We start from the raw sequence: 72089 nt of genomic DNA, 5'->3' as shown, positions 1-72089 counted from the left end.
TTTTGCAAATTTTATGCGTTTTTTTTTTTTAAAAGTTATCAAGCTCTTAACAAATCACCCTTTAGAACAAAATCTTGAAATGGCTAAATTTATGCTCTATAACTTTTGCTATTTGCTATACACTGGCTGCCTATGCAATTGGATCCACTAACTGCCATCGCCTCTATCTGTGGATAGGATAGCCCATGCATCATAGATGCATGCCTGTATGCATGCATGCGATTCTATTAATTTTGCCACCTTCATTCATTTTTGTAAATTCACATTTCGGGGGGATTCTAGGAGATTTTTACGATTTGATTGGCCTATTCCGCAAGATTCTTGGTTTGTTCATTTTTCTGTCCATTCATATGTCGAACTAACTAATGCACAGGGGGATGGAAAACGACAAAATTCATGGGTGATATAAAAATCACAAATTTACAAGTTTACAAAAATTGACCTTTGGCGTTACTAATAGACAGTCGACTAGTATAAATTGCTATAATCTCATCTCAAAGTGGCGATGAAAATATAAATAAATAGAATTTTAAATTTTTTATATAATTAGTCGAATTTCCAAACTTTGTGAAAGTCGACTTTTAAGACCATAGTTCAACCTAAAGTCTAGAGGTGAACTTCAAAATTATGTTCTGATATGAAACTGAAGATATAAACGGCTGGATGAAAATTCTGAAAGGAGGGGATGGCGAAAATTTCCTAGGGATGGCAAAGTCCACCATCGGTCTAGTTACCTCCAAGGGCAAACATTTTTCCAACTCCCAATTAGGTCGATATTTTCTCTATTACACGCAAAAAAATAATTCTTTCCTCCCAAACGAAATTTTAGACAAACAAAGTTCGTTTCTCATTTGCTTTTCGTTGAAAGGAAGTACATTTGGAAGAAAAGTATAAACTTTTTGTGATAAACGTTTATTCTTTTCCAGGATGTAAAAACAATTTCATAAAGACTAACTCAAAAAATTTTTTTCTGGCTAATTGCATTTTCCCTCACATCTTTCTCACTTCCACGAAGTTTTTTAGTTCTTAGCACCTTTTTCTGTAATACCAACAATGTAGAAGAAATTATATGATTTTATAAATTTTTAAAATTTTTTTACCTTTCGCCTGGACGGAGAATCGAACCGCGGACCATGCACTTTGTAAGCCAACACACTAACCACTGAGCTATGTACCTGTTATGGTCATCAATAGATAAATATCCATATAAGTTATATTTATATAGCATAGCTTGCGGCGCCCACGAACCGAATAAACAAAGTTTATTTAACAGAAACAAACATTTAGTTTGGCACCGTGGAGCAGTGGTTGCTACGTCCGACTTGCATGCTAAGGGTCGTGGGTTCGATCCCCGCTTCGACCAAAGTTTTGTTTTTTTTTTTTTACATATATTCCAGATATGTTCGGAAGATTCCGAAAAAATGTTCAACATTACATTGTAGTATATTAAATTTTGAACTGTAAACTGTGTCTTATTAAAGACCTAAAGTCGGAAAAGAACAGTGTTTGATATAAACGAAATGGACTGTGTTGTTGTTTCAAAAATAACTTTTTTTATTGAAAAAATAAAAATTTTGTAACAAACGAATTTTTTTGGTGATAAAAGTTTAAAATTTTCCAAGCAATACAACTCTAACAAAAGAAAAACGTTTTCGGTACACGTTTTTCCAAACGTTTTTTTTCTTTGCGTGTAGGTTAGGTATAGTGGTGGCCCGATATTTTCAGGTTCAGTTAGACTATTCAGTCCATTATGACTTCTTTCTTATCACTAAGTGCTGCACGATTCTAGACCGAAAAAAATCCGTAAAGTTGTCGCTCTATTTAATTTATTTTAATTGAAACAAAGTTATTTGTTTATAGTAGAGGTGTGCACGTGAGTAATATTTAACTCACGCTCATGCACCTCACGACGAAGAAATCTTATTCACGCACACTCACGCACGATCTTTTTTGGTAGGACTCACGCACGCTCACGAAAAGAAAATTTGTACTCACGCACGTAAATCTTTTAAATGTCGTGACTCACGAAAAATGTCGAGACTCACGAATAATTTTATGAGTAATTTACCTATAGAATCTGACTGAAAATATGAGTATGATTACAATCGAGAGCGTTATAAAACTTTTAACACTTAGAATGTCACTAAAATTATATATGAATTGAACTCGTAAGCATTTTATGTTCGTATGCGGGATTATTTTCGTGAGCGTGTTTTTCCGAAATTCGTTACTCACGCACACTCACGAATTTTCGTGACTCACGCTCACGCACGACACTTGTTTGGTTAATCACACTCACGCCGTTACCATCAGCGTGACTCACGACTCACGTCGTGCACACCTCTAGTTTAGAGTTAAATTGTATTATTTTTTTGAAATTTTTTAGAACTTAATGAAATCTTACTTTTTATACCCTCTACTATAGGATGGGGGTATATTAACTTTGTCATTCCGTTTGTAACACATCGAAATATTGCTCTAAGACCCCATAAAGTATATATATTCTGGGTCGTGGTGACGTTCTGAGTCGAACTAAGTATGTCCATCCGTCCGTCTGTTGTAATCACGCTAACTTCTGAACGAAACAAGCTATCGACTTGAAACTTGGCACAAGTAGTTGTTATTGATGTAGGTCGAATGGTATTGAAAATGGGCCATATCGGTCCACTTTTACGTATAGCCCCCATATAAACGGACCCCCAAATTTTGCTGGCGATTGCTCCAAGAGAAGCAAATTTCATCCGATCCGGCTGAAATTTGGTACATGGTGTTAGTATATGGTCTCTAACAACCATGCAAAAATTGGTCCATATCGGTCCACTTTTACGTATAGCCCCCATATAAACCGACCCCCAAATTTGGCTTGCGACTGCTCTAAGAAAAGCAAATTTCATCCGATACGGCTGAAATTTGGTTCATGGTGTTAGTATATGGTCTCTAACAACCATGCAAAAATTGGTCCACATCGGTTCATAATTATATATAGCCCCCATATAAGCCGATCCCCAGATTTGGCCTCCGGAGCCTCTTAGAGGAGCAAAATTCATCCGATCCGGTTGAAATTTGGAACGTGGTGTTAGAATGTGGTCTCCTACAAACACGCAAGAATTGGTCCATATCGGTCCATAATTATATATAGCCCCCATATAAACCGTTCCCCAGATTTGATCTCCGGATCCTCTTAGAGGTGCAAAATTCATCCGATCCCGTTGAAATTTGCAACGTGGTGTTAGTATAAGGCCGCTAATAACCATGCCAAAATTGGTCCATATCGGTCTATAGTTATATATAGGCGATCCCCAATCACACAAAAATTGTTCCTTATCGGTTCATAATCATGGTTGCCACTCGAGCCAAAAATAATATACCAAAATTTTATTTTTATAGAAAACATTGTCAAAATGTTATTTCTATAGAAAATTTTGTCAACATTTTATTTCTATAGAAATAAAATTTTATCCAAATTTTATTTCTATAGAAATTTTTTTCCAAATTTTACTTCTATAGAAAATGTTGTCAAAATTTTAATTCTATAGAAACTTTAAACTTAGTTATATGCGTATTTAATCGGCCTTTTTAGTTTAATATATACCACGTATGTGGTATATATTACGGTGTTAAATAGGAAGTTTTAAGATACCTTGCCATCGGCAAGTGTTACCGCAACCCAAGTAATTCGATTGTGGATGACAGTCTTCAGTAGAAGTTTCTACGTAATCCATGGTGGAGGGTACATAAGCTTCGGCCTGACCGAACTTACGGCCGTATATACTTGTTTTAAGTATGTTATGCCTCAAACATTTTTTTAACTAAACGTGGGTATAAAGTTAAATGACCGTACGAGTACGTTCAATATGATCTAAAGCAAAAGAACATTTTCGTAGTAAGAATGAACTACTGTGAGGTTAAAATTGTCATGATTTGGTGCCAATGATTTTCTTCTCTACTTTTAGTTCATTTTTTTCTTCTACGAGAGGGTGTAATTTCGTGAACTGTAATTAAAATGTACAACAGGGCATTACATTTTCTTGGTTTTAACAAAGCTTTATAGAAATCGCAAAATGTGGAGTACAATTTAGTTCAATTTTCGCACGGCGTAGTTTATTTTTCCTTTAAAACAGTTTATTTTTTTGGTGTAGATAAAAAAATGGAGGGTAGGACAAACATTTTTTTTCGATTTCCCCATTTTTTGGATTCTTCAGATTGTTCTAATGAAAAAACATTTCGACCTATTCGGGAATTGGTAAAATTTTGCGCCATGCACGTAGCTAGACCGAAAGGGCCTTGGTCCAATTACGTCGGTATTTGTTATTATAACAAACCGAAGAGTCCAAAAAATGAAAAAATCGTTAGCTTTAATTTTTCTTTCATTCTCATTAGCTTTCATTTTACTTTAATTCTCATTCCGATCCTTACCAACCCACTGTTTACCATCCACAAAAACATTGAAAAATGAAATTGAAATTGACAAATTTTCCACGCATGAAATTGAAAGGTTTGAAGTTTTTTTTACATCATTTGGATTTAATGAAAAATACGGGCTAAGAATAAGAATGGTCTAAACTGAAACATACAACATCGCTGATAGAGGAGTTCGCAGAGTTAATCTTATGGGCCATTAGAAGCATGGAGACGGAGAGACAGACAGACTGATCGACAACAAATGGGTAAGTGAATGACTGCCTGAAATGAGTTATGTTTGCATATGCCGTGGTGACTGCCACACTGTCCAGTATAAAATGCAACCAAAATAATTTCCAAAAAAAAAAACTAAAAAAACACCGAAGAACATGCAACATGAAACATGGCCAAAATGTCTATAACGATGTGATAAAAATTAAGCTTAGAGTGCCTTTAGTTGGGCAAACACCACACCGCACAAATAGACAGCACGAGATTGTAATTTCAATACGAGCGCGTGTGTGTGTTTTTTTGGATAACCAAGAACGAGGGTCGTTCAGAAAGTAAGGGAATGCAAGACAAATTTCAAGAGGCTACACCAGCACAAGGCTTAAAACGAAGAAATCGAGAGAGAAATTAGGGAATTTTGTATTTGCGTTATTTCGAGTGAACTCTCCAGTTGTGGAAATAACCAAATATTGTTGGTGAACTATTGAAAATTATATCACAATCCAGACTAATTTGATAGTTTTGAGCCGATTAAGTCCCATCGACTTCTTGAATTTATTCCATTCGATGCTACAGCTACAGCGGCAGTCCCATATTTGAGGCTCACTTAGACTTTTCAGTCCAGTTCTGATAACACAAGCGGTGAGTTTCTCTCCTCTCAATGTGTGCTGTTAGATTCTTAGTTAAGCCTAATGACAAGGAGTGCTACTTTTTGAAACATTGAAACACTCAGAAATGTCACCAGCATTGATGAGAGGGGATAAACCACCGCTGAAAAGCTTTTGTTGTCAAAATTGGGATTGAACCTACGACCCTTTGTATGAAAGACAAGCATCCCCGCCGTAGTGGTAGAAAACTTGCTCGTGAGCTGAATATATCGCGAGAACGGATGCAACACATATTGAAAAATGAGCTTGGACTAAAGCCAAAGTTCCAAAAAGTGCAAGAGATCACCGACGCTGAAAAATCCTAGAAATCCAGGAAGTCAGCTGAAAATGTGCACCCTCGATTGACCCCTAGAAATCATGCGACTTCGATGGTAATAGTGTGGGACGCCGTAACGACCGATGGTCGCTCCCCGCTGTATTAATCGATCGGTCAAATTAAATGCCGAATATTATCGGGAAAATGTAAGGGACAGACCATGGTACTCAGTACGATTCAATCGATAATGGCTTCAAAAGGAGATTTCTACCGCACAATGGCCACCAAAATCTTCAGATGTGAATCCGTTGGACTTTTACACTTGGGGCATTTTGGAGAGTAAGTTTGGCACAAAAATTTCAAATGTGTTGATCATTTCAAGAAAGCTGTAACGATGTGTTGCGCTTTAATTTGTTGCATTACATATCATCCACGCTGCACCAAGAGAAGGAATATGATCACCTCCTGGTGTAAAATGTTGTCTTCGACAACTTTTTTATGTTTGGCGAGAAAAAAATATTTTTGAGACCAAAAAGTTCCATGTTTCCCATCAAAAAATAACACTTTGATCTAGGAGGTGATCATACTCCTTATCTGTGCGTGTAGTAGAAGAGTAATGCAATGTGATTTATGTAGGGGTGACTTACATTTCTATAACGGTGATTCCATACAGAATGGCAAGTGTCACGATCTGTCTAGTACTAAAACGGTTTTCTACATAAAGGTAGCGCTGTTATTAAAATACCAAACCCGGTTCTACTCGGGGGTAGATAGATCTCAAATAACTGAAATTTCTGGTCCACCAGCATTGGGCACCACCAATACCCCCATCATCATCATCATCAGCATCGCAAAAATAGTGGTTTCTTGCATGAACTATGTCCAAAAATATACGAGGATGTGTGTCTCTAGGTAAGCGGCATCACACTGGTTCACAAAATCTATTAAAAGTGTAACAACGAAGATAGATACTCTCTGCAAGATGAATAGACAGACGACAATCCAACCCAGGCCAAACGACCGATCAATGACCATTTGGAAGAATTGGCGGCGGATGTCGTAGAGTTGGGCACAGGCACAGCCTTAGCTTCAGCAGACGAACAAATGAATGAGAAAGACGGACGGTCACAGATGGACAGACAAGCGGAGAGGATAACGACGACCAGTATGCAACGCATAACTTTGCGAGGTATGTCCATAGACTCCGAACTCTGAGTCCATGTTTTTTCTTGCGCTTTTTTTTTTTGTTTGTTTGCTTGGTCCAACCAAAGTTTGAGGCAGTTCTTCTTGTTGGTTGGGTTGGTATATTACGATGGCTAATACAATACTTAACACAAACAACAACAACAACAACCAAGGCAAGATCAGCAACAAAATAGAAAACCAGATCTAAGGTAATTGGAGCAAAATGCGTTGTTGTATGAAATTGTGGTGGATATATCGATCGGATGTTATAAGACAACATTTAAAATTGAAATTTGAAAAAAAAAGAAAACTGCAAAACTATCGATCTGAAGAAAAACAAAACTAAAGTTGCGTCATTGTTGAGTGTGTTGGGACAGTTGCCATTTAAGTTGCATCTATCTCAATGGCTCGTCGTTGCACAGTGGATAGAACATGGCTAATAATTGCACTGACCTAACACACAGATCGAAGTACAGTCAAAAGGCCATTGCCTATGGATGGAAGAAACCCGGTTGCTACAGTTGCTAGAATTCTACAAAAAATGGTAGATTTTTTACTGTTTGGTAGATTGGTAGAATTCTCGATGTCTTTCTAGATATTGCCAAATATTCCTCTCCAGCTCAGAGGTATAATTTTTCTATAGAAATAAAATTTTGACAAAATTTTCTATAAAAATAAAATTTTGACAAAATTTTCTATGGAAATAAAATTTTGGCAACATTTTCTACAGAAATAATATTTTGACAAAATTTTTTTATAGAAATAAAATTTTGACAAAATTTTTTTATAGAAATAAAATTTTGACAAAGTTTTCTATAGAAATAAAATTTTTACAAAATTTTCTATAGAAATAAAATTTTGACAAAATTTTCTATAGAAATAAAATTTGAACAAAATTTTCTATAGAAATAAAATTTTGAAAAAAATTTTTCTATAGAAATAAAATTTCGACAAAATTTTCTATAGAAATAAACTTTTGACAAACTTTTGTATAGAAATAAAATTTTGACAAAATTTTCTATAGAAACAAAATTTTGACAAAATTTTCTATAGAAATAAAAATTTGACAAAATTTTCTATAGACATAAAATTTTGACAAAATTTTTCTATAGACATAAAATTTTGAAAAAAAATTTTTATATGAATAAAATCTAGACAAAATAAAATGTAAAAAAATAAAATTTTGACAAAATGTTGTATAGAAATAAAATTTTGATATGAAATTCTATAGATATAAAGTTTTGACAAAATTTTCTGTAGAAATAAAGTTTTGACAAAATTCTATAGAAATAAAATTTTGACAAATTTTTCTATAGAAATAAAATTTTGATATAATTTTCTGTAGAAATAAAATTTTGACAATATTTTCTATAGAAATAAAATGTTGACAAAATTTTCTATAGAAATAAAATTTTGACAAAATTTTCTAAAATTTTGAGATTTTTTTTTGTTAGGAAATAAAATTTTGACAAAATTTTCTATAGAAATAAAATTTTGACAAAATTTTCTATAAAAATAAACTTTTACAAAATTTTCTATAAAAATAAAATTTTGACAAAATGTTGCATAGAAATAAAATTTTGACAAAATTTTCTATAGATACAAAATTTTGACAACATTTTCTATAGAAATCAAATTTTGACAAAATTTTCTATAGAAACAGAATATTGAAAACATTTTCTATAGAAATAAAATTTTGACAAAATTTTCTATAGAAATAAAATTTTGAGAAAATTTTCTCTACGAATAAAATGTAGACACAATTTTCTATAGAAATAAAATTTTGACAAAATTTTCTATAGAAATAAAATTTTGACAAAATCTTCTGTAGAAATAAAATTTTGACAAAATTTTCTATAGAAATAAAATTTTGACAAAATGTTCTATAGAAATGAAATGTTGACAAAATTTTTATAGAAATAAAATTTTGACAAAATTTTCTATAGACATAACATTTTGACAAAACTTTTCTATAGACATAAAATTTTGACAAAAATTTCTATAGAAATAAAATTATTACAAAATTCTCTATAGAAATAAAATTTTGACAAAATTTTCTAAAGAAATAAAATCTTGACAAAATTTTCTATAGAAATAACATTTTGAAAAATTTTTTTATAGAAATAAAATTTTGACAAACTTTTCTATAGAATAAAATTTTGACAAAATTTTCTATAGAAATAACATTTTGAAAAATGTTTCTATAGAAATAAATTTTTACCGAATTTTCTATAGATATAAAATGTTGACAACAAATGTTGACAAAATTTTCTATAGAAATAAAATTTTGACAAAATTTTCTGTAGAAATAAAATTTTGACAAAATTTTCTATAGAAATAAAATTTTGACAAAATTTTCTATAGAAATAAAATTTTGACAAAATTTTCTATAGAAATAAAATGTTGACAAAATTTTCTATAGATATAAAATTTTGACAAAATTTTCTATAGAAATAAAATTTTGACAAAATTTTCTATAGAAATAACATTTTGAAAAATGTTTCTATAGAAATAAATTTTTACCGAATTTTCTATAGATATAAAATGTTGACAACAAATGTTGACAAAATTTTCTATAGAAATAAAATTTTGACAGAATTTTCTATAGAAATAAAATTTTGACAAAATTTCTATAGAAATAAAATTTTGACAAAATTTGCTATAGAAATAAATTTTTGACAAAACTTTCTATAAAAATAAAATTTTAACAGAATTTTCTATAGAAATAATATTTTGACAACATTTTCGATAGGAATAAAATATTGAGAAAATTTTCTATAGAAATAAAATATTGAGATTTTTTTTTTTTGGGAAATAAAAAGTTGAAAAATTTTTCTATAGAATAAAATATTGACAAAATTTTCTATACAATTTCAATTCAGTTAATGAGTGAGGTACCATGTTTGGAAATAGTAGGATTTTTTTTAGGATTTCCCTATGGCTACATAAAGTTATATTTACATTCCCAAACTCCCAAAAATAATATATCATCGATTGATATTCATCCCAGCGTGCGGTGTCTGTCCATATGACCATCCATTAGTTCGTGCAGCTTAACTGCCTTAAGTCTGACCAAATTGGAATGCAGCTAAGACAGCCAAGTTGTAGTCTTTTTTCTGGTCATAGTTTTGGTTTAGTAACTCGCCAAAAGAATTAGACAGCGGACCAAGTAAAACATCTTAGGTTAGGCCAGTCCACAAATACTTTAGTGCCGAACAAAGGAAAAAAATCTAAATCAACAAAAACAACAACGGCACATTCGTCGCAATAGTCGCAAACCATCATAGTTCCAGGCTATCAGCATTCATTCCACCAAAATGTTTTTTTTTTCCTCTGATCTCCTTGTACTTCATTGAGATTTGTTGCGGTTTGCAGCTTAACTACTCCCACATCATCACCATAAACTTTTGAACATGGCCATAGATATCAAAACTCAAAATACCGGCATGCAAAGCAACCAGCTGCTGCAGCGAGGGTAGGGTCTAAGAAGACCATATGTAATCTAAGTTGACTGATATTTGGATCTACTATACGAGCAATATTGACCAAATCTCATATTTGCGGAAGAGAATCGACGAAACTATTCACAGTAAATTATTTGAATACACTCGTATCTCATCGAAAGTAAGAGGATTACCTCGATTAGCTGTGATAACAGCCAGCAATGACAATAAAAGGAGGCAACACTGTGGAATTACACGGTCCATGGGTCGTTGTTGTTGTTGTCACAACACTGGATATAAGCTTATTAATTTGCCAAGAAGCTACTGACTAAAAGCGGAAGCGATATGTGTGGGCGGACCAATAATGGAAGGTAATCAATTTTTTCGTTTGGCTCCAAGGGGAATGTCGATGCCAACGATAAAAATGCCACCCACCACATTGTATTTCCAGGAATGCAGGGTTCTTTGCACACATAAAGAATTGTGACAACGGAGTTTTTTATCCATAGTTTAAAAAGCAATTAAAATCTTCGTAAGTAATACAAAATATTTCATTATTTAAAAATCCATGACAGTAACCTAATATTTAACGAAATTGATCGAGAAAAAATCTAACTTCAAGTGGAATTTTGCTTCTTAAGCCGAACCATGCGAATCTTTTTTGGGATTATTTTTCAACAAATCGGTTGGAAATAAAAAAAAATTACAGTTAAAAAAAAATATGTTCATATGTAAAAAAATATGTTAACGAAGTTGGAAAAAAAAGAACATGGTAACTGTTCAAAAAGTTACTATGTTCAAGAAATTAATTTCTTCGGCAAAAACAGAACACTTTTCCTTTTAAATAAATATAATTTAGATGTTTTTTTTGCCAGTTCTTGATATTTTTTATACCTTCAAAAACATCCCATATATACTGACTCCAGTCTTACGTTGTATCATCAAGTTATATAAACATTGACAAATATTTCCTGGCGAAGTTAGACATTTTGTTTTGTAAACCAACGTTCACACAAAACTTTATTTTTCTGATTTAATCATGAAATTAATAGATCCAATTATTTTTTAAATGAAACTTCTTCAAACATGAAAATGATCGTATCAGTCACAGAATTAATGAGAAATAAAAAACTATACTTGATTAAAAAATTAAGTGTTTTATTCGGTACTTTCAATAATTAATTAATAATTAAAAATTTAATTGATTTTGGTCGAAAAACTCAATTTTTTTATTGCGGGAATCAATTATATATTGTGTTATTGTTTATTTATTTATAATTATTTCCTTTAGATAAAATAATTTTCTTCAAATTTTACATGAGTTTACACTTTCTTATGAACTTTAGTTATAGTTGAATTTTTCTTTAAAATTTGAGTCAAAATTTAATGAACCAGTGAATCGTATGAAACTAATTATTTCCGAACGAAATGTTCTATTATATTTTTAATTGGATTGTTTGCTTTAATTAAAATACTAACTAGGATAATTAAAATATCAAATTTTTCTATTATTTTCTTAATTGATTTTATTTTTAATTTGATTAATATGTTAATTTTATCAATTAATTTTTTAATTGATTTATTAAGTTTTCAAATTTGATCAACTTTTTTATTGGAAATATTTTTTGGTGATATTTTTTTCTGTGTACTATCAATTGGGCCATACAGTTTTTAGACTCTTCAATATTTCGTTATAGTCGTTGGCGCACTAAAGACACGCCAACAGCCAAGCTTACCTACACAGAAAAACATTTCACAAACATTTTTCCACTTAAAGTCTTAATTGAGTTTTAAAAACTATTCAATTAAAAATTTAATTGATTCCGCAATTTTTTTAATTGAAACAAAATTCAATCACAAAATTAATAATATCAATTAATTTTTTAATTGGGTCAATTAATTTTTTAATTGACTTTCAATTAATTTTTTAATTGATACTATCATTTCTGTGATTGAAGACATTTCAATTAAAAATTAATTGGATCAATTAATTTCGTGATTGAAGATAAAAAATATTTTTTTTGTGTGTACACACGAAAAAATTCTGATTCAATCACTCAATTAATTGATCCAATTATTTTTTTTTTATTGGAATGTCTTCAATTACGAAAATGATAATATCAATCACAGTTTTAATTGGACATAAAAAATACTTGACAGAAAATTAATTCATTTCATTAGCAAATTTTAAATAATTTACAATTAATTGATGTTGATTGTACAACTCAATTAATTTTGCAACTAAAAACGTAATTAATTAACAAGTAAGGAAAGTCTAAAGTCGGGCGGGGCCGACTATATTATACCCTGCACCACTTTGTAGATCTAAATTTTCGATACAATACCACATACGTCAAATGTGTTGGGTGCTATATATAAAGGTTTGTCCCAAATACATACATTTAAATATCACTCGATTTGGACAAAATTTGATAGACTTTTAAAAACTCTATAGACTCAAAATTTAAGCTGGCTAATGCACTAGGGTGGAACACAATTTCAGTAAAAAATATGGGAAACATTTAAATCTGAAGTAATTTTAAGGAAACTTAGCAAAAGTTTATTTATGATTTATCGCTCGATATATATGTATTAGAAGTTTAGGAAAATTAGAGTCATTTTTACAACTTTTCGACTAAGCAGTGGCGATTTAACAAGGAAAATGTTGGTATTTTGACCATTTTTGTCGAAATCAGAAAAACATATATATGGGAGCTATATCTAAATCTGAACCGATTTCAATCAAATTTGGCACACATGACTATACTACCAATTGTACTCTTTGTGCAAAATTTCAAGCTAATCGGGATAAAACTCTGGTTTGCACTTATATGGACCCAGATCCATATAAGTGCAAACCGGACGAACGATATATATGGGATCTATATCTAAATCTGAACCGATTTCTATCAATTTTACCAAGCATTGGTAGAATGTCAATTCTACTCTTTATGCAAAATTTCACGTAAATCGGTAGTAAACTTTGGCCTCTGTGGTCACATGAGTCTAAATCGGACGAGAGATATATATGGGAGCTATATCTAAATCTGAACCGATTTAGCTGATATTTTACCAGTTTTTCGAGACTCATAAAATATTCGGATGTACTGAATTTGAAGAACATCGGTTGGTAAACACGCCAATTATGACCAGATCGGGGATAAATATATATGGCAGCTATATCTAAATCTGAACCGATTTTTTCCAAATTCAATAGCGATCGTCTTTGCCCAAAAAACGACCCTATGCCAAATTTGATGACGATCGGACTTAAACTGCGACCTGTACTTTGCGCACAAAAATACATGAACAGACAGACAGACAGACGGACAGACAGACAGACAGACAGACGGACATCGCTAAATCGACTCAGAATTTAATTCTAAGACGATCGGTATACTAAACGATGGGTCTCTGACTTTTCCTTCTTGGCGTTACATACAAATGCACAAACTTATTATACCCTGTACCACAGTAGTGGTGAAGGGTATAAACATTTTATTGTTTGAAATAAATTTTTAATTAAAAATTAAAAAAAAAATCCATCACTTTTTATACCCTGCGGCACACTGTGGAACAGGGTATTATAAGTTAGTGCATATGTTTGTAACACCCAGAAGGAGACGAGATAGACACATGGTGTCTTTGGCAATAATGCTCGGGGTGATTCCCTGAGTCGATTTAACCATGTCCGTCTATCCGTCTGTCTGTGAACACATTTTTGTGATCAAAGTCTAGGTCGCAGTTTAAGTCCAATCGACTTCAAATTTGGCACATGTTCCTGTTTTGGGTCAGAATAGAACCCTATTGATTTTGGAAGAAATTGGTTCAGATTTAGATATAGCTCTCATATATATCTTTCGCCCGACATGCACTTATATGGATCCAGAAGCCAGAGTTTTATCCCGATTTGCTTGAAATTTTGCACGAGGAGTACAATTGGTAGTATAGTCGAGTGTGCAAATTTTGATTGAAATCGGTTCAGATTTAGATATAGCTCCCATATATATCTTTTGCCCGATATGGACTTATATGGCCCCAGAAGCCAGAGTTTAGGCCCAATTTGGTTGAAATTTTGCACATGGAGTACAATTAGTAGTGTAGTCAAGTGTGCTAAATTTTATTGAAATCGGTTCAGGTTTAGATATAGCTCCCATATATATATCTTTCACCCGATATTGACTAATATGGTCCTAGAAGCCAGAGTTTTGGCCCAATTTGGTTGAAATTTTGCACTAGAAGTACAATTAGTAGTGTAGTCATGTGTGCCAAATTTGGTTGAAATAGGTTCAGATTTAGATATAGGTCCCATATATATCTTTCGCCCGATATGGACTAATATGGTTCTAATAGCCAGAGTTTTGGCCCAATTTGGTTGAAATTTTGCACAGGGAGTAGATTTAGCATTGTAGCTGTGCGTGCCAAATTTGATTGAAATCGGTTCAGATTTAGATATAGCTCCCATATATAGCGTTCGCCCGATTTACACTCATATGACCACAGAGGCCAATTTTTTACTGCGATTTAGTTGAAATTTTGCACAGGGAGTATAATAAGCATTGTTGCTATGCGTGCCAAATTTGGTTGAAATCGGTTCGGATATAGGTATAGCTCCCATATATATGTTTTTCTGATTTCGACAAAAATGGCCAAAATACGAACATTTCCCTTTTAAAATCGACTCTGCTTAGTCGAAAAGTTGTAAAAATGACTCTAATTTTCCTCCACTTCTAATACATATATATCGAGTGATAAATCATAAATAAAAGTTTGTGAAGTTTCCTTAAAATTGCTTCATATTTAAATCTTTCCCATATTTTTTTACTATCATTGTGTTTCACCCTAGAGCATTAGCCGACTTAAATTTTGAGTCTATAGATTTTGTAGAAGTCTATCAAATTCTGTCCAGATCGAGTGATATCTAAATGTATGTATTTGGGACAAACCTCTATATATTCAGCACCCAACACATTTGACGTATGTGATATGGTTCGAAAATTTAGATCTACAAAGTGGTGCAGGGTAGAATATAGTCGGCCCCGCCCGACTTTAGACTTTCCTTACTTGTTTTAACTGAGTTAGTCTTCCGAGTTTGATGAAAACGTTAAACAGAAACAAATTTCACAAAAAAATTTTTCAATTAAAATCTTAATTGAGTTTTAAAAAATATTCAATTAAAAATTTAACTGATTCAACAAATTTTTTTATTTGAAACAAAAATCAATCACACAAATTTATAGTTTCAACGAATTTTTTAATTGGCTGTCAATTCATTTTTTAATTGATACTATAATTTCAGTGATTGACGACATTTCAATTAAGAAACTAATTGGATCAATTAATTTCGTGATAGAATCAGAAAATTTTTTTTGTGTGTAATTGTATCAATTACGGATTTTAATTAGAAATTTAAAAATTGTCAATCATTGACTTAATTATCTTAATGCTTCTACCTTGATTAAAAAGTTAATTGTATCAATTAATTTATTTTTCAATTAGTTTTCAACATCATTCAAATTTTTATTGGAAATATCTTGGTGTTATTTTTTTGTGTATTTAGAGACTAGAGTCATACATACATAGAAAACTAATAAATGGCGGTATATTTCAAATATTCATCCCATTTGAAAATAAGGTTTCCCAAAGCCAATGATCTCCTCATTCGACTTTGTCCCCAATTACCGAATTAATTAGAAACAACTAAGTTCAGGACAATAAGACAGCAGTTAGTCTTCCAATACGATAAAGACAAAGCAGGAAGGGTGTGCCGATGCTGATGGTGAAATTAAGGTTTCCCACAGCCAATGATCTCCTCATTCGACTTTGTTTCATTACCAATTGCCGAATTACTTACAAACAACTAAATTTTACGATCCAATTCATGACACTAAGGCAGCAGTTAGTTTTCCAATACTTCGCAAATGGGGCACACTTTTCCTGAGTTCGACATCACTTTTTCAGGTAGTCAATATTGATACCACCCAAAATTTCGTGCAGGATACAACCGACGCATTATATGGAAATACCATATCTCTAATCTGTCTCATCCATCTTCATTCTTCGGTTTACCACTTCAAGAGTGTAGATTTTCCTCTGCGGTATTGGTTTACGGGGCACATGAAGGTTCTCTTTCGTATCGTTGCGGAATTATTGTGCCAAAAACCAAAATCGTATCACCGAGGATAATATCGCTTGCACATATGGAACGCCCAAAAAGGGCTCTGGTGATGTTGTTTAAGTCCCTATCTGAAGGTGCTCAATTTTTTTTAGGAACAAATTATCGTAATTATTATCAGATTTTTTTCTTACGAAAATTTTTTAGTGTCAAAAGAAAACTTCGTTTGTCTAAAATTTCTTCTTTCACTGTATGACAGAATTTATGGTTAGTTAGCCTTATGGTTTCCTAACAATATGATATTATGTCAGTTTAGCAAACAAAAATTTCATTGTCTTCGATCAAATCTTTCGTTAAAGCAAAGAAAATCTTCGCTGTATCAAATTTTCTTTATGTAAGTGGCAATACTTCATCCCCTCATGTGTTTATATCTTTGTGACTTCCGAAAATCCCAATATTTACTGCAAAATATTCTTCCAGTAAAATATTCCTTTGTTCCACGGCCAGAAGATCCTCCAAACTAGCTTTACTATTTTTTTATTTTCTCAAATAGACTTACAATTTACTTTCTATTGAATTTGGAAGAAAAAAATTTAGATTACCATATCTTTCGAGCAACACATACTGCGTCGACCACAAAAACTGACCTGGCCAGACATTCAAAAGTAAGCGCGTTTTTTATAGTTTATAAGCTATAAAATAAAATAGAGATTACCATCACCGAACATTACAATAAGAGAAGTTCAGTTGTGGGGGGTTTACCCGCTCTACCTACGAGTATAGGAAAATATAGAAAAAATAGTCAATGCAATTGGAGCTCCAAAAGAGACCATCCAAAAGGGGGGCAACTAACTGCAATGCCACCGCAACTACTACCGCCACCACTAAGCGTCTGAATAGCGGCTCATCAGCAACTAGCCATGCTAAACAATCAAATCTAACCACCACCACCACCAAGCGATCGGAAAACTAAGCACTCGACCGATCCAATCATTAGCCATGACAGCAGCAGCACCAACAGCAGATATCCAGGTACCAATTTGGCCTATAAAATACCAAACTTTATGGTCGTTTCAATTGGTAAGTATATCAAGTTACTGAGACGCTTGAAGGTTTTTCTATCCTCTTTTTGTTTTGCATTGTCGTCTTCTATTTGGATGTGCATTTGACGATGATGGTAATTGCGATGTCATACAGACCAAAAAAAAAAACTCCTTACGACTCCAACAAACGAAGAAGATGAAGCACAAAAAGTTGCTATTGTCACGCGCTACTTTTAATGGTCGCCGACGCCGCCAATGTTACATTAGATGACGTTCCAAATTGTTTGGGTCTCCTGATACGGTTTTTTGGCGATTAACAACCGTGGCACTGTGGCGCATGCTCGTAATTTTTACAAGCTCCTCACTCAGTTCACCAAATCCAATGGCTTTTGGTAATGACGACGAAGAAGAACAGCAACTTTAGCGGATATATTAGGGGACGCGGAGGTGGGCCTCATACAAAAAACAAAAACACCACAAAGGCAAAAACTCCTAAATTTTAAAACCGAAAAAAATCAACCTCACGGTCTAACTAAGCTCAAAACGTCATTGTGCAAAAACTCGAGATGTGTTGACTTTTAAAAGTTCAACATTTGAGCAGGAAAAAAGGAAGAGTTTAAGCAAATGAACATGACATCCCACAGCGGACCACAAATGAAATTAGACCTCAATAAAGAAATAGAAAACCACTAAGACTAAATTCGGTCGGAGTCGACTGTATTATACCGTTCACCTTAGTTGATGCCAATATTTAAAAAAATATGGGCAATAGGAAAGGCCATTTTTCGGAAACAAATTTATATTACCCTTCGACTACACTGAAAAAAATAATGTCTTCAGTACAAAGAGTTTAGCTTAGAACAGAAGACGCATTTCTTTGGTAAAATGTTTTGTGGTTCCTTGACCCAACGTCGATAAACTTTTCAGTGAAGGCGTTTTGTCCTTAGAATTAGGAGATTCGACATTTAAATGGCTATCTTTTATAAAAGAAATTTGCATTTAACTGAGGTCAATTTGTCCTAAAAAGGAGAAAAACTTTTCAATATTATTGAAATCATCTTTAAATTCGATGATTTATTGTTGCTTGATCATAAAGATGAAACGTACTCAACAACATAATTTATACATGAATCCGATTCAGATTTTGGAAACTTAAATTATAAACAAAGGTGAAAAAAATAATAAATTCAAATTTGGTCTCCAATATCAAGTACATAAAACTCAAATTTAAAAGAGAATTGCATCCTAACTGCTTCCTTAGTTCCATATCAAAATCGTTGTGTAAAGACGAAATCTTTGGAATTGAGCAATTTTTATTCCCTCCACCATAGGATGGGGGTATATTAACTTTGTCATTCCGTTTGTAACACATCGAAATATTGCTCTAAGGCCCCATAAAGTAGAGGTGTGCACGTGAGTAATAGTTTACTCACGCTCACGCACACTCACGACAGAAAAATCATACTCACGCACACTCACGCACGATATTTTTTGGAAGGACTCACGCTCACGCACACTCACGAAAAGAAAATTTGTATTCACGCACACTCACGCACGTGACTCACAAAAAATACCGTGACTCACGAAAAATACAGTGAATCACGAAAAATATCGTGACTCACGAATAATTTTATGATTAATTTACCTTACCGAAGTGTCTGAAAACATGAGCATTATTAAGATCGAGAGTGTTATTAAACTCTTAACATCTCAGGTGTCACTAGAATTGTAATTGAATTTAACTCTTAAGCGTTTTATGTTGGTGAGCAGGAATATTGTCGTGAGTGTAATTCGTTACTCACGCACACTCACGAAGATATTATTATCGTGACTCACGCTCACGCACGACATTTCGTTTTGTTAATCACGCTCACGCACACTCACGCCGTTGTCATGAGCGTGACTCACGACTCACGCACGAATCACGAAAATTTTCGTGAGGCACGACAATTTCGTGTCACGTGCACACCTCTACCATAAAGTATATATATTCTGGGTAGTGGTGAAATTCTGGGTCGATCTGAGCATGTCCGTCCGTCGGTCCGTCTGTTGAAATCACGCTAACTTCCGAACGAAAGAAGCTATCGACTTGAAACTTGGCACAAGTAGTTGTTATTGATGTAGGTCGGATGGTATTGCAAATGGGCCATATCGGTCCACTTTTACGTATAGCCCCCATATAAACGGACCCCCAAATTTGGCTTGCGATTGCTCTAAGAGTAGCAAATTTCATCCGATCCGGCTGAAATTTGGTACATGGTGTTAGTATATGGTCTCTAATAACCATGCAAAAATTGGTCCATATCGGTCCACTTTTACGTATAGCCCCCATATAAACGGTCCCCAAATTTGGTTTGCGATTGCTCTAAAATAAGCAAATTTCATCCGATCAGATTAAAATTTGGTACATGGTGTTAGTATATGGTCTCTAACAACCATGCAAAAATTGGTCCACATCGGTCCATAATTATATATAGCCCCCATATAAACCGATACCCAGATTTGGCTTGCGGAGCCTCAAAGAGAAGCAAATTTCATCCGATAAACCTGAAATTTGGTACATGGTATTGGTATATGGTCTCTAACAACCATGCAAAAATTGGTCCATATCGGTCCATAATTTTATATAGCCCCCATATTAACCGATCCCCAGATTTGAACTCCGGAGCCTCTTAGAGGAGCAAAATTCATCCGATCCGGTTGAAATTTGGTACGTGGTGTTAGTATATGGTCTCTAACAACCATGCAAAAATTGGTCCATATCGGTCCATAATTATATATAGCCCCCATATAAACCGATTCCCAGATTTTGTTTGCGGATCCTCTAAGAGAAGCAAATTTCATCCGAACCGGCTGAAATTTGGTACATGGTATTGGTATATAGTCTCTAAGAGCCATTCAAAAATTGGTCCATATCAGTCCATAAGTATATATAGCCCCTATATAAACCGATCCCCAGATTAGTTCTATAGAGAATGTTGTCAACATTTTAAATCTTTTGAAAATTTTGTAAAAATTTTACTTCTATAGAAAATTTTGTCAAAATTTTATTTCTATAGAAAATGTTGTCAAAATTTTATTTCTATTGAAAATTTTGTCAAACTTAATTATATACGTATTTAATCGGCCATTTTAAGTTAAATATATACCACGTATGGTCTACGTGGTATATATTACGGTATTAGGAAGTTTCTACGCAATCCATGGTGGAGGGTACATAAGCTTCGGCCTGGCCGAACTTACGGCCGTATATACTTGTTTTTCAGTGAATTATGTAGAACATCCATCTAAAAAGTGAACCTTCTACGAAAATAAAGCCAATTTAACTCTATTTTAGTTCATAGAATTATAATGTTTGAGAACGTTTTCTTGACTTTAATAACTTTTAGCATACGTTAGCTACTAAATTAACTAAAAAGGGTAAAAATAATACACAAATGAAGTATAAAGAGTTACTAAATTCCCCAAAAAATCATTTAGAATTTCTTAAAATTTGTGGCAAACCACAAAGCATGGTGCTAAAGGCATTTTTGCAATTTTGATCTTCAATATTTCCTTTGAACTACGAAATTTTCCAAGTGAAGAGCTAGCTGATTTGAAATTTAAATAAAACACATGCCAAATTATGACATGGCCAAAAAAAAATTGGTAGGTAATTTCTTGTCATTTTACATTTAAATATGATTTCGGCCATATGGTCACCATGACTATTGTGCGCAAAGGTCATTTTGGAGGTCCAATTCTTGATCACGTTTTTTGGCAACAAAAATTCATTGATCATCATGATCTGTATCGTTTTCCATTCACGGCAACGCGTCGTCCTTCCTCATTTTTAAAGAAATAAGGACCGATGATTCCACCAGCCCATAGACCGCACCAAATACTATATTTATCGGGATGCATTGGTAACATAATTCATGAACGGCATGTGAATTATCATTTGCCATAAATGCGCCTCATCGTTGAAGAGAATTTTACGGTATTTTTTGCTCTATAAATATTTTAAATTGAAAATTGTTTTTGAAAATAAACTTTCACGATGTGGAAGCGTTGCTCTGAAGTTAACCTATTCAAGATGATTTGCCAAACAATACTGAGAAGAGATGTCACTTTAAACTGTAATTTATATTAAGAAAAACACCCTTCATCTATTAGAATTAAAGCGGACAATTACATCCGGATTTTTACATTCACACAAAAAAATGTTTTTTTCTGACTCAATCACGAAATTAATTAATCCAATTAATTTTATAATTGAAATGTCCTCAATCACAGAAATGTTAGTATCAATTAAAAAATTAATTGATCCAATTATTAAATTATTATTATTTATTTTTTTTGGTTATCTTTAGATCTGTTCTAAAATGGGCTTTCAAGGTCTCTCAATATGCAAGTAAAAAGATTTTATTTCATATTTACATCCGACGTTTCGTTGGTGATTTCCAACTTCTTCTGGGATGAATTTTTTATTGAAATATTGGTCTTTTGTCGTATTTTTTAAAATTAATTTTAAATTGTAAAAAGTAACGGCACAGGAACACCACGACATTAAACAAATATTTAAAATAATTTCAAAAATAATTACAAAACTAAATTAAAATATCACAGATGTTTTTCCTTATGACTACGATCATAGAAGATTGAACGTAAAAAATTAATTGATACTACTAATTTTTGTGACTGATTTTTGTTTCATTTAAAAAATTTTTTGAATCAATTAAATTTTTAATTGAATACTTGTTAAAACTCAATTAAAATTTTAATTGGAAAAATTTTCGTGAAATTTTTTTCTGGGTACACACAAACAAATAACTTTTCGATTCAATCACGAAATAAAATGATACATTAATTTTTAATTGAAATATTTTCAATCCCAGGAAAATCAATCACCGAAGTCAATTGAAAGATTTTTCATCCAATTAAAAAGTTAATTGATACAATTAATTTTTATGATTGCTTTTTGTTTTAATTAACAAATTTGTCGAATCAATTAAGTTTTCAATTGAATATTTTTGGAAATTTAATTAAAAATTTAATGGGGAAATTCTTTTCTGTGTAGGTAATAATTTTTTTTGAATTTTTCTAAAATTCTTACATATTTTGTGTAATCAGTGTTTGTTAAAAAATAAACATTGTCTGAAAATCGACTAGTCTTAGAAGTAATAGAGAAAAATCTGTGTAACTGCTCTACGACAAAACCACACTGACAAAAATATTGTCGTGAGGTCAAAGATTTCATGTCTTTAAAATACGAATGCAAATTTTGGTTAGCATAGAAGACGGATTTCTCCTTTAATATTAAGTTTTTTTTCCTTGGCCAAAATACGATAAACTTTTCAATAAAGTCATATTGTCTTTATAATTAAGAGATTTCACTTAAAAATGGGTATCATATCATTAGAGAAAAAAATTTTGGGCTAAGGTCAACTTGACATTAATAATTAAGAAAAAATCTTTAAAATTAATGAAATTGTCTTTAAATTTGTTGCCTTTTTCCATCTTGACTACAAAGCAAAAAATCGTTCAAATATAGGACATGTTTTTCAACATTTTATGTTAAAGACTTTTTTACTCAAAAAAAAGGATAATTTCTACCGGAAGTCGAGTCTTAATTTGGAAATTAAAGTTGTCGTTAACTCGTTTTTAAAGGACTTTTATAGCATATGAAGAAAAAAAGCAGAAAAAAACGAAAAATTAAAAGTTGCTTCCTAGAAGCAAGTACACAAAACCCAAATTTAAAAGAGAATTGTGTATTAAAAGTACCGTTACTTTTGGCTCGGAATCAGTACCAACATTTTTAAAGTAAAGACAAAATCTTTGGAACCGGGCATGCTTTTTTTGCAGTGCATGTTGGTACGATGCGTATATATATAACACGTATCGAATCAGATGATGTGCTTTAAATACCATCTAAATTAAAACGAACAATCAAATTAAGCAAGGGTTTAGATCTACGAAACGAACTTGACGAGCAGTAACAGGCACAACAAATAGAATGCAGTGTTGCCAGAAGTAGAGGAAATTCCCTATACGGAATTAGAAAAAAACCTAGGTTTTTTTCTAATCTTATAGGGACTTTTTCACTCAATACAATTTTTAATAATTTTTACATTTTGGTGGCTCTCGAGCAGGAAATTAGAAGCCGTCAAGGCTTGATATATAAAAATGTGTTGTAACGACGGTTACCACTCATGCCAAAAATAATCTACCGAAATTTTAACAAATTTTCTATAGAAATATTTCTATAGCAAAGTTTGTCAAAATTTTATTTCTATAGAAAATTTTGTCAAAATTTTATTTCTAAAGAAAATTTTGTCAAAATTTTATTTCTATCGAAAATTTTTTCAAAATTTTATTTCTATAGAAAATTTTGTCAAAATTTTATTTCTATAGAAAATTTTGTCAAAATTTTATTTCTATAGAAAATGTTGTCAAAATTTTATTTCTATAGAAAATTTTGTTAAAATTTTATTTCTATCGAAAATTTTTTCAAAATTTTATTTCTATCGACATTTTTTTAAAAATTTAATTTCTATAGAAAATTTTGCCACAATTTTATTTCTATAGAGAATTTTGTAAAAATTTTATTTCTATAGGGGAAATTTTTGAGAATGTAGGGGAAAGTAGGGAACTTTTTTGTCCTTGTAGGGTAAACCCAAAAATATCCCTGGTAACACTGATAGAATGTTAGCTTCTACAGAAAAGAGTGATACGAGGTGTAACAATAATCCTGATGAATTTATTAAATTGTTCTTTTTTTCTTTGGTTATTATATTTGGGTTTATCGTTTTATTATGTTAAATAAAAAAACGATAAACCCAAATTCAGATTATTTTGATTTCAAAACTGTTTTAAGTTTCAAGTTTTAAAATTCAAACAAAAATGAAAACAGGTCCCAAATAAATGTTAGGACCCATTTTCATTTTGCAGTAGAACCAAAAGAATAAATAAGTTTCGTTTTGTTGTAAAAGGTTGGCTGATAATTCCCCGGTCGAACAACGAAAAACACATTTTTTTTGTCAAAATTCGTTTTTGTTATTTAACATAGTTCCCTTCAAGAGCAATACACCGATTATAACGACCTTCCAATTTTTTGATACCATTTTGGTAGTACTCCTTCGGTTTTGCCTCAAAATAGGCCTCAGTTTCGGCGATCACCTCTTCATTGCAGCCAATTTTTTCCTCTGCGAGCATCCTTTTGAGGTCTCAGAACGAGAAAAAGTCGCTGGGGGCCAGATCTGGAGAATACGGTGGGTGGGGAAGCAATTCGAAGCCCAATTCATGAAGTTTTGTCATCGTTCTCAATGACTTGTGGCACGGTGCGTTGTCTTGGTGGAACAGCACTTTTTTCTTCTTCATATGGGGCCGTTTTGCCGCGATTTCGACCTTCAAACGCTCCAATAACGCCATATATATGATGGTTTTTCCCTTCTCAAGATAATCGATAAAAATTATTCCATGCGCATCCCAAAAAACAGAGGCCATTACTTTGCCAGCGGACTTTTGAGTATTTCCACGCTTCGGAGACGGTTCACCGGTCGCTGTCCACTCAGCCGACTGTCGATTGGACTCAGGAGTGTAGTGATGGAGCCATGTTTCATCCATTGTCACGAAATTCCTTTTTGCCCATTTTTTTTCACAATAACAAAAGTTGCTTCACAAAAGACGCTCTATCTCACAAACTAATTGACTTACAGACGTCAAATATTGACACGAATCATTTGAAGGCATTTAATACTAGCGACGCCATCTATGTGTCAGACCGGGGACTTATCATCCAACCTGTTATCTGCTGGTCTAAAAGAATCCGTGGCGCCTATTACCTCCTCATTGAAATCCAAGATCCTTTGAATGCTGTGAACGGTGATTATCTTCCTCCGAAAGCTACAATAAAAAACAATTGAACCAGTTCCAATGTGATCACATTTGGAGAAATAACTTTTAAGTGCACAGAGTAAAGTACAAAAATCAATGGTCTCGTATTGATAGATGAGACACTTAAAGGTCGTTAAGAGGAAGTCACAATTCCATTGCCGTATCTAGACATTTTTAACCAGGGGGGCTGTATCCCCCCTATCTATACTAAAGTAACAATATATAATGGAAAATCATATATAGGTTTTCACATTCTAGGGGGGGCTAATTTTTTTCTGGACGGGGCTAAGCCCTCCCCCCAGAGGCCTTACTACGCTTATGCACAATTCATATTTAAGCTTCGTAAACTTGGAACAGGGGTAGTTATTTTGTGAGAATAGCAAAAGCAACTGAATGAGAAACGGATTTGCATCTTTCGACATAAACAAATATGTCACTATTACCCACATTTATTAACAGACCTTATTCAGTATTGGCACAAGCTATCTTCAAATGAAGTTTGAAATGAAAACGAAATGTGTCGTATGACCTTAACAATTGAAAACCTTTAAATGCAACATTTGATCTTCATGCAATGATGTCACAATAGACTCTCGCCGTATAACTTCAATACTCCTGAGCAATCTTGCATTGCTCAATGATGCTAATAATAGTAGTCCCTCTTGCGTTACGTTTCTTTGACTGGGCAGTTTTTTTTCCAAATACGCGCATTTGGGCGATTGCGTAGCCCGTATTTAGAGTTGGTTCCTCTTGGCGGGTATTCCAAGATAATCTGCAGCTGGGCTGCAATTTGGCTTTTAATTTTAGCAGCGGATAAAACACAGCCACAAAGGCAGCAAACCATCTAGCATCTAGTCAGCTAGCAAACGAGCCACATGGTAGTATTAACAACGTTTATATGGTTATCAATTATTGCTGTTTGTTGTTGTTGTGGTTGTTTTTGTTGCTGTTGCTGATGTGTCTGTGGCAATGTTTGATGTTGCTGTGTTACTGCTGCTGCAACAACATCGAATTTTCTTGGTGGAGTTTTACTTTTGTGGCATTTTTCCCAATGTGGCGGCTACCACTGATGACTCATAATAAGGAACTGGTAACCACCGAGGGGGTTTCTATTTTCTAAGGCATTTTCGTTTAGGTTTAGAAGTCAAAATCACCAGACAGATGTAAACATTTTCATAACCTGATTGTTGTATAAACTCAACATTGTTGCTGCCTTAGCCCCACCAGGTTTTCACATCCTCGAATTGTGGGAGGCAATCCGTTTGTTTAAGTGGTGGGGCAAAAATTGACAATATCTTTGGGTTTTTGTAAATGTCAGTGGTTATTGAGACCACATTGATATGGCTTGCATGATATGCGAAAATATTTTTCCTCGTTTCGGTTTTTTTTTTTTTTATTTGTGATGGGAGTTTTACAAATAACCAACGGAAATGGTACATAAATATTTCAATCATATCGAAGATTGAAATTTATCCGTTTTCCGGCGATTGACATTTTAGAGTGAATTTTTGATAAATCATTGCCTGGTTTATAAAATTAAATATTCAGGCTAGTGAACTTAGAGTACGATAGGAAGATTGAAACTGATTGATGTGCTAGTTAAGAATTATTCGTAGATTAAATTTAAGAATCGCATGTTTTTGAAACAGAGATATCCTATCAAGCAGGATAAGTACACTATTATTCGAGGGATGAAGTAATTTTATTAGGTGCGGCAATTAGTAATACAGGATTGATAACAGATGAGATGACGTAGTTCGGGATCAGACAACACTGAAACTACATTCATCTCATAACCTCATTCTACGAGGGCAGTTGGGAAACTTCTTAGCCTAGCACAAAAAGCGCGGTATATACAGAAAAAAGTTAAGTGTTTTGAAAACTTCCATCTCTGTTATGAACACATGTTAAATTTTGTTTCGATCTGGCAACTCCTTCACATAGAAACAGGTGTTCAAAAAAAGACGCATCCGCAATTTTTTTACAATGGAAAAATTAGAAATGCGCGCTGTCATTAAATATTTACATAAAAAAGGTTTATCGGGACAAGAAATTCATAATGATATGGTGAATGTGTTACATGAAAGTGCTCCTTCATATGCAACAGTAAAAAATTGGTTTGCTGAATTTAAACGTGGTCGTGCAAGCATTGAAGATGAACCACGTAGTGGACGTCTAAAAACAGCAACAACAACAGAAATTGTAGCCAAAGTGCATGATAAAGGGTGATACGGTCAAAATTTGGTCAAGGGAAAACGCGTGTAAATCGGTGAAATCGTTTATTTAAAAAATCAAATTAAATTTCTTTTTCAAGTTCAATTAGTATAAAATTCAGGAAAAATATTCAGTTAGGATTTCGCTTTTCCAAATCCGAATTGCCGGGCCTCACGCTTGACACCTGCCATCAGATTTTGTACAGCCACCTTGTTCACCTTCTTCGCCGCAGAAAGCCAGTTTGCCTTGGACTGCTGCTCGTCCTTAGCAGCTTTTTTGGTCTTCTTTAGGTTCCGCTTGACAATAGCCCAGTATTTCTCAATTGGGCGGAGCTCGGGCGTGTTGGGAGGGTTCTTGTCCTTGGGTACCACCTGCACGTTGTTGGCGGCGTACCACTCCATGGCCTTTTTACCGTAATGGCAAGATGCCAAATCCGGCCAAAACAGTACGGAACAACCGTGTTTCTTCAGGAAAGGCAGCAGACGTATTACGATCCATAAAATATGTCCTGGCTTCTCAGCATTTACGTTCTTTGTTTTTCGGAATAAATTCTCAAACATTTGAAAAATGTTGCATTTTTAATTTGCGATCCCATTATCATCGGCTGAGGTAAGCTAAATTGTTTCCAAGGTCTTCATAGGAAAGATCATGGAAATCGGTTGATAAGAAGGTTGCTTTTGATATGCCGGGATTGGGCAACCCTAGTATTCCAATCTGCTCTTTTTTAAAACTTTTGAGGTTATATGTTAAGTACTTATAATGCTATGACATATAAGCGATATTCGTAATGTTTACGGCAACAACAAAAGATAAATCTCGTCCAAACAAGTAAGGAAAGTCTAAAGTCGGGCGGGGCCGACTATATTATACCCTGCACCACTTAGTAGATCTAAATTTTCGATACCATATCACATTCGTCAAACGTGTTGGGGGCTATATATAAAGGTTTGTACCAAATACATACATTTAAATACCACTCGATCTGGACAGAATTTGATAGACTTCTACAAAATCTATAGACTCAAAATTTGTGTCGGCTAATGCACTAGGGTGGAACACAATGTTAGTACAAAAACAAGTAAGGAAAGTCTAAAGTCGGGCGGGGCCGACTATATTATACCCTGCACCACTTTGTAGATCTAAATTTTCGATACCATATCACATCCGTCAAATGTGTTGGGTGCTATATATAAAGGTTTGTCCCAAATACATACATTTAAATATCACTCGATTTGGACAGAATTTGATAGACTTCTACAAATCTATAGACTCAAAATTTAAGTCGGCTAGTGCACTAGGTTGGAACACAATGTTGTAAAAAAATATGGGAAACATTTAAATCTGAAGCAATTTTAAGGACACTTCGCAAAAGGTTATTTATGATTTATCGCTCGATATATATATGTGTTAGAAGTTTAGGAAAATTAGAGTAATTTTTACAACTTTTCGACTAAGCAGTGGCGATTTAACAAGCAAAATGTTGGTATTTTGACCATTTTTGTCGAAATCAGAAAAACATATATATGGGAGCTATATCTAAATCTGAACCGATTTCAACCAAATTTGGCACGCATAGCTACAATGCTAATTCTACTCCCTGTGCAAAATTTCAACTAAATCGGAGTTAAAAATGGCCTCTGTGGTCATATGAGTGTAAATCGGGCGAAAGCTATATATGGGAGATATATCTAAATCTGAACCAATTTCAACCAAATTTGACACGCATAGCTACAATGCTAATTCTACTCCCTGTGCAAAATTTCAACTAAATCGGAGTTAAAAATTGGCCTCTGTGGTCATATGAGTGTAAATCGGGCGAAAGCTATATATGGGAGCTATATCTAAATCTGAACCGATTTCAACCAAATTTGGCACGCATAGCTACAATGCTAATTATACTCCCTGTACAAAATTTCAACTAAATCGGAGCAAAAAATTGGCCTCTGTGGTCATTTGAGTGTAAATCGGGCGAAAGCTATATATGGGAGCTATATCTAAATCTGAACCGATTTCAACCAAATTTGGCACGCATAGCTACAATGCTAATTATACTCCCTGTACAAAATTTCAACTAAATCGGAGCAAAAAATTGGCCTCTGTGGGCAAATGAGTGTAAATCGGGCGAAAGCTATATATGGGAGCTATATCGAAATCTGAACCGATTTGGCTGATATTCTGCAAGTTTTTCGAGACTCATAAAATATTCGGATATACGGAATTTGAGGAAGATCGGTTGATATACACGCCAATTATGACCAGATCAGTGAAAAATATATATGGCAGCTATATCTAAATTTGAACCAATTTTTTCCAAAATCAATAGGGATCGTCTTTGAGCCGAAACAGGACCCTATACCAAATTTTAGGACAATCGGACTAAAACTGCGAGCTGTACTTTGCACACAAAAATACATCAACAGACAGACAGACAGACGGACAGACAGACAGACAGACAGACAGACAGACAGACAGACGGACATCGCTAAATCGACTCAGAATTTAATTCTAAGACGATCGGTATACTAAACGATGGGTCTCAGACTTATCCTTCTTGGCGTTACATACAAATGCACAAACTTATTATACCCTGTACCACAGTAGTGGTGAAGGGTATAAAATTTTAATTAAATCGTGGACATTTTCATGCGATTATTTTGTAACGACTTTCGACGTAATTCAATTCAATTTGTCAGGACGAAACAGCGTCCACAAATTTATCGATGGTATGGTGAATTCAACCTAGGTGAATGAATTCACTCCAAGACGACTTTTGTGCAAGCCGCCCAAAATCAGTTGGCGCAGCTGACATTGCAAGATCGTTATGTGACCTTTCGTGAGACTGAGACAACCTTAGGCCGCCCATACATTCAATATTACCTAAGCATTTGACCGTCAAAATATTTTGTTCGCGTTGAATCCCACACAATTTGTCAATCGCTTAAAAAAGGCCCGTGTCGATTGGTCGAAAGTAATGCTCCAAAAATACGATCGCGGAGCATCGAAAAACATCTATGACATCTTGAAAAGTGATGAATCGTGGATTTACGCATATGAGACCGAAAGTAAACAACAGTGAAGAAGCGATACCTGAAGAAACGGTTGATACGTTCAGAATTCAAGTTTTGGAAATGCCTCAATTAGAGTGGAAAAGTGCTTGCAAAATTGGTTCAAACGCATGCAAAAGTGTATAGAGGAATATTTGGCATGCAGAGCAGTTAAAACGAAATGTTATACACCCGAGGTGATCAACTTTCAACAAACTTAGAGTAATAAACTTCTGATTTCTCATAAAACAAATTACATTGATATCATTATACATTCAAAAGTTGCAGAAATGTAGCCAAAAAAGCGATTTGGAACCACTTTACGTAGATTGTAAATGAAAGGATATAATCCGTTTACCGTACGACTTCGTATTGTCGCAATTGGCTATCGATTCAAATTCAACACTGGCTGATAAGCAATATTCTTGGTTTGGAATATCCGTATAAAAATTTGATGAATAAGATTCCACCTTCGGAGTTTGAACAATTTAGGTAGCTGCAGATTTCTTTGGCTTTTGTTGTGGAATCAAGTTACTTTATCGTAAGAATGCAAGTAATTTCAGGTTCGCTGAAACCTTCCCAAATGAATGCTCTGTTCGGATTAGGTTTAGTTTTGTAGACAAAAGTCTCCGTGTTAGCAATGTAGAGCGATGACTCAGTCTTGGAATAGCAGGCAGGAACCTAAATGTTAAATTCCGGATAGCCTCTAAGTCTCAGTGCTTGCACGCAAAGAAAAAAGTTTGGAAAACCGAACCGAAAATGTTTTTATTTTGAATTTCTTCGAAAATTTTAAACTTTTATCACTAAAAAAATTCGTTTGCTACATTTTTATTTTTCCAATAACAAAAAAAAATATTTTTGGACCAACAACACAGTCCATTTCGTTTATATCAAGTACTGTTCTTTTCTGACTTTAAGGCTAAACACATTTTACAGTTTCAAAGCAAAAATTTAATATAGTAGTATGTAATTTTGATCATCTTTTCGGAATCTTCTGAACATATCTGGAATATATGTAAAAAAAACTTTTTGGTGTTCGGTGTTGGCATGCAAGGCGGACGTAGCAACCACTGCTCCACGGTGCCCAACTAAATGTTTGTTTCTGTTAAATAAAGTTTGTTTAATCGGCTCGTGGGCGCCGCAAGCTATGCTACATTAATATAACTTATATGGATAATTATCTATTGATGACAATAACAGCTACGTAGGTTAGGTTACGTTAGGTTATGTGGCAGCCCGATGTATCAGGCTCACTTAGACTATTCGGTCCATTGTAATACCACAGTGGTGAACTTCTCTCTTATCACTGAGTGCTGCCCGATTCCATGTTAAGCTCAATGACAAGGGACCTCCTTTTTATAGCCGAGTCCGAACGGCGTGCCACATTCCAGTGAAACCACTTAGAGAAGCTTTGAAACCCTCAGAAATGTCACCAGCATTACTGAGGTGGGATAATCCACCGCTGAAAAACTTTTTGGTGTACGGTCGTAGCAGGAATCGAACCACGATGGCTCCCTACGTAGCTCAGTGGATTGTCTGCTGGCTTACAAATTGCATGGTCCGCGGTTCGATTCTCCGTCCAGGCGAAAGGTATAATTTAAAAAATTTATAAAATCAAATAATTTCTTCAATATTGTTTGTATTACAGAAAAAGGTTCTAAGAACTAAAAAACCTCGTGCAAGTGAGAAAGATGTGAGGGAAAATGCAATTAGCCAGAAAAGATTGTTTTTTGTTTTATTTTGAGTTAGTCTTTATGAAATTGTTTTTACATCCTCGAAAAGAATAAACGTTTATTTATCACAAAAAGTATATACTTTTCTTCCAAATAAACTTCCTTAAAGCAAAAAGCAAATGAGAAACGAAGTTTGTTTGTCTAAAATTTCGTTTGGGAGGAAAGATTTATTTTTTTTGCGTGTAGAAGCTAGTATGTTAGTGACTCTACGTTTGTCAAGCAGATCGAATCCTTAGTGTTTTAACTATAAACAGAAATCTCACTTTTGAAAGTGACATTTGTAGTCTCAAACCTTTTAACAGGTTGGCTGATAAGTCCCCGGTCTGACACATAGATGGCGTCGCTAATATTAAATGCATATTTAAGGGTGATACGGTCAAAATTTGGTCAATATAAACTTGACGTATTTCTTTCAATTTTGCATTTAAAAAACCTGGACACTCCTCATTTTGAAGGTGTGCGTGTGTGTAGAATGTTGCTCCTATTTTGATTTTGGAATTCACTCTTCAGTTGTCAAAATGCCGTCCAAGCAAGAAGAGCAGCGTATCCAAATTTTGCTCGCGCATCGCGAAAATCCGAGCTACTCGCACGCAAAGCCGGCAAAATCGCTAAAAGTTGCCGAATCAACCGTTACAAATGTAATTAAAGTGTTTGGGGAACGTTTGTCGACAGCCAGGAAGTCTGGAGCGGGGGGAAATCGAAAACCGCAAGCCGTTGAGACGACAAACAGAGTTGCCGGTAGTTTCAAGCGAAACCCTAACCTCTCTCTCCGAGATGCCGCAAATAAGCTGGGTGTATCATCTACAACCGTGCATCGAGCCAAAAAACCAGCCGGACTATCGACTTACAAGAAGGTAGTGACTCCAAATCGCGATGATAAACAAAATACGACGGCCAAAGCGCGATCCCGGAGGCTGTACACGACGATGCTGACGAAGTTTGACTGCGTGGTAATGGACGACGAAACCTACGTCAAAGCCGACTACAAGCAGCTTCCGGGACAGGAGTTTTATACGGCAAAAGGAAGGGGAAAGGTAGCAGATATTTTCAAGCACATAAAACTGTCAAAGTTCGCAAAGAAATATGTGGTTTGGCAAGCCATCTGTACCTGTGGCTTGAAAAGCAGCATTTTCATAGCTTCCGGGACTGTCAACCAAGTAATTTACGTGAAGGAGTGTTTGAATAAACGTCTGCTGCCTTTCCTGAAGAAACACGGTTGTTCCGTACTGTTTTGGCCGGATTTGGCATCTTGCCATTACGGTAAAAAGGCCATGGAGTGGTACGCCGCCAACAACGTGCAGGTGGTACCCAAGGACAAGAACCCTCCCAACACGCCAGAGATCCGCCCAATTGAGAAATACTGGGCTATTGTCAAGCGGAACCTAAAAAAGACCAAAAAAACTGCTAAGGACGAGCAGCAGTTCAAGGCAAACTGGCTTTCTGCGGCGAAGAAGGTGGACAAGGTGGTTGTACAAAATCTGATGGCAGGTGTCAAGCGTGAGGCCCGGCAATTCGCATATGGAAAAGCGAAAGCCTAACTGAATATTTTTCCTGAATTTTATACTAATTGAACTTGAAAAAGTAATTTAATTTGATTTTTTAAATAAACGATTTCACCGATTTACACGCGTCTTCCCTTGACAAAATTTTTACCGTATCACCCTTTATTTTTATATAGTACGTCTGTAAGTCAATTAGTTTGTGAGATAGAGCGTCTTTTGTGAAGCAACTTTTGTTATTGTGAAAAAAATGGAAAAAAGGAATTTCGTGTGTTGATAAAATACTGTTTTCTGAAGGGAAAAAATACGGTGGAAGCAAAAACTTGGCTTGATAATGAGTTTCCGAACTCTGTCCCAGGGAAATCAACAATAATTGATTGGTATGCAAAATTCAAGCATGGTGCACGGAGGACGGTGAACGCAGTGGACGCCCGAAAGAGGTGGTTACCGACGAAAACATAAAAAAAATCAACAAAATGATTTTGAATGATCGTAAAATTAAGTTGATCGAGATAGCAGAGGCCTTAAAGATATCAAAGGAACGTCATATCATTCATCATTATTTGGATATGCGGAAGCTCTGTGTAAAACAACAACAACATGCTGATGATGCTGAGCGGTGTTTGCTGTTAACTCGTAATACACCCGAGTGTTTCCGTCGATATGTGACAATGAGACATGGTTCCAATCGCCAGTCGGCTCAAAAGTCCGCTGGCAAAGTAATGGCCTCTGTTTTTTGGGATGCGCATGGAATATTTTTTATCGATTACCTTGAGAAGGGAAAAACCATCAACAGTGACTATTATATGGCGTTATTGGAGTGTTTGAAGGTCGAAATCGCGGCAAAACGGCCCCATATGAAGAAGAAAAAAGTTTTGTTCCACCAAGACAACACACCGTGCCACAAGTCATTGAGAACGATGGCAAAAATTCATGAATTGGGCTTCAGACCTCAAAAGGATGCTCGCAGGGAAAAAATTTGGCTGCAATAAAACCGAAGGAGTACTCCAAAAATGGTATCAAAAAATTGGAAGGTCGTTATAATCGTTGTATCGCTCTTGAAGGGAACCATGTTGAATAATAAAAACGAAAAAATGTGTTTTTCTTTGTTAGACCGGGGACTTATCAGCCGACCTGTTACTTCAGACCAATGACTCACTTGTTTACATTGCCTTACCAAATTTTTCGATATCCTCAAGACATTCAGACAGAGTATTAACAAACTTTGGCACAATTTACAAACAACATTAAGAAATTATTAAGTGAACAAGTGCCTGGCATCGAATGTAGAATGTCGTCAATTTTAGGTTGTTCGAAACGCAATGACAGAGCTCGTGTTAAGTAGCCACCAAATGTGATTTTATGAGAAATCTGAAATTGAGCCATAAATGCATCTGGCACAAAATTATGAATTGAGCGTTGGTCCGTCCGTCCGTCATTCTGGGCTGGCTGGTTGGATTTGCTTGCGTTGCGTTACGTTGTGGTGTGGTGTGGTGTGTTGTTATTTATCATTGCAAATTATGAATGATTATTTGAGACCAAATTCAAGTGAGGTGGTGTTGTTTCCATAAGCAAAATTGGCAGTAGCAATAAAATTACACTGCCCATAACAGACAGGTTGGCTGGTCACTACACAGATGGATGGGCAACAAATGGACAGACGTTCATAAAATTCGACATACAAAGATACATGCACATACATGTTCAACACAATATCCGAGCAACAGCAAAAAAAAGCATAAAACTCTAAGACCCAAAAAACATTGATACAGTATGAGTAACTGTGACTTTCCGTTCCAAAAATGCAAAAAAAAATATATTTTTTTTAAATATTTGTTTATATCTCTCTGGTAAAACTGGAGGGCAACGATAATATGCCCCAAAATAAATGCTACAAAAATAAAAGCAATAATTTTGTGTTAACTTTGGTCAGGGTCATGCTACAAGATATAAAAAAATGACACAATACCAAATTTCCAACTTGAACACAATTGCATAGTCATACAAATATGTTGAGGTTCAAAAGGAGCACCTCTCAATACTCAATGGAATGTTTATGCATATATGGGTGATTTCAAATTGGATCAACTTTAAAGTGATTAGATACTGCGGTTGCATAGACACTCGAAAAAGTTAAATTGGATCCAAAAAATTAAGCATCGCTTATTAATTGTAGCATTAATTCCGAGCCATAGAGCAACATTGGCGGAGTCCTATTCACGGTTGGCACTCGATCCAAAAATAATCTAACAAAATTTAAAGAAAATTGTACCAAATAAAAAAAAATATATTGCGGTTTTTGATCAAATTTTTGAGGTTATTTTGAAAAAATATTCCTTTGAAAGAAATGATTAATTATTTTATTTTAGAATTTTATTTATTATTTTATGCACAGAAAAAAATTTCCGTAGTTAAACTAACTCTAAATTTAACTTATTTTTATTGGAAAAAATTAATTCCTTCTCTGCGTGCAGGAACCTATCCAGCAGGTGGGTATACCAGACTAGATCACGCTGCGTGTTCTGCAATGGTTTGCCAAGACACAAAAAAACAATTTCCTCATCTATTTACATTGAGCCCAGAGAAAAAGGCTGCCAATATAATTGAATTGAAATTGGCAGATACCCCCCATAGGTCAGTGGAATGTGAAGCAATGGCGAATTTTTGTCTACCTTACTTCCGTTTTGCCCAAATCTGTTTCTTACTATTTACCACTATTTTTTAAATAGTGGGATACTCAATTTCGTACAGCGTTGTAAATAAATTCAATTACCGAATTTTTGTGAGTAATATTAAAATATTTCAATTATGGTTATTAGGTTTTGTTTTTTGGAACTACCCCCATATTTGCAAGTGTACAGCCAAACAATCGAAAGTGACCACAAATATGATGGAGAATCGTTTAAATAACAGTTTTGGTATGCGGTTGCTATTTGGAAACCAACAATCAGCAAAAGCAATGACCACACCACACTAAATGAACTGAAAACAATAGCCCAGCATTATACATTGAGCATTTGGTTGTTGTTTTTTTTTTTTGTTTTCCTTCAATACAAAGTTACAGGTTGGTCAGATAGATGGTACAAAGTATAGCAAAAATTGCTACCGATTCACAATCAGCAAAAGTCAATTAGACTGATGAAACGCTAGCGGTGTTTGACCAGAAATAGTAGCAGAGCCAGCATTAGATCACATCATTGTTTTAATATTTGCACCCAAAAATAAAATTATTTAGAAATACCCCCTGAAAATCAAATCATCCGCAGCCACGAGGGATTGCTTATAGATTAACCACCACACAAAAGATTTTGGCAATTCTTTTTTCTCTGCGGCGACCATTGTTTCCTTTACCGATGGATACTGGGGTTGCTTCTGTTGTTGTTCGTTATTTGTGGTTGGAGGGCGTTTACACAGTAAAATAGCGATTGAATGGTAATGTTAGCAGCAGCAGCAGCAATATCGGTAGTAGATGGGCGGGTAACAGTACCGGAAGGGTAATTAACTCACTTTTTAAAAAGAGCACCAAAAAAAACCAACTAAAGAAAACGGAAAAAACAAAAGATCTAAATTCATTGAAATAGAGCATCAGTACAAACCTTTCTCCTATCGACAAAAAATATGGGGCAAAGAAACCAAAAAAAAAAATCAAAAAATTGATTTTAGCTTCTTGAACTTTTAAAACGGTTGTCCAATGCTTTACCGTAAGCATCAGTAAATGTGACAGCCACAACATTGGTAGAAGCAACACACAACACTGCACACGGGCATAAAGGCGTCTCCACTAACCACATTTCATAACTATGCACAGTGGGGTAAAATTTGCCTTAATCAAGTTTGGAGTAACAAAAAGAAAAACCCCTGAAACTGTGGAAATGGGTTGAACACATGGTGTACTCGTCATATCTACGTCGCACAGTCGTGTTTTCATATAAACTGCGGCCAAAAATAGAAGGAGTTATCGTAGAAGAATGAAAATTGGTACACATTATTATTATAAGTAGGAAAGGAAAAAAACGAAGTTTTGCGAAAATCGGCCCAAGGACTCGCCCACCTCCCATATATCCTGAAATGAAAAAACCTTATATTTTCCAATATTGTTCTTGGAATTGAACCAAATTTGGCTCGATTTATTTCTGATATATTACTGATAACTGTGGTGAGTTATATGAAATTATCTCAAAGGACATGCCCACCTCCCATATATCCTGAAATGAAAAAACCTTATATTTTCCAAAATTGTTCTTGGAATTGAACCAAATTTGGCTCGATTTATCTCTGATATATTACTGATAACTGTGATGAGTTATGTCAAATTATCTCAAAGGACACGCGCACCTCCCATATATCCTGAAATCAACAAAAAATTATATTTTGCAAAATTGTTGTTGGAATTGAACCAAAGTTGGCATGATTTGTCCTTGATGAATTTTTGATTAGTATATTTAATTTAATTTAATTTAATTATTTTACAAAATACATCTACATCCCATATGTCCTTGATACCAAATAAGAAAATCATTTTCTATATTATAAATATATATTTTTTTTTCATTTGCCAATTACTATTATTATATTTAATAAAAGATAGGAAACAGATATTTTTCAAATTCATTATTATTGATTAACAAAATATTAAGGAAATGATTAAACAAATAAAACTAAATATCTTTCCTTATTCACTAAAGCTTTCATAATCCGTATCACTCGATTCGTACTGACTCAAAAAATTTTCTGCAATTATAGTTTCAGAACATTCCTCAGTAGTGGATTCACTTTGGATAAGAAATTGAGTTATGTCATTATAATTCTTAGCCTTCTTATTATTTGCTTTTCTATGAATAATAATATTTGGTTCAGATTTCCAAATTTTTTTCAATTAAATCGTTATTGGTTGACTCGCGACTATTTTTTCTGGTATGATTTAATCGGGTCTTTCTAAAAACTTTATTAGTTGCTTCCTATAGCTTACTCCGACAGCATTCCAACAGGCATTTTTGAATGTTTTATGAATTCTACACCATGAACAAGAATTTTATGAACTGTGGCTGGCATGTAATACCATGCCTAATTTGTCGAATTTCCACCTGTCTCGACACTGAAAATTTAAAGAATAAATGAAAGGGGGATGTCCCCGTTCACCTCCCTTTCATTTATTCTTTAAACGCGAAACTAAATTTTTTATACTCTACACACTTTCCCAAATATTATATTAAAATATTAAAAAAGTGTTTTTGGTGTTTTTTTACACTCCACTGAACTTGAATGTTTTTAACAAACTTCGATTTTCGCTTTTTGTTTACATTCGGTGTAACGGTAAACCCCATATGATCCACCAAATGAGCCAAAATAGCGAGTTGCCATATCATTATATTCTAACACGTTTATCCAATCCTAAATTATACTGCTTTACCGACAATTTTTATTTTAACTAACCGAATTCAAATTGGGTAATTTTTATATATCGATATTTTTTTACTAGAACTATTAACTTTGAATGCTCATAACTTTTTGGAAATATAACATTTTTTAAAAATTCCTTTTGATTTAACATAAATGAAGTGTTGTTTGTAAAACGAAATCAACATTTTTTAAAAACTAGTACAGTGATATTTTTGATTTTTGGCCGCCCTCACGACACTGTGCGTCGCTTGTAGTACTTTTTCTGCATGCTTCCCTGCACTGAAAAATTATTGAACTACATTTTATGACACACAATTGACACAATATAAGAAAAAAATATTTGAAATAAATTTTTTTATTAGAATAATGTTCGAAGTCATCGTTTTAAAAATTTTATTCCTTAAATTTAGCACACGAATCTTTGAAATTTTCGTCCCTCCGTTAAAGTCGTATACCTTTGAAGTAAGACAAATTTTCCTTAATGTAAAGAAAACCATTCTTAATTAAAAGAAATAATCATTAAATTAACTGAAATATTGAATCATAATAAGGATTTATTTTGAGGATTTTGGATTTTGGTTTAAAGTTGTTTGGAAATTGAGAAGACGTATTCTTGTCTCGGATTCAATACCAAAATCCTTAAAGGAAGCTCAAAATCTTTGGATCCAAATAAACTTTTTTTGGAGTGCAAAGGAAATTTTTATTAAAATTTCTTCATACATAGTGTCGACAGGTTACAAGAGGTCAAAGTCCAAAACTTAAACCTACTATGAAAGAACAGATTTACTAAGTCAAATTCCAAACTGGTAAAATTTTGAACTATGCAACCAAAATTTTAGGATGCGTAATATACTCAACATTGAGGACAAATTTCATTAAAATAAGAACATTTTAATTAAAAGATTAGGTTAGGTGGCAGCCCGATGTATCAGGCTCATTTAGACTATTCAGTCCATTGTGATACCACATTGGTGAACTTCTCTTATCATTGACTGCTGCCCGATTCCATGTTAAGCTCAATGACAAGGGACCTCCTTTTTATAGCCGAGTCCGAACGACGTTCCATATTGCAGTGAAACCACTTAGAGAAGCTTTGAAACCCTCAGAAATGTCACCAGCATTACTGAGGTGGGATAATCCACCGCTGAAAAACTTTTTGGTGTTCGGTCGAAGAACGAATCGAACCCGCGACCTTGTGTTTGCAAGGCGGACATGCTAACCATTGCACCTCGGTGGCTCCCTAATTAAAAGATGGTTCAAAAACTTTTTTTCATTAAATTTAGGAAACGAATCTTTTAAATTTGTGTTCCTGCGTTAAAGTTGTATGTCCATAAATTAAGGGAAACTTCTTAAAGTAAAGAAGAAAAAAAATGATTTAAAAAAATAATCTTTCAATTAACTGGGGTACTTTAACAGATTGGCCGATAAGTCCCCGGTCTAACAAAGAAAAACACATTTTTTTTGTCAAAATTCGTTTTCATTATTCAACATAGTTCCCTTCAAGAGCGATACAACGATTATAACGACTTTCCAATTTTTTGATACCATTTTGGTAGTACTCCTTCGGTTTCGCCTCCAAATAGGCCTCAGTTTCGGCGATCACCTCTTCATTGCAGTCAAAATTTTTTCCCCGCGAGCATCCTTTTGAGGTCTGAGAATAAGAAAAAGTCGCTGGGGGCCAGATCTGGAGAATACGGTGGATGGGGAAGCAATTCGAAGCTCAATTCATGAATTTTTGCCATCGTTCGCAATGACTTGTGGCACGGTGCGTTGTCTTGGTGGAACAACACTTTTTTCTTCTTCATATGGGGCCGTTTTGCCGCGATTTCGACTTTCAAACGCTCCAATAACGCCATATAATAGTCACTGTTGATGGTTTTTCCCCTCTCAAGATAATCGATAAAAAAGAGATGCCATACTGACAGCGTACTTTTGAGCCTTTCCATGCTTCGGAGACGGTTCACCGGTCGCTGTCCACTCAGCCGACTGTCGATTGGACTCAGGAGGGTAGTGATGGAGCCATGTTTCATCCATTGTCACATATCGACAGAAAAACTCGGGTGCATTACGAGTTAACAGCTGCAAATACCGCTCAGAATCACCAACACGTTGTTGTTTTTGGTCAAATGTGAGCTCGCGCGGCACCCTTTTTGCACAGAGCTTCCGCATATCCAAATATTGATGAATGATATGACCAACACATTCCTTTGATATCTTTAAGGCCACTGCTATCTCGACCAACTTCATTTTATGGTTATTCAAAATCATTTTGTGGATTTTTTTGATGTTTTCGTCGGTAACCACCTCTTTCGGGCGTCCACTGCGTTCACTGTCCTCCGTGGTCATTTCACCACGCTTGAATTTTGCATACCAATCAATTATTGTTGATTTGCCTGGGGCAGAGTCCGTAAATTCATTGTCAAGCCAATTTTTTGCTTCCACCGTATTTGTTCCCTTCAGAAAACAGTATTTTATCAAAACACGAAATTCCTTTTTTTCCATTTTTTTCACAATAACAAAAGTTGCTTCACAAAAGATGCTCTATCTCACAAACTAATTGACTTACAGACGCCAAATTTTGACACGAATCATTTGAAGGTTGGTACTATATAAAAATAATTTCATACTAGCGACGCCATCTATGTGTCAGACCGGGGACTTATCAGCGAACCTGTTACATCTATCGTCTGAAGTTTTTTTTTGATATAAACAAAACGTTTATTACTTTGAAGTAGTTGTTACAATTTGGATATTTACACTGAAAGAAATATTGTCGTGTGTTTAATTTCGGGGGAGAATCGGGACGAAAGCTGCAAAGTGCTTGGTGGTTAGGAGGTGCTTTGACCGATGTCTTGAGGGGAAGTGGACTGTAATTGGTGATGGTCGAAGACGGCGAAGAACTTCAATGAAAAGAAGAGAAATCAATGCTGGAAACCCTTGCCAGACACAATATCTCACACAAAAGATATTATAGGCAAATAATTGGGAAATGAAAAGAGAGTGAGAATTAGGTTTTGTGGTTGATTTATTGGGATGCTTTGTGTGCTCACCTAAGTAAGTCTAAGAACCAAGTGAGTGTTAAAAAAAAATTCATGTACCATCCACGAAACATCTTATAAATATTTCAATAATTCACAATAGAGAACAGTGTTTTTACAACTATAAAATTCATGACAATTATTCAATTCAGTATCGTACAAATATTTATGACAAATAGTTTTTAAGTCTAAACTATTATGTTTAGACATACCGCCGGGTCAGAAAAGTTATTGTTCACTTGAGCACAAAACTGATGCTAGAGCTCTAATGGCTTCCGAGAGAAGTTGTTGATTTGGAGCAGGTTTGGATGTAGTCCTGTTGCCTTTATGCGCTCTTTTCTGCTGATTAGTGGATGCATTTTTTATTGGTTTTCGAATCTGTGATAGATTGTTGTTGAAATTGTGTAACTTCCGTTGACTATCCCTGCTTTGATGATAACTCGCGTGTAGAAGGGTGTGATGAGGCCGTCCGCATGTTTGGCACATGTTGGGCGATCGGCAATCGCGAAACCGATGGCTACGCGCCAAACAATTAATACAGTAAACTTCGGCTAGTACCATGGCTTTTCGCTCTCTTGGAGTCATCCACAGAAATTTTGGGCATACCTTTAAAGCATGGAACTTGTTACATAATTTACATTTATAGACATTAGGTTTTAATTGGTGTCTTGTTGAGATTCTGCAAATAAATATAAAAATAGTTAGGGGTATCTTAAAGTAAAATATGATGGAAAACCATATATCTTAAATTGATATGGGTTGTTGTTATGCTGTTTGATTTTCATCTGTTGAGTTGGAGAATGGGAGATAACAAAGTTTTGATATGGGTCTTTTAAGAATTCCGGTTGAAGTACGTACATCTGCAACACGAACATTGCTATCGGATCCCATATACGTTTTTTCTATCCTTCCCAAACACCATTCGCTTGGAGGAAGTAAATCATCCATAACTATTACCATGTCACCGTTCTTAAGGTTTGGAAGAGAATTTTTCCATTTGTAGCGTTTTTGTAGGGACTTAAGGTAATCTTGTTTCCATCTAACTGAGAATTGGTGATGGATTGCTTTTAGTTTAAGCCACCTATTTATGAGAGAAATATTGGAGGACAAGGGTTCTGGTAGTGCCATTAGGGGGGATCCTCTAAGGAAATGACCTGGGGTAAGTGCGGTTAAGTCCGTAGGATCCTCAGATAATGCGGAGATTGGGCGAGAATTCAAGACTCCCTCTATCCGAGCAAGTATTGTAGATATTTGTTCGAAATTGAATTTATGGGAGCCAGTAAGCTTTTTGAAATGAATTTTAAAGCTTTTAACTGCGGCCTCCCATAGGCCGCCCATATGAGGTGCATGTGGTGGGATAAATTTCCACTCAAATCCGTGAATCGAGTATCTTTCAGCGATATCCCTAGATGTTATTTTCAAAAATTGAGAAAATTCCCTCAAAAGAGTCCGGCTTGCGCCAAGAAAGTTTCTTCCGTTATCGGAAACCACCCGATGGGGGAGACCCCGCCTCCCGACAAATCGGGAAAAGGCCGCTTCGAAAGCAGCCGACGAGAGATCGGAGCAAGCTTCCAAATGCACGGCTTTTGTTGCGAAACAAACAAAGACGCACACATAGCCTTTTATTATTGGAGAATTCCGAAGTGTCGAGCTTTTCAGGTCAAATGGACCTGCAAAATCCACCCCAGTGATGTGAAATGGTGAAGAAAATGTGCATCTTTCTGGTGGAAGAGGTGCCATAATTTGGGAACCTGGATTATGTCTATAAATAATACATGTCTTGCATTTATGAATAATGCTTTTTACTCTAGGTTTGAGTCGGGAAATGTAAAATTCGGTTTGAGTAAACCTACACATTTGGTTGCTTTCTGCATGAGCCAAAAAATTATGTAAGTGTAGTAAATAAAGATAGCATAGTCTAGAGTTACCTGGAAGTATGATTGGGTAACGCTCTCGATATGGAAGAGATGACTCAGACAATCTACCATTTACACGTAAAATATTTTTAGAGTCTAAGAACGGGTTTAAGGTTGACAAATTGCTCTTACGTGAAATCGGTTGAGAATTTACAAGAGTTTCATACTCTATTGGGTGAAATTTCTTTTGGGAGAGTATAATTAATCGAGTCTTTACAAATTGTAACTCATCAAGAGTCAAATCGATACTTGGAATTCTAATTGAGGTTTTGAATCGAGGGTTAACTCTGTGGTAAAATCTGAAAGCGTAAGAAAGGACCCTTAACGCTCTTGTGTATGATGAAAATCTGAATAATATGTCATCTTCTTTGGTAGAAACGTGACAAGTAGTAACCTGAGTGCTTTCTGGGAACGTTAACGGATTTTTCTTGGGCCAATGGGAATCTGATTTTGTTAACCAATTCGGTCCATTCCACCACAAAGTGTTGGACATAAGATCCTGCGGTTTGCAGCCGCGCGTGCCAAGATCTGCTGGGTTTTCGTGCGTGGAAACGTATCTCCATTTAGCATTCGGAGTAAAATCTAGAATTTGAGAAGTGCGATTGGCTACATAGGTTTCCCATGACATGGGGGGCTTTGACAACCATCCAAGAACAATGGATGCGTCTGTCCACAGGGTTATCGAATTGACGTTGCTTTCGAAAATTTTCAGAACATAGTTCACTAATTTGGATAAAAGTACAGCACCATTAAGCTCTAATTTCGGAAGAGTTATGGTCTTCAAGGGGGCTACTTTGCTTTTAGCCGTTAGTAGATTACAGGTAACCTGAGATGGGGACACTTCACATCTCACGTACACGCATGCGCAGTACGCGACTTTTGATGCGTCACAAAAGCCATGTATCTCAATATTACTACTTGGAGTGAATTGGATCCATCTTGGGATCTTTATGTCTTCAATATGGGGTAAATCGAGTTGTAAAGTTTCCCAGTTAGTTAGAGAATCGGGATTAATTGGTTCATCCCACTCGGTACCCTCCAGCCAGAGTTGCTGCATGAGGATTTTCGACCGAATTACAACAGGCGTTATCCAACCAGCGGGATCAAATAACTGCGCTACAATAGATAGTATTTTGCGCTTGGTTGGGTTTGAATCTGGTTGTGGTGGAACATATGTATAGGAAAAGTGGTCTAGAAGCGCATTCCACTTTATGCCTAAAGTCTTAGTTGAACTTTTCTCAGAGAAACGTAAAAAATCTAAGTCATATAGATCTTCTTTGGGAAGTTTGGTAAGTAAATCCGAGTTATTTGCCGTAAACTTTTTCAATGGGAACCCAGCAGATTTGAGAACCGCAATCAGATCTTTCTGTGCCTTTAAAGCCTCTTCGATTGAGAAACCCCCGGACAAAATGTCGTCAACATAAGTCTCTTTACGCAATATTTTTGATACGGTTGGAAACTGGGCTTCACAGTCGGTGGCTAATTGCTGTAAAGTGCTTATTGCTAGAAAGGGGGCACAGTTTACACCAAACGTAACTGTATTCAATTGATAATCTTTAATAGGACCATTTTTATTTGGTTGAAATAAAATGCGTTGATATGGCCTATCTGCGGGGTGTACCTTTATTTGACGGTACATTTTTTGAATATCTCCACTAAACACAAACTTGTATCTCCTCCAATTGAGGATTGTAGATATCAAATCTGTTTGGAGAGTGGGACCCGTGTAGAGCACATTATTTAGAGAAACTCCGGACTTAGTTTTGCGGGAGGCGTTGAAAACAACCCTTACTTTAGTAGACCTATGTTCAGGTCGCACTACCGCGTGATGTGGGAGGTAATATGAGGAAAATTTACCCATGGTAGCAATTTCTTGGGAGGAAGTTTCTTCCATGTGATTCAATGAGATATATTCATTGAGAACAGCATGGTATTCCTTTTGGAGCTCTGAGTTAGCGGACAATGTTCTTTCTAATCTTGAATATTGCCCTAGAGCGAGAAAACGTGACGAGCCTAGAAATAGCGCATCGGGAAAGTCTTGTTTGAACGGGAGCCGTACTATATATCGGCCATCAGAATCACGAGTTGTAGTAGATGAATAAAAATGTTGACAATATTTGTCCTCATCCGAACAAATTGGGTCAGAGGGAATTTCCTCGATTTCCCAAAACCTCCTAAGAATATCGCTAATTTTCTTGTCCTCGTAAGGGACAACATTTGTTGTGAACATGGATATGTGTGTTGCCATGGGACCGCTGAGTACCCATCCAAAGATGGTGTTATAAGCGGATGCCTGTCCACAAATATTTTTCTTTATACCTTCTATGTTTATGAATCTTTCTGAGTCATTTCCGAGAATCAAATCAATATTGGACGATTTATTAAACTGGGGATCAGCTAAGTCCAATTCTCTGAGCTCCTTGGAGTATGCGACGTTAAAAGAAACAGAAGGTATTTTTTTTGTGAGCTTGGGAAGAATAATCGCAGAAATTTCAAACCGAAAACCATTTCTGGGACAATACAGTGTCAATTCACATTCCTTATCCGCTTTTTGGGTTGTTTCACCAACTCCACTTATTTCAAAAAGAGATCTGCGATATGGCAGTTTCAATAAATTTCGAACCCTTTCAGACAGGAAAGTTCTCTGGGATCCCGGGTCAATCAATGCTCGTATTGTGAATAGTTCACCTTGATGTTCGAGTTCGACCAAGGCTGTACGAAGTAATATCGTTTCATTATTCATAGAAAAGTTTGCTTGAACCTGAGAAAATGTTGCCCGTGATGTCGAGGGCGATTGTGCATCAAAATTGTCTCCTACTTCAGAAGTAGCCGCAATGTTGCTCTCAGAAGATAAGGGTTTGGAATTTTGTATATTAGGATCAGATTGATCTAAATGTAAGAGAGTGTTGTGTTGCTTTTTGCACATCATGCACCTATACTTGCTCTTACACTTCGATTTTAGGTGAGTGTCAGACAGGCAATTGTTGCAAATCTTATTTCTAAAGACGAAATCGATCCTTTCTTGGGTGGAAAATTTACGAAATTCTGGACAAATGCGTATACTGTGCTTTTGATTACACAATGGACATGGGGACTCAAGTTTTTCTTGAGATGCATACATTTGAACTTTATTAGACGAGGGGAGCTTGTTTGAGGGAGGGAAAGATCGGCCTTCTCTAGCAGATTTGAAACTAGTGATTCGCTCTACCACCTCAAATCGATTTATTAAGAATGTGTCCATTTGAGACCAAGTGGGAAGTTCGCGATGGGATTTTAGCGATTGTTCCCATTGAGATATGGTTTCTTCTGGAAGCTTAGTTGATACCAAGTATATCAATATAGGATCCCAATCATCAACATTTATGGCTAAGCTTTTTAAAGTGCACAAGCAATCGTTTACTGTGGAATGAATTTTCTGTAGTGACTCACTATCTTCTGTTTTCGCAACAGGAATGTTAAATAAAATCTTAAGTTGGTTGTCCACCAGTACTCGTTTGTTTTCAAAGCGCGATTTTAATGCATTCCAAGCATGGGAGAAATTTTCATCACATAATGGGTATCGTTTCACAATAGCACCGGCACTACCTTTCGTTTTATTTCTCAAATGGTAGAGTTTTTGGGCAGGAGTGAGTTTAGGGTGATTCATGTACACTGCCGTGAACATGTCACGAAATGAAGGCCATTCTTCGTAACTACCCTTGAATACCTCTGTATCGCATGGGGGAACTTTAATGCATACATTTGAGTTGTCTGAGAATTGACTGACATTTTGTGAAAGCTCTCTTGGAGCTGATGGACGCCGGAGCGTTACGTTTTGGGAATTTGGAACTGAGGAAATTCTTAAGATATCTAACATCTTAGACCTTGTTCCATAGTAGGCCTCTGCGCAGTTATCAAAGTTAATTTGAACATTTTCTTTGGCCTCCTTCGTGTGGGAAAACTCTGGGCATAAAAACACATCTTCATAGTCACGTTGGAGCCTGTTCCATCTTTGATCCAAATCTTCTAGTCTGACTTCAATGGCAGAGTCTGTTAGATTTGTAACATCGATCTCATCGTACACTTTACAAAAGTTAATGAGGTGATTATAGCCAAAAAGAAATTTTTCGTAAAAACTTGAAGATCTCGAAGTAGAATTTTCCCCGTGGGTCTTGGAGGATGATCCACTTGGGGCAGAGTCGTTATTTTGTGAGGGGTCTAACATATTGACGCGAGACTCGATATTGGACATAGATGAACTTAATAATATGACAAACTTTTAAGCTACAGTAGAATGAAAACACTTTGCGGAAAAGAAATTAAATAGTGGGTCACAAATCAAGCCACTTTTCGTAACAATATTAAGCTTTTTCCCTTTTTGTTTTGGTGCTCAATGGCAATCCTACAGAATTGAAACGTGAGACAAGCTATATACAGCAAATGAGTATATTCGTAAAATTTTAAGTTGATTGTAAACCCTTTGTAATGAAATTATTTTATAGTAATGTATTCGTCGTAAATTTCAAATGCAACAAACTATCTTGATTATAATCCAGGTGGAGAAAAAAGATAGATAGATTATAGTTTTTTAAGCTACAGGATTAATTGCAAATCCTTTCTGATTGTAGCATTCGTAGCTAAAGGATTATTTGTAAATCCTTGAGTGGACAACCTCTTTATGGCAGTTAAAGGATTATTTGTAAATCCTTGAGGGGACAGATTTTTTATGGCATTTATAGCCTAGACAAGCGAAATTTTAAAATTTTTTAGATACACTTGGAGATAAAATTTATGGTAAACAAATTTTCAAACCAATGATTCTACATTATATCACTTTTGTTTCACAGAGACATTACGCCACGAATATATACTTTTTGAACTTGTTTGCGTAATTTAAAATCCCAAGAGAATTTTGAAGCAAATCGAAAACAGCATAAAACTTCAATTTTTTAAATTTGTTTCAAATCATATAAATAAATAATATTGAGAAAATTATTTTTAAATAAAGATTAGTGGGGGTTAGTAGTAAATCTGAGGGATCATTAAATATAACGTTCTCCATATTTTCATTGATTAGAAAACCATTTCTAATTTCATCCAACTTGGGAGTATTCCCATTTAAACTTGGGTTTTAACAAAAATATCGATATTTCGGCATAAATATAATTAAAAAGATTTAATTGTTGCCTCATATGAGCATAAACCGTTAACTTCTAATTGAAGTTTTTTGATGCATACAGATTGTATGTTGTTTCGATAATTTTCTGTAATCGATGTACTGTGCGTACTCTCTCTTGGAAAATCCAATGTGTGTGTGAGTGAGCGTAATGATATTGTTAGCAATGCGTTTAAGAGAAAGTATGTCGTAGTTAATACGCTCTTCTATTTGTACTCTTATTTTTGAAGGCAGAGGGTGAGCTGCATAATTATCATAGTTTTACATCGAAGAGAATGTGGGGTAGTATGTGTTAGTAATTTATTACAAAATGCTAATTTTGACAAATGACTTACATTCCACAATGCTCGTACAATTTATATTTATTTATTTTTTCCTCGAATCCCGAAAATCCGCTTAAAGCCGACTTACAAATCGTTTTTATCAAAAATAGAAACAACATTCAAAAAATCGATAATCAAATTTTTGCACAATCGATCAGATTTTCGCTAAATTAAATTATTGAATCTTATTCCACAGTATGTAGTCTTTAAATAATATTTGTTTTAAATTGGTAGGAATCCTGCGTTTAGATGCAGATTTTTTAAATCACTGGATCACTGTTCTCTACAAATTTCGTCATATACATCTTTCTTGTTGCACATTTCCTTTTTTATTTTTTTATTTATTTACTTATTTATTATTTGTTTTTTTTTTTGACGTTTCTTTTCTGTAAAGATTTCGGCGAAATTCTTGTTGTTAAGAAAGTAGTGTAAAGACGAGATAATAATGAAAATGCCAAAACAAATGCGAGGATAATTTAAGAATTTGGGTAAACAATAAAAATTGTTGCACTTGTTTATTTCTGTAACTGTTTTGAAACATTGAGAAATTGGGTGTAATGACGGAATTCAGAAAATATGTATTTATAAATGTAAGGGCAAGACAATGAAAAATACCAATATTTTGGAAATTATAACTGTAAATTTTATGCAAAAAATTTGCAAATTATAACAGGATTTCTGCAACAAATTTCTGACTTTGAGTTTTTTTTTTTTCTTTTTAATACAATGTGATTTCATATGACAATTTTTTGAACAAGCTTTCGAGGTTATGTTATGTTATATGTTGTTTTCCAGTTTTCTATGCATTTTCTGATGATTTTTAAAATTATGATGATTATTTTGGAAATGATCTCAAAATATAATATTTATGAGATTACATTGACATTTTTGCCAAAAATTAATTATCTAGCACATGTTATATTTTTCAGCAATATATAAATTATGAACCGATAAAATTTGTATTTTTACGTTGGCGGAGAATTTTTATCGTATTTGTAATGTTTCTTTTAGTTTTCCGTATCATATACATAGATTATTTCAATTTTTGCAAATCACGAAGCTCGCCTTTAAATTGAGAAAAATTTATAATTTCAATAATTTAATTTTTTATACTTTCCATAAAATAATTTTCCGAACGAATTTTGATAATACGTTTTAATTGCGCTTTAATAAATATCCGTTTAACGATCGATAAGAACTACCGTTTTGTAAGTCTGACCTTTGTAATGGTTTTTTACGACTGTTTTCATTGTTTCGTTTTTTATCAAAGTTTACCTGGAATTCGCTCTTCCCGTCGATGTAGAACTTCGCTGCCTGGAAATTTCTCTTTTCGAAAGGACCATGTTTAATTTCGGGGGAGAATCGGGACGAAAGCTGCAAAGTGCTTGGTGGTTAGGAGGTGCTTTGACCGATGTCTTGAGGGGAAGTGGACTGTAATTGGTGATGGTCGAAGACGGCGAAGAACTTCAATGAAAAGAAGAGAAATCAATGCTGGAAACCCTTGCCAGACACAATATCTCACACAAAAGATATTATAGGCAAATAATTGGGAAATGAAAAGAGAGTGAGAATTAGGTTTTGTGGTTGATTTATTGGGATGCTTTGTGTGCTCACCTAAGTAAGTCTAAGAACCAAGTGAGTGTTAAAAAAAAATTCATGTACCATCCACGAAACATCTTATAAATATTTCAATAATTCACAATAGAGAACAGTGTTTTTACAACTATAAAATTCATGACAATTATTCAATTCAGTATCGTACAAATATTTATGACAAATAGTTTTTAAGTCTAAACTATTATGTTTAGACATCGTGAGTACAAAGATTTCTTGCCCTTAAAGTACAAATGCGCGTTATACTTAGTACGAGTATAGGAGACGCAAAGTTTTCCTCATTGGCCAAAAGTCGATAGACTTTTCAATGAAGCCTATTTGTCCTTAGAGTTAGTCGATTCGTCTTACAAATTGGTATCTTTTCATACAAGAAAATTCTACATGTACCAGTAATAGAGAAAAACTCATTAGCAATTGTACCCACTGTGCTTAGTTTATAATTCCGAAATCACCTTTCATTGTTTCATTGACTGCCAAATGTTGGCCATCAGTCAATAGGCCACTGGCAACATCGACCTGATGCCTACTACCTGATGGCTGTTTATTGAGTTGATTTTGTTGGCCAAAATGCCAACCACCATGCCACAACAACAATATCCGAAAAATCGCCTTAATTACATTTGGTGTTAATTAATTAACCCACTTTTGAGGAGTTTGAGTGGAGAGTCGATTAAGAGATGACTAAAATGAGAATGCCAATGAACAAGAAAAAACCCAAGTTTTTTTTCGGGGACAAACCATGACCAAATGATAGTAATGGTCAATACCTTTGGAATGGAAGCTACGAGCATCAGAGTAATGTGAACTCACGGTTGATAGTTTTGTTCATTTCAAGAGGGATCTTTTTTTTCATGTCGATGAAATGAAGATATGATGCGATTGGAATGGAGGAGATGCCTTTCACTGGCTCTTGGAAATTATTTAAGTGCAGCACTTGTAAGTAATTCATTACGTATGTGAAGTATGTTGGTAAGTCATTCCTGGGTAACTGATCATATGTATGGGTGATTCCATAGATTGCGAAAAAATAGAAAGAGTGTTTCTATGTAAATTTTTCTAACTTTCTTTTATTCTACAGTATCCGCTCTTCGGGGTTTCGAATTGAAACCCACATTATTTTTGCCATTACTTTTCCTGAAATAATCGAAATTATAATGGAAAACAAAGTACTGACCTTTATTCGCTGAACATGGCCTCTCGACAAAAAATATTTTTATACCCTGTGCCACACTGTGGAACAGGGTATTATAAGTTAGTGCATATGTTTGCAACACCCAGAAGGAGACGAGATAGACACATGGTGTCTTTGGCAAAAATGCTCAGGGTGGGCTCCTGAGTCGATATAGTCATGTCCATCTGTCCGTGAACACATTTTTGTAATAAAAGTCTGGGTCGCAGTTTTAGTCCAAATTTGGCACAAGTATGTGTTTTGGCTCAGAATAGAATCCTATTGATTTTGGAAGAAATCGGTTCAGATTTAGATATAGCTCCCATATATATATTTCGCCCGATATGGACTTATATGGCCCCAGAAGCCAGAGTTTTACCCTAATTTGCTTAAAAGTTTGCACAAGAAGAACAATTAGTAGTATGGTCAAGTGTGCCAAATTTTATTGAAATCGGTTCAGATTTAGATATAGCTCCCATATATATTGTTCGCCCGATTTACACTCATATGGCCACAGTGGCCAATTTTTTTTGCTCCCATTTAGTTTAAATTTTGCACAGGGAGTAGATTTAGCGTTGTAGCTGTGCGTACCAAATTTGGTTGAAATCGATTCAGATTTAGATATAGCTCCAATATATATATTTCGCCCGATATGCACTTATATGGACCCAGAAGCCAGAGTTTTATCCCGATTAGCTTGAAATTTTGCACAAGGAGTACAATGGGTAGTATAGTCATGTGTGCCAATTTTGATTGAAATCGGTTCAGATTTAGATATAGCTTCCATATATATTTTTCGCCCGATATGGACTTATATGGCCCCAGAAGCCAGAGTTTTAGCCCAATTTGGTTGAAATTTTGCACTAGGAGTACAAGTAGTAATATAGTCATGTGCGCCAAATTTGATTGAAATCGGTTAAGATTTAGATATAGCTCCCATATATATGTTTTTCTGATTTCGACAAAAATGGTCAAAATACCAAAATTTTCCTTGTAAAATCGCCACTGCTTAGTCGAAAAGTTGTAAAAATTACTCCAATTTTCCTAAAATTGTAATACATATATATCGAGCGATAAATCATAAATAAACTTTTTCAAAGTTTCCTTAAAATTGCTTCAGATTTAAATGTTTCCATATTTTTTTACTAACATTGCGTTCCACCCTAGTGCATTAGCCGACTTAAATTTTGAGTCTATAGATTTTGTAGAAGTCTATCAAATTCTGTCCAGATCGAGTGATATTTAAATGTATGTATTTGGGACAAACCTTTATATATATAGCCTCCAACACATTTGACGGATGTGATATGGTATCGAAAATTTAGATCTACAAAGTGGTGCAGGGTAATATAATATAGTCGGCCCCGCCCGACTTTAGACTTTCCGTACTTGTTTATGTTTGTCCCTATCCAGTAATTCATGTTCATTAACTAAAGTTCAAATACAGTGAAACCTTTCAGAAGTGAACTCATATGGCCGCCTTTAGTTTAATGTGATATCAAACGTCCCACGAAAATTACCCCCTGTCCAGGAAGAAAAACCTAATTTTTAAATTAACAACGAGAATAAAAATGTGTACTTTTTGGGTTAAAATTGTACCAAATTTCAAAAATAATGGATCAGTAATCTCCATCAGGAGCTGTCCACTATCTGGCCGAAGTTTCGACAAGACCTCAGTATAAAGATGAACGTTTATAGGACATTTTGTATTTTATTGTCCTATATCAGTCATTTTTTGTTGATGGTTGCCCTACACACTGAAATCCTGAAATAAATGAAAATTAGTCAGCACCTAAAATATGAGAACAAGATAATTTATATTGGACGCTGGGACTTCTAGATCATTTGGAACATGAACTGAATATTTTGAATTGTATTAAATAGATCATTGTAGTACAATTGTACTTTTGGGAAGTGAGATGTACCAAAATTAGTACAATTGTACCAACTTCTACATCCTGCTGTAATTATATTTGCCTAATGCCTATTGCCTATGCTACACCCTCAAAAAAAATCGCTTCTCTAACATATGTCCCAAACATATTTTGCAGGAAGCATATATATTATTGGATACTGCCGAAACATTAATATGTTTGTGTTATGTGAACATATTGTATGTTTGGAAGCATTTTGAGCCCAAAAATAGTATATGCTTGGAAGAATTTTCATCAAAGAAGATTGTGCTCATTCCTTCACATAATTTTAATTTCCACGAAATTTTTTAGTTCTTGGAACCAAGAAAAAAATTTTGCCCATAATGCCAAAATGATAAACAAAACACATGTCCACACATACATAAAATGCTGCTCTCAAGGCGAAAACACGTGTTGTTTTTTCCAAATGTCTATTCTCTTGGTTCCGAATGTTTATTCTCTTTACTCTTCTCTACTAATATTCAAATTAAATAATATTTAGACTTAAGCATATCAAATTTTTTGCCTTATCATAAAACAGTTTTCCGAAACAACATACAAGCGGTTTCACAGAAGTTGCTCTCTTTTGAGTCTCTCGCTGTGTTATGTTGATATCTTTCGTCAACCCTCCCGGTTTCCATCTCTATTTCTTTCTCTATACTCTCTCTGTTGCTCTCTGAATAAAATATCACAACATATATATGTTTACTCGAAATTTGTAAATGTATATATGTTTACATTCACACATATTATTTTTATGAAACATTCATGCCCCAAACATAATATGTTCTAACATACAACATATGTGTCCCAAACATTTAGAGTTAGTTAAGGAACAATACATGTTTGCACTTAAATATATTGTGTTTAAAAATTGTGCCCGAAACACAAACTTCCAATACACATTGCCCCTCGCTTTGGCATAATCTGAAAACTAAATATTTGCACAATACTTAAGAAAATTGCATTCATAACAAATCATCAGCTATTAACAGATAATGGAGGGGTTCACCTGTTCCTCAATGACCTGGGCCATGGTACAAATCCAATTCACCATGGATGAGAGTCCAATGAGACGAGTATGTAAATTGTCGCCAAAGAGGTGTAATTAAGTCGCAGCAACATTAGTTACTGTTGTCATTTGTCCGCGAATTCATATCACTGGAGGTGATGGTGGTGGTAGTAGAAGTTACAACGGTTAAGGCTATAGCAAAAAAAAAAATAAAACATAACCACGATCTCCCCATCATGGGCAATTAAAAATAGCCATCGTTAACTGATCGACGGCGGATGTTTTGAAGATAAACAAACAAAAACGAAAACATTTCTCCTTTTTACACAGCAATTGTCTTCAATTGACGTCTCCAATAAATCACAAATCTTGGGTATGTGTTAAGAATTCACATAAAATGCAAAACTTTAATAAAAATTGAAATAAAATCTTTGGACAAAAGGCTTTCAATGAAGCATACAATTGGTTTTAGGAAATTGAAGTAATCCAGTGACTAAAAAGAGTGTATGGCTACTTAAAATTATCCCTTATACAAAACAGGAAAATTCAAAGAAGCTCTATAAATTTAGGATGAAGTTGAAGACACTTTGGCTTCTTTGACGTTTTGTCCATAAACATTAACGATTACATATTGATGAATCTTGTAAATCTTCGAAAGGCTCGTGGACGAATTTGAAAAGGGTCGCATCATTAATTTATGAATAACAGATTTTTTAGTTAAGGTGAGTACTATGTTCGGTTTTTTCACCAAAACACTAAATTAAAAGTACAAATATAATTATGAAGACGATTATATTTTGATCGAGTCTTGCCAAACAATGGATGGAAAAGATCCAAGGAATTGATTGCAAATACTTTTATATTTCTAAATTAGTTAATTAAAAAAAAAGTAACCGTGAAAACAAGCTGGTTTTCAGCTTGAAAACTGAACATAGTACTCAGCTTTAAGCAACTTGTTATTGTGAAAAAATGGTTCATGTTGATTAAGCATCATTTTTTGAAGAGATAGCCTTGGTATTTAGTGCTTTAATGTTTATTACACTGCAAAAAAAATATTGTCGTGAGGGCAAAGATTTAATGCGAATTTTGCTTATCATAGATGATGCATTTCTGATATAAAGCTTTTTCCTTGTCCAAAAGTCAATAAACGTTTCAATGAAGTCATTTTAGACTTATAATAATTATAAGTGTGATTCGACTTAAACATGGCTATCATAATATGAAAGAACATTTTTTGGACTAAGGTCAACTTGACTTTAATAATTCAAAAAAAATTCTTTAAAACTAATGAAATTGTCTTTAAATTTGTTGTCGTTGTGCAACTTGACTATAAAGTCAAAAACGTGGTACAAAACATTTCATTTTAAAGTCGTTTTTTACTTAAAAGGTAGCATAAATTCTACTTGAAGTCGAGTCTGCATTTGGTAATTATAGTTTTGGTTAACACGTTTTTAAAGACTTTGATAGCATATGAAGAAAAAATCGCTGAAAAACGAAAAATTAAAATTTTCATCCTAGAATCAAGTACACAAAGCCCAAATTTAAAAGCGAATTGTGTCTAAAAAATATCCTTATATCTTTGGCTCGAAATCAATCGCAAAATCATTAGATTAAAAACAAAATCTTTGGAACCGGGCATGTTTATACCCTTCACCACTACTGTGGTACAGAGTATAATAAGTTTGTGCATTTGTATGTAACGCCTAGAAATAGTGGTCATAGACCCACCTTTTAGTATACCGATCGGCTTAGAATTAAATTCTGAATCGATTTAGTGATGTCCGTCTGTCTGTATATGTAATTTTGTGCACAAAGTACAGCTCGCAATTTAAGTCCGATCGTCCTCAAATTTGGCATAGGGCCGTTTCTTGGGACAGAGACAATCGCAATTGGTGTTGGAAAAAATCGGTTCAGATATAGATATAGCTTCCATATATATTTATCCCCGATTTGGTCATAGTTAGCGTGTTTATCGACCGATTTTCTTGAAATATCGTACATCCAAATATTTCATGAATCTCGAGAATCTTGCAAAATATCAGCCAAATCGGTTCAGATTTATATCCCATATATGTCTTTCGTCCGATTTAGACTCATAAGACCACAGAGGCCAAAGTTTACTACCGATCTTCGTGAAATTTTGCACAGAGGGTAGAATTGACATTCTACCAATGCTTGGTCAATTTGATTGAAATCGGTTCAAATTTAGATATAGCTCCCATATATATCTTTCGTCCGATTTGAACTTATATGTCCACAAAAGCCAGAGTTTTGCCGTGATTTGCTTCAAATTTTGCACAAGGAGTACGTTTAATAGTATTGTTAAGTGTGTCAAATTTTGTTAAAATCGGTTCAGATTTAGATATAGCTCCCATATATACGTACACAAGAGTTGGGGAAATATGGTAGACTGTTACACATTTTAGACCCATTTTCAATGGAAGTTTCCTCCAATTAACTGGATAGCGTTAGCCGATTTAAATTTTAATTCTAGAGATTTTGTAGAAGTAAAAATTGTCTTCTTTATATAGCTTTCAGCAAATGTGAAATAGTTGAAATGGTAACACAAATATTGGCCTACATAGGGGTGAAGGATATGATATAGTCGGCCGAGCCCGACTTTAGACTTTACTTACTTGTTTTTTTTTTGAATATTTTCTAAAATTGTAATAAATAATAAATAATAACGGTCGTGAGATCAGCCGGGCTGAATCTTAAATATCCACCCCAATGGATTTTAAACCCCTTGTCGTAAAAAATAGATCTCAGTAAAAAATTAATGGATTTCTTCGGTAACAGGTTGGCTGATAAGTCCCCGGTCTAACAAAGATAAATACATTTTTTTGTCAAAATTCCTTTTTATTATTCAACATAGATCCCTTCAAGAGCGATACAACAATTATAACGACCTTCAAATTTTTTGATACCATTTTGGTAGTACTCTTTCGGTTTTGCCTCAAAATAGGCCTCAGTTTCGGCGATCACCTCTTCATTGCAGCCAATTTTTTTCCCTGCGAGCATCCTTTTGAGGTCTGAGAACAAGAAAAAGTCGCTGGGGTCAGATCTGGAGAATACGGCGTGTGGGGAAGCAATTCGAAGCCCAATTCATGAATTTTTGCAATCGTTCTCAATGACTTGTGGCACGGTGGGTTGTCTTGGTGGAACAACACTTTTTTCTTCTTCATATGGGGCCGTTTTGCCGCGATTTCGACCTTCAAACGCTCCAATAACGTCATATAACAGTCACTGTTGATGGTTTTTCCCTTCTCAAGATAATCGATAAAAATTATTCCATGCGCATCCCAAAAAACAGAGGCCATTACTTTGCCAGCGGACTTTTGAGTCTTTCCACGCTTCGGAGACGGTTCACCGGTCCCTGCACGCAGAGAAGGAATATGATCACCTCAAACATGTGACCATGTTTGTCACTAAAATGTTATATTCTCGTCAAATATAACCTGCTTGCCGAAATCACACCCAGAGAAATGATTGGTTGGAATTCGAGTACGACAACAAATAGATAGTGGAGACCTACAATTTTTAGTTGTTTGGAATAAATGTTAGTTACTTGCCTTGTTTAATGGTTTATATAACCAATATAATAGCTGTGTGACTAAAAATTCGTACACCCGACCAAATATTGGTCGTTATTTATATATTGAAGTAAGCAACCATTTCAATATATTCCATATTGTTGTGATAACTAATTTGTTTTGCCAATGTGTCACCAAACCCAACAGAAAGTCTGTCTGGCCAATAAGTTGGTTGTTTTAACAGATTTGATAGTTATAAAGGGAACTTGTTGCTATGGACTACATATATGAAAACAAATAATCTTTTGTTTCATTAATTATCAAGTTAGATTTTTTTCAAGGTAAGTAAGATAAACATCAAATTGCAACTCACTCTTCACCATTTATCTTAATTTCCATAAAATATGTAGAGATATCTTAGCAAATGTGACCACTACCGAAGTTGGGAAAGGTAAATATATGGTTTGTCTGCCTCATCATCGGTCTCAAAATCTCAACATTCCCCTGCTGCCGATATATAAGAAAAATTTATGAGCTTGATTGAATCCTAAGTCACACTGAAAATTAATCACGTAATTGTGAGTGGTCGAACTAACAAAGTTAATGTATGGTCGTGAGTACTGGCGGAAGTTGGGAAAATCCATGTATTTCATTTGCTATGGGACGCTTCCAATGATGATAATATGGTACTACAACAACAACTGGAAATATCTGATTCTGCTTTTGAAGATTTTGCAAATCTCCACCTTAGCTATTTCATGGGGTTATCTTTTACCCTTCATAAAAGGCTTTTTACAAGATCCTTTTTGGTCAATAACTACAATATACATTAATATATAATAAAATAAAAACTAAAATGAATTCAACGGATTTTTTCTTTAAATTCGCAAGCATTGGTTATCGGGCAAATAGTTAGTTGTTTTGACAAACGAACGCAATTGTGTTGGTTGTGATTGCCAATTAGACTGTTAATGTGCCCAAAATGTAGTTCTTCAAACTATTTTATATACTGTTGTGTCAGACAACAATTGGTTGCTTCAACAAATTTTGTCGGTTATATTCTGATAGTAGGTGGGACCAAATAATTTGGTTGGCAAAAAAATTGGTTGGCACAACAAATTTGTTTTCTGTGTGCAGATACATGATTTCCGAGGAAATAACATGGTTGCGAAAACCATGCTACATGGTCACCACCCAAAAATAACATTTTGCTCTTAAAACATGTTTGAGGTGATCATATTCCTTCTCTGGGTGTGTCCACTCAGGCGACTGTCGATTGGACTCAGGAGTGTAGTGATGGAGCCATGTTTCATCCATTGTCACATATCGACAGAAAAACTCGGGTGTATTACGAGTTAACAGCTGCAAACACCGCTCAGAATCATCAACACGTTGTTGTTTTTGGTCAAATGTGAGTTCGCGCAGCACCCATTTTGCACAGAGCTTCCGCATATCCAAATATTGATGAATGATATGACCAACACGTTCCTTTGATATCTTTAAGGCCTCTGCTATCTCGATCAACTTCATTTTACGGTCATTCAAAAACATTTTGTGGATGTTTTTGATGTTTACGTCGGTAACCACCTCTTTCGGGCGTCCACTGCGTTCACCGTACTCCGTGCTCATTTCACCATGCTTGAATTTTGCATACCAATAAATTATTGTTAATTTCCCTGGGGCAGAGTCCGGAAACTCATTATCAAGCCAAGTTTTTGCTTCCACCGTATTTCTTCCCTTCAGAAAACAGTATTTTATCAAAACACGAAATTCCTTTTTTCCATTTTTTTCACAATAACAAAAGTTGCTTCACAAAAGACGCTCTATCTCACAAACTAATTGACTTACAAATTTTGACACGAATCATTTGAAAGTTGGTACTATATAAAAATAATATGCATTTAATACTAGCGACGCCATCTATGTGTCAGACCGGAGACTTATCAGCCAACCTGTTACTTTCTAGTCATTTTTTAAATGTTTCATTTCAAAATAGAAAAACCTTTAAATTCAATTCAAAATTAATGTGGTTTTTCTCCTTTCGAATTGTAATATGGTACCTTGGACTCGGCTGTAAAACAAAAGTCCCTTGTCATTGAGCTAATCATAGGACATCAAAGCATTGACAAGAGAGAAGTTCACCACCTGGGATATCGCAATTGACTGAATATTCAATGTGAATCTGATATAATCGATTGCCACTATACATACACACCATTTTTTTGCCTTCAATCACGAAATTGAAATTGATCCAATCAATTTTTAATTGAAATGTCTTCCATCACAGAAATGATAGCATCAATTACCAAAGTCAATTAGAAAATTAATTGATACAAATAATTTTTGTGATTGATTTTTGTTTCGATTGATTTCATCAATCAATTTAAATGAATATTTTTTAAATTTAAATTAAAATTGTAATTGGAAACATTTTAGGGATATTTATTTCGCTGTACCTAATGTAACCGAAAGAACCTCAGATGACTCCTTCTACAAGATACACATTTAAAAATTAACTTTAACATATTTAAGTAATATTTATTTATTTACTACATCTATTTCTTTTCGAAATGCCTTCACACAGGCTTTATTTGCTAAGGCCTAATTATATACGTTTCTTTTCATCTAATACCTTGTTAACGTTGTCAATATTACTTAAAGATATCTTGTCTCAAAATATGAGAGAAAAAACATCGTCATCATTATCATCATCTCAATTATTTGCAATAACATCACATCACATCTCTTTTCCATCTATTTCTATCTCTATCACATTCTGTCTTTAATTTGCAAAACGAGTGCATTTTTAATCACTTAAATTTCAATTCAAATGCAATTTTGTAATTTAACAATTTTATAATTTTGCAATGGTAAAAACAGGCTAATACAACAAATTGTAACAACACCATCAGATCAGTGCATCGGAAGCTCGTCTCGTTTGCCATACACAAAGAGCAAAATTGGTGGCAGCGATAGCGTTAATTTAGACACTTGTTTTCTTTTATACCCTCCCTCCACTCCTCACCTTGCTATATGGCGAATGTTTCTAAAGATGTTGACAGAAGTGTCTACGATGACGATGATGATGACGACGACGGAAAATAGTGCAAATAGCAAATTGTAAATTACAGATTGCAAAAATTAAAAGTAAATTAATAACTTAATCGTTGGCCGGGGACAGTTTATGATCACTGGATAATTAAACTAGATTTCTGAACAGAGTGCACTGTGGTTAATACAGCAGCAATTGAGGTAAATCAAATTGATGCAATATGTTTGAATTAAATTTCAATTGAAGTCTATTTATTTCATTTGAATTCTACTGTAGTTCCATAATTACAACATCAAGATAAAGCAAAATGATTGTATCCTCAATTTGTAATCTGGAAGTGGTGGAAATTTGGATAATCTCCAATGAATTTTACAATGGCTTGTTATAGGATGGAAGTACTCCCTTTCGGATCCTTTGATTTAGAAATCATTTTGAAATTCAATTATTTTTTTTTTCTTAATATTCTTACATTCTTCGGATTCATTTCCATTATTTTTTTATTTTTACGGATTTTGGTATTTAGGTTAGGTTAGGTTAGGTTAAAGTGGCAGCACGATTAAGTTTCAGGCTCACTTAGACTTTCAATCCATTGCCATTCCACATATAACTAAAAGTACCTATTACATATGGGCACTTCTAGTTTTAACCACTGAATCTTCTCTATTATTTTCTTTTATTGAACCAACCAGATTGTTCCAAAAACATAAACAGATTGCTTAAGTAAACGTTTTCCAGGTCCGCCCGTAATCTAAAGCTATATGCCCTAAAATTCGCTTACGTCTTACACAAAATGTAGGAAACTCACACAAGAGGTGTTTCATTGACTCCTTTTCCTCTGCATTATGACAGCTCATACACCCATAGAAAAAATCATGAACGGCGTGGTCATTTCGAAACGATCCGTTCATGAAAGTGAATCAACACACATGTGTTGTCAAGCTGAGAACAGATGGGGTCAATCTGACAACGTAAAAATGACACCATACGTTGTCAAAACAACAACCAGCGTTCACGATCTGAAAACGTTATGGTTACGAATTTATAAATAAAATAAAAAAAATATTTCCGCTACCGTGACTCGAACCTATGTTGCCTGCACGATACGCGTTAATAGTCGCCTTAGCACATTGCACCAATGGCGGAGTTGCCATAACAACGTCTAAAGATAATTTTAAGATTTTTCATGGTCAAAGAAAAACGAATGCCTTTCATGAAATCGTGAACGCCCATGGACGAAATCGTGAACATTCCGTTTTGATTTTTTGTGAACGTTTCCGTTTCATTGTGACAACGTCCGTTCACGATTATGAAACGTAATTTTTTCTATTAGTGAACAGTAGTCATTATACTTCGCACCAATAGTTTTTGCAGCGACCCGTTATAGCAGATATCAGGTGTGATATCTGACGTCATACCACCAGATCTAGTTCCCCTGGAATATGTAAGATAGTTCCTACACGAACGAAAAAGACTGTTTTTCATAGGTTTGGCTATAAACATTATATGATTGGAACACAAATTTTTAAACACAATATTTTTGAGTGCAAGCATATAATGTTCATAAACTAGCATAACATGTTTGGGACATATATGTTAATATGTTAGAACATATTATGTTTGGGACATAAAATGTTTGTAAATATAATATGCTTGGATGCAAATATATATTAATTTAGAAATAGAAAGATGTGGGGGAATATACAATTGGGCAGAAACAAAATTTTGAGCATTCAGGTCGAAAACCTATGTTGTTAGCACCTATATTACCTGTTTATTTTCATAATTCATTATGATTGTAAATATATAAATAAATAAATAAAATTTTGAGCACAATATTGTTTGGGAGAATTTTTTTTAAGCATATAATATTTTGGGGTGCAAAATGCTTCCAAACATATTATATGTTCACATAATAACATATTGTTTTTTGGAAGACAACATTATTGAATTTGGATGCAAAAATACAAAATGTTTGGAACTTAGACTACCCAAACATATATTGTTTAGACCAATATGCTTTCAAACATATTATATATTGGAAGAGATCAAACATATAAATGTTTGGGCAATACCCAAAAATATATATGCTTGAAGCAAAATATGTTTGGGAGTATATGTTACAGAAGCGATTTTTTGTGAGCGTGTAGTCTTGCTAACTCATCTGCTTCGCAGTTCCCCGGTGTGTTCCTATGGCCAGGCACCCATATTAGGTGAATATTGTGCTGCTCAGTCATCTCATTGAGAGATTTGCGGCAGTCGATGGCCGTTTTCGAGTTAAGGAACACAGGTTAACTATCTGAGTATATATTTATGCCAACATGTGTAAAGGCAGTGTTGAAATTTTCGCGGATACTTTTTTCGATTCAAAGTAAATAATTTAATTCAATATGTGCATCCTTTTTTTATCTAGATTTCGTCAATATTTAACAGAAATATTCAACATATTTCATTTATAAATATTATTTTTTTATTTTGAAAAGGTAACCGGGAAAATAATGTGATTTTTCAACTCAAAAACCGAACATAGTACCGGCCTTAAGGCGATAATCGCACACGTGTTTCCTGAACGCTTAGTCGAGATCTCCGCAAACCGTACCATTTGAATCGATCATAGATCAAATTCACCTGAAACTGTATTAAATTTGTGGTCTCAAATCTCCATAACAAAGCAGGGTTGATAAAGTTGCCACTTTTGTGATTTTTTTTGATACATTTCGACTGACAAAAGCACCGTGGCACGACCGTGAGCCTTTTGGTACTTTTTCATCACAATTATTCTATATAGAGTTATTCTGCCGTAAATGTGAACATTTCTCAGATATCAACTCAACTCTAAAAATTATAAATAGCGGACATTGAAAAATAAACATATTCCAAAATGAGGATATTTTAGTTTTTATTAACATTTTTGAGAGGAGTATAGTCTATACAACATTCGTCCGCAAATGTGAAACGGGAAATGTGATTTTTTTCCGCCACATTGAGGAATAGAATATTATAAGATACATATATTTGAAACGTCCAGAAGGAGACGAAATACACACATGGTGTCGTTAGCAATAATGCTTAGAGCCGTCCTCTGAGCCGGTTGTCACAGTTGGTAGAATTCTACAAAAATGGTAAATTTTTTACTGTTTTGTAGATTGGTAGAATTCTTGATTTTGGTAGATTTTGCAAAAAAACGCTTCTTCATACATTTTCTATTGAAATAAAATTTTAACCAAATTTCCTATAGAAATAAAATTTTGACAAAAATCCCTAAAGAAATAAAGTTTTGACAAAATTCCCTATAGAAATAAAATTTTGACAAAATTTCATATAGAAATAAAATTTTGACAAAATTAAGCATAAAATAAAATTTTGACAAAATTCCCTATAGAAATAAAATTTTGAAAAAATTTACCATAAAATAAAATTTTGACAAAATTCCCTATAGAAATAAAATTTTGAAAAAATTTACCATAAAATAAAATTTTGACAAAATTCCCTATAGAAATAAAATTTTGACAAAATTTAGCATAAAATAAAATTTTGACAAAATTCCGTATAGAAATAAAATTTTGACAAAATTTAGCATAAAATAAAATTTTGACAAAATTCCCTATAGAAATAAAATTTTGACAAAATTCGCTATAGAAATAAAATTTTGACAAAATTCCCTATAGAAATAAAATTTTGACAAAATTCGTTGTAGAAATAAAATTTTGACAAAATTTAGCATAAAATAAAATTTTGACAAAATTCCCTATAGAAATAAAATTTTGACAAAATTCGCTGTAGAAATAAAATTTTATATAGAAATAAAATTTTGACAAAATTTAGCATAAAATAAAATTTTGACAAAATTCCGTATAGAAATAAAATTTTGACAAAATTGACCATAAAATAAAATTTTGAGAAAATTCCCTATAGAAATAAAATTTTGACAAAATTCGCTATAGAAATAAAATTTTGACAAAATTTCATATAGAAATAAAATTTTGACAAAATTTACCATAAAATAAAATGTTGACAAAATTAGCTATAGAAATAAAATTTTGACGAAATTTCCTATAGAAATACATTTTTGACAACATTTACCATAAAATAAAAGTTTGGCAAAATTCCCTATAGAAATAAAATGTTGACAAAATTCCCTATAGAAATAAAATTTTAACAAAATTTCCTATAGTAATAAAATTTTGACAAAATTTACCATAAAATAAAATTTTGACAAAATTCCCTATAGAAATAAAATTTTGACAAAATTTCCTATAGAAATAAAATTTTGACAAACTTTACCATAACATAAAATTTTGACAAAATTCCCTATAGAAATAAAATTTTGACAAAATTTCCTACAGAAACAAAATTTTGACAAATTTATAGAAATAAAATTTTAACAAAATTTCCTATAGTAATAAAATTTTGACAAAATTTACCATAAAATAAAATTTTGACAAAATTCCCTATAGAAATAAAATTTTGACAAAATTTCCTATAGAAATAAAATTTTGACAAACTTTACCATAACATAAAATTTTGACAAAATTCCCTATAGAAATAAAATTTTGACAAAATTTCCTACAGAAACAAAATTTTGACAAATTTACCATAAAATAACATTTTGACGAAATTCCCTATAGAAATAAAATTTTGACAAAATTTCTTATAGAAATAAAATTTTGGCAAAATTTACCATAAAATAAAATTTTGACAAAATTTTCTATAGAAATAAAAATTTTACAAAAATTTCGCAGAAATAAATTTTTTACAAATTTTCTGCAGAGATAAAATTTTGACTTTTACAATATCCTTTAAATTTGATATATATGCAATTTTAGCGCCTTTTGGCTTCGAAAAGTATATTTTTAATACATTTTTAGTACTTTTTCGTCAGCATAATTTATCATCCCTGTAACAAAGTCCTCAATTAATTTCAGTTTGCTGCAGATACAATATTAACCGATATTCTGGCATTTTGTACCCGCAGAAAAGTTATCATAATATATACTCGTATGTACTAGATATGGTAATCCGCAACGAGGAGATTTTTCTAACGAATATTCTTGTATGCTTTGATTAACTGACTTGATTAACTCACTCAATTCGGTGAAGTTTGAAAGATGTAATATCGCTATATCTTTTGCTGCGGCATATCTTTTCAACTGTTAACCAAAAACTATTGGTTTTGTATGCAACCACTGTATATCAGTATATCTCAGTGTGACTAGTTTCAAGCTAATTTAAGCACTTTCACAAATGCGTTCTACATTCCTTAAAGTGCATTAGCTTAGCTATAGATATAAAAGATTTGATTTAGAATCGAATTTGCAGCCATGTATCTGTAATCATAATTCTTAAGTTTTTTTTTCATGGAGAACCCATAAAACGATCTAAATGAAACTGAAAACAGTGGCAAAATTAGGTTGAGCCACAAATCATTGATAAGTACATTACTTGCCAGTTAGCCTATGTATATTGAAATCTCGTAGCATTTTTAAATATTAGTTTATAAGTTATTTTTTATTATTTATTATATGGATTGGAGAAACGTGTCATAACTACGAGTAGTACTGAGCGATCTTTGGTTTTATGGTTACAGGATATTTCAATGCCCTACATCGGGCATTACTTGAATAGGTTAAAATGACACATTAAAATGAATGATCATCTTCTCACATGGCAAAGAATGTTGACAACAAATGAAAGCAAGCTGTGGATTTTTTTTATATAGAAGACAAATTTCATGTTATTCAATGTAACTGTCTCTGCAGAAATTTGTATATTTCGTATCATGAATAATACTGGGCGAGCTTAGGGTTTACGGTTATAGGATATTTCAATATCCTATATTGGGCATTACTTGCTTATATTGAATTAAATATTTCACAGCATTTTAATCGATGATCATCATCTCGCATGGCAAAGAGTATTGTCCAATTTCTAGCAAGCGGTGCATTTTTGTTTTTTAATATAAGACAAATTTAATGTCGTTCAGAATAACTCCTTCTGCAGGCATTTTATTATATATTTTAGTGTATACTTCATATCATTACTACCCTATGTTTTTTCCAACACTTAAAGTTTACTTGTTTCTCCATGTACATTTGGTAAAAAGTAAGCTGACGTTTAGAAATTCATGGAAACCAATAACCACGAATTACAGACACGTGATTTTGTCCGTTTGTCTAGAGCACATTAGATTGTGCGTTTTAAAACGTCATAATTGTCCAGACATTATGACTTCAAATGGCTGAAACAGTAACTTGCTGTAAACTAAAATTTACGGGTTGTAATTTTAATTTCACAGCCCGCCACCAAAAGTCTCAAATACGGCACATGTGTAATTCAATTCATGGTAATATTTTATTTTAGAGTATAGGTAAAATAAACGATTATAGTAGTATACCAGCAAAAAAAACATGGAAGTTGTTCTAACATAAAGGCACAAGTTTAAAAGCACTTCCAAAAATGTCCTCCCAATTATGTTCCGTATTTTAAATTCACAGATAGTTCTTTAAATTCAATTTTTTATAACTATCTTTTTTCATATTTTTAATTTGAAATTTTAACTTGTTTTGTTTCCAATAGGTTCAAAACAGATTAAGAATTAATAAAATGATATTTAAATAATTCAATTTTGTCGACAAAAAAATGCTAAACCTATTCTAGAAAAACTGCGAATTTATGGAAGCATTTGAATTCAAACGTTTCAGACAAGCGTTGAAATGCTCTAAAAATCACAGAAAATTATTTATTTGGCAAAATATCACAAATTATTTTAATTCACATTCAAAACCCTGAATCCGGATTACACCTTAAAAAGTAATGTAGATTCAGGACAACGCCTGTTGAAACGGTGGACATCCGTCCAATGACAAGCCCATGTTAAATTCATGGCTTCTGCGGCAATTTTGCACCACGTAACATTGGTTACGCTGCACAAAAGTATCTCTACGGTATTTGGTACAAAACCGACAACGCGCCGTCATTTTTTTAGTTCCAAAATTACACTCCAAAATACGCTAGGTAAAAAAGTCCAACGGATTGAAGTCCGGCGATTTTGGTAGCCATTGTGCAGTAGAAATGAAGTGAGAATGCTCTTTTTCAAAGGAAGCCTCGTTGACCCGTCCTGAGTCCTGTTAGAAAGTCCATGGTCTGCATGGTCGAAGTGCTTGTCTGACCAGGGCTTCAATACTGTCTTTAGGACATTTTCCCGATAATATTCGGCTTTTATTTTGACCCCACGGTCGATGAATACGAACCAACACTATTACCATCGAAGGCGGTTGCCAATCAAAGGTGTACATTTTCAGCTGACTTCTTTGGCAAGTAAACCCGATCAATTTGTTTGTTCACAAACTGCTCAATTTGAAATGGATTTTCTCATTGAAGAAAACCAAATTCTCTAACTGGTCACTTTCGTGCAAACGAAGGTTAGGTTAAGTGGCAGCCCGATATCAGGCTTACTTAGACTATTCAGTCCATTGTGATACCACTGAGTGCTGCCGGATTCCATGTTAAGCTCAATGACAAGGGACCTCCTTTTTATAGCCGAGTCCGAACGGCGTTCCACATTTCAGTGAAGCCACTGTAACGGGGTTTTCTCGTCAGCTGAGGTAAGCTCAGTCGCCTTCAGGGTCTCCGTAAGGACCCACTAAACCTTCCGGAATAATAACACAATTGTTTACCTCTTTCGAGTTTAATATTAATTAATTCGGTTTTATTGATAAAAAAAAATATTTTACAATCTACTTGTGTGATATTTGACAATCTCTCTAATATGATTGGAGTCTTATGGGAGCCTGCATTCGGGATGGCGTCGCCATTTCGACTGGTGCGTCCTCGAGAGATGAAGAAGGAATTCGATTCGTAGATAATCGAAAGTACTTCGATTCTTTTGTTGCTTGATGATCGGGATTTGATGAGAGATTCGGTACGTTGATGAGTGCGTCGATTTCTTGATGGTCGGTGGTCATTGATTATTCGACTTGTTGATGGGCGGAGATATATGAGGACGTCGGCTCGTAGAGCTTCGGTAATTGATGGGGTATTCGGTTCGTAGACAATCGGTTGTGGAGGAGAATATCGGTTCTCCTATGCTGCGTAGTTGATGATTCGTTGACAATCGGAGGCTATTGAATTTGTTGAGATGTGGGCGTTTGGTCGTTGCTGAGTAGTTCGGCTCGTTGGCGATTGGGAAGTTCGACATTCGACGATTTGTAGTTGAAGGGGAACTTGCTTGTTTGTCGATTTGTAACTGATCGGGAACTGCTGATGAGATCTTCGGCTTTCAGACGATTGCTAGAGTTGCTGCAGTTGATTGTTGTAGAGACGGTGTGACAGGCGGAATCAGTTTCGGGTCGGTAATCGGTAAAGGTCGGTTTAGTAACGTTGACGACTGCCATGCAAACTACTACTACGGCTACTAGCTAATCTACGAGCGAATAGTAGGCCCGAAGGTCTCTGCGGTGGAACAGTAGGCCCGAAGGTCTCTGTGGGGGAACAGCATGCCCGAAGGTCTCTGTGGTGGAACAGTAGGCTCGAAAGTCTCTGTGGTGGTACAGTAGGCCCGAAGGTCTCTGTGTAATATTTATTTCGCGTCTGGGGGGAATTTATCCTCAGACGGCGCAAAGAAACTATCACCGAACTTCGAGCGGAACTCGTAGCACGATCTGCACCTAACTCACGAACTTGTGTATGCAAGGCGGGCATGCTAACCATTGCACCACGGTGGCTCCCTTGCAAACGAAGCAGCTCCTTGGATATTTACAGTCTAACTTTGTTTTATGCATCGGTGAGCTCTTGCACTTTGGCCCAAGCTGATTTTTCAATATATGATGCATCCGTTCTCGCGATATACATATATAGCTCACGTACAATTTTTCTAGCACAGCGGCGAGGATTTCGATCAAATCTGGTCTTCACTTTTCGGATCATTTTTGGTGATGTTCCCGTTTTTTTTCGTCCACTGGATGCGATGCAATACGGCAACAAAAGGGCAGTGGTAAACTAAAGATCTATTCTCATTTAAATGTTAGAGAACTCTAACGACAGCCACTTGTAGTTTTCCAGCCATATATAAAGGACTATGTATGGCACTATCACGTTTGCTTTCCACCAAGAATAACTTTATTTCTGACTGCAATAGATCAAAATGCTTTTGTAAGCGTGTAAGCAATAAACTGAACTGTCACTGAAATAAATCTGTCAGCTGTCAGACGAGTGGTTTAGAATTGATATCAATTTGAAGATGGTTGCAATACGTCACTTTGAGAAGGCGGCCGAACGTCACTTTGGGAAGACGGCCAGAGGAACAATTGTCAAAAGCAATAGGGGGAAGAATGTGTGTCTTTCTTGATTATACAAATTTTGCACAAACTTATAAAGGCGAAATGTGATATTGTTGCCTCTAATTATTATCGATAACCAGGAAGTGAATAAGTTTGTTAAAAGATGACCTCCAAATAGGTCCACTTTACATATTTGAAAAAACCAAATTGACTGCAGCTATCATTATAGTAATTTGATGCGATAACTCAAAGGAGGACAGACTATAAGTGGAAAAAGTGAATGTAGACCCGCCCATTATGTGCATAAAGCTCTAGTTTGTTAGTTTGCTTCCGATCCATATTTGTCACCAAGGTATATTGATCTAATCATCATATGCAAATGCTAATTCAAGTATAGTTTTTTTTTCTATTTTTCTAGATGAGATACTAATTGGAGAGGTAAATTAAAAACAATCAACTGATGATCGATTAAAACTCAGACTTTAATTTATGCCAAAGTGGGGAGCAGTGGGGAGTGGGGGATGTAATTTATGTGGTGATCGATTCATTGGTCATAGAGTCCACCGTTAGTAATGTGCCAGTGTCGATGCGCTGGCATATGTGGAGCACCTCACTCTGTCACACACCATCCGTGATGTATGACAGTCACTCTGTCACTCATATTCGATTAGAGGCCTGACAAGCGATTTTTGTCATAGCCATTATGGTTGTTGTTGTTATTGTATCGTCATAGTCGGGGTCGATATTGTTTTTTGTTTGTGTTTAACAGTTTGTTGGTGTTGTCGATACTGTGAACTCCCCAGTACGCCACACCATACATACTACACGAATCTTGGGCAACTGATCGATCGACTGATCCATCGATTGATTGTTAGACAACGATTTATGATTGCAAGACACAAGAGTTCTACTTTATGTGTGTGTGTGTGTGTCACAAAAACTCTCCAAACATTGTGTTCCACCATCGAAAACAATGAAATATCAAT

The 72089-nt window shown here is 34.4% G+C and overlaps 1 protein-coding gene across 2 annotated transcripts; it reads right to left on the bottom strand.

Moving 5' to 3' along the window:
• Positions 1-42111: 42111 nt before the first annotated feature.
• LOC142227336 (uncharacterized) lies at positions 42112-51173 on the bottom strand. 2 transcript variants are annotated; one of them, XR_012719825.1, is made up of 2 exons: positions 49549-49861; positions 42112-42821 (listed from the first exon to the last, which is right to left on the bottom strand). XR_012719825.1 is itself a non-coding variant. In XM_075297810.1 (2 exons), exons 1-2 carry the CDS (start codon positions 50877-50879, stop codon positions 42371-42373), a joined length of 519 nt encoding a protein of 172 aa, XP_075153925.1. In that variant the 5' UTR covers positions 50880-51173; the 3' UTR covers positions 42112-42370. The 2 variants fall into 2 exon arrangements, 1 of the variants encoding a protein (XP_075153925.1); XM_075297810.1 differs by lacking the exon at positions 49549-49861 and adding an exon at positions 50812-51173.
• Between the last annotated feature and the right edge of the window lie 20916 nt (positions 51174-72089).

Source organism: Haematobia irritans, chromosome 2, assembly GCF_050003625.1.
Source record: "Haematobia irritans isolate KBUSLIRL chromosome 2, ASM5000362v1, whole genome shotgun sequence".
In the NCBI taxonomy this organism is placed as follows: Eukaryota; Metazoa; Arthropoda; class Insecta; order Diptera; family Muscidae; genus Haematobia; species Haematobia irritans.
The sequence above is the reverse complement of the archived record's forward strand: the minus strand, read 5'-3'. Positions and strand labels throughout refer to the sequence as shown.

Excerpts from the sequence above, each read along its gene's own strand:
- LOC142227336 (XM_075297810.1), bottom strand. The coding sequence starts at position 50,879 with ATGGTCCTTTCGAAAAGAGAAATTTCCAGGCAGCGAAGTTCTACATCG. Across the intron at positions 42,822-50,811 it reads ACGGGAAGAGCGAATTCCAG|AATCTCAACAAGACACCAAT; the intron begins GTAAACTTTGAT and ends ATTTATTTGCAG.